This window comes from Rosa rugosa, chromosome 1 (assembly GCF_958449725.1).
Source record: "Rosa rugosa chromosome 1, drRosRugo1.1, whole genome shotgun sequence".
Lineage (NCBI taxonomy): Eukaryota > Viridiplantae > Streptophyta > Magnoliopsida > Rosales > Rosaceae > Rosa > Rosa rugosa.
In genome coordinates this window covers 38713584-38779774 of record NC_084820.1, presented here as the reverse complement: position 1 = coordinate 38779774, position 66191 = coordinate 38713584, and the positions used below count along the sequence as shown (strand labels likewise).

The following is a 66191-nucleotide window of genomic DNA, read 5'->3' as shown; positions in this document are numbered from 1 at the left end:
TGATTTTGGGTAGAAATTGTAGCAAAAAAAAAAAAACTGTTACAAAATCTCATTAAGTTTGGGTACATGGATAATATAACAGTGAATTACGACACTATATACTTGATATGTACTTACATGAATGATAAGGGGCCTTTTTCTTAACAGATGAATTTAGCTATTTTGAACAAAGATGAAAATTGTTTGAAATAAACAATTCTACATGGTGGTTCTCATTTTTGCACACTCTGTACTGTCTATTCCTACAGGGAACATATTACTTCTTTTTTAAATGGGAACTGGCGATGAACATACTATGTCATATAAGAAAAGTCCTCTCAAACCATTTCATTGCATGGCTTTCAAGACTACCATGGCTTTTGCTCTAGGGAATGTATTTTACTGACTGGTTATGCCATGTATGCTTCCTCAAGGGTGGTTTCGGATTTTGGAACCACCTCTCATAGCAACGTTGCCATCCATGTCTATTGGTTCTCGTGTAGGTAAATAGCTGGTGTAGGGAGTTATCTTGTGGTCTTGATATTATGTTAAGACTAAATTTTCTAATTATTGTTGAAAGGCCAACACTACTATTTGAGATTGCGATATAATTCCTACTGTCATTGCGATGGATCTCCTATGGAAGGTCATACAATTTTGGTCGGCTTGTACCAGCATATTCTATAATCTTCCGTAGAGATTTCTTATTTTGTCAGATTTTGAACATTTAAATGCAATTTGGCAAATATGCACTTTAGCTAAGAGAAAATTGGGTTAAATATGCACCTATTTAGTAATAAATCTCTTCATATAAGAAAAAATTTATTGTTTCGTAAATTTTCCAATGCAAGTGACCAAGCACCCGATCAGGTGATACAGTCTTTGATATTTATAGTTAATTTTTTTTATGAAGCTTACCAGGATTATTGCCTTTGTTTTAGACTTTTCAAAACGTTTGTTTTTTTTTTAATTGTTGTGATGTTATCCTGATAACTAAAATTTCTTTGTGTGTGTGTGTGTATTTTTAAATAATTGTTGCAGATTTATCGATTGTTTTTTCTAAACCCTAAGTCTTTTCTCTCAAAAACCAGGAGCCGCAGCTAGTCGTCCGGCAAGTTTGGATGCCCGGTCCGACGGCACGCCCTTGCGGCATGGGAGGCGCTGGCAAGACGGCGGCGTTGTGATTTCTGTACCAATTTTCGATTTGGGCCTTGTGGACTATGGGTCTGGGCTTTGACCCTTGACCCGGTTATATTTTCTATTTTGTCTTATTTTCATTTACTTTTAATTAGCTATGGCTCCTTGCCATCAACAATTCCCTATCTCTTTTGGGTAGGGCGATATGGGCTTTGTTTCGGTGGACAAAGAGATAGCTAATGGGTGTGCAAGGCAACCTATTATTAATGCATCGGGCTTAGGTAGCCAGTAGCCCTTGGCTTTGATAGTCGAGAAATAGCTAACAGAGAATGTTGTAAGTAAAGAAAAAAAGGGAGAACAAACAAAATGTGGGAAGAGCAAAGAAAAACAGACACGATTTTCCTTTGTAAGAGAAGAAATTTTTTAAAAATACGAATAGGAAAAATTAATAGAAAAGTTGTCACAAAAGAAGGGAAAAAAAAGGAGGAGAAAATGGGGAAAGAGACAAAAAAAAAGAAGAACAAGAACTAATGAGAAGAAAATGATGCAAAAAAAAAGGAGAAAGATATGGGTTAATAACAAAGAAAACAGCCTAAGAAGACTCGAACCCTGCACTTTAGAAAGAGTTGAAGTGCTTGTCACTTTGCCAACTGAACCAAAGTCAGAGCCTTATTCAAGGAGCACACTTATACTATGTAAAAGATTGGAAGAATTTTGGATTGTGCCCATCATATGGATACATCCCTGGTTATATGAAGAAATTGGCTAGCAGAAGTTGTTCTACTTACAGATCATTGGATAGTTCGTGCACTTCTGGTTGATGTTTACTTGGAGTTGATTTCTTTGAGTCATGATGCTAATTGCACAACCGTATTCAGTTATGATGACTTTTTCATATGTTCTGCACAGTACAATGATGTGACCAGAGTAATGGTACAGTTATCAGGCTTAGGTAGCCCTAGACTTGGTGGACAAAGAGATAGCTAATGGGTGTGCAAGGCAACCTATTATTAATGCATCAGGCTTAGGTAGCCAGTAGCCCTAGGCTTTGATAGTCGAGACATAGCTAACAGAGAATGTTGTAAGTAAAGAAAAAAAGGGAGAACAAAATGTGGGAAGAGCAAAGAAAAACAGACACGATTTTCCTTTGTAAGAGAAGAAATTTTTTACAAATACTAATAGGAAAAATTAATAGAAAAGTTGTCACAAAAGAAGGGAAAAAAAAAGGAGGAGAAAATGGGGAAAGAGACAAAAAAAAAAAAAAAGAACAAGAACTAATGAGAAGAAAATGATGCAAAAAAAAGGAGGAAGATATGGGTTAATAACAAAGAAAACAACCTAAGGAGACTCGAACCCTGCAGTTTAGAAAGAGTTAAAGTGCTTGTCACTTTGCCAACTGAACCAAAGTCAGAGCCTTATTCAAGGAGCACACTTATACTATGTAAAAAATTGGAAGAATTTTGGATTGTGCCCATCACATGGATACATCCCTAGTTATATGAAGAAATTGGCTAGCAGAAGTTGTTCTACTTGCAGATCATTGGATAGTTCGTGCACTTCTGGTTGATGTTTACTTGGAGTTGATTTCTTTGAGTCATGATGCTAATTGCACAACCGTATTCAGTTATGATGACTTTTTCGTATGTTCTGCACAGTACAATGATGTGACCAGAGTAATGGTACAGTTATCAGGCTTAGGTAGCCCTAGACTTGGTGGACAAAGAGATAGCTAATGGGTGTGCAAGGCAACCTATTATTAATGCATCGGGCTTAGGTAGCCAGTAGCCCTAGGCTTTGATAGTCGAGACATAGCTAACAGAGAATGTTGTAAGTAAAGAAAAAAAGGGAGAACAAAATGTGGGAAGAGTTTGAAAAACAGACACGATTTTCCTTTGTAAGAGAAGAAATTTTTTAAAAATACTAATAGGAAAAATTAATAGAAAAGTTGTCACAAAAGAAGGGAAAAAAAAAGGAGGAGAAAATCGGGAAAGAGACAAAAAAAAAAAAAGAAAAGAACAAGAACTAATGAGAAGAAAATGATGCAAAAAAAAGGAGGAAGATATGGGTTAATAACAAAGAAAACAACCTAAGAAGACTCGAACCCTGCAGTTTAGAAAGAGTTAAAGTGCTTGTTACTTTGCCAACTGAACCAAAGTCAGAGCCTTATTCAAGGAGCACACTTATACTATGTAAAAAATTGGAAGAATTTTGGATTGTGCCCATCACATGGATACATCCCTGGTTATATGAAGAAATTGGCTAGCAGAAGTTGTTCTACTTGCAGATCATTCGATAGTTCGTGCACTTCTGGTTGATGTTTACCTGGAGTTGATTTCTTTGAGTCATGATGCTAATTGCACAACCGTATTCAGTTATGATGACTTTTTCGTATGTTCTGCACAGTACAATGATGTGACCAGAGTAATGGTACAGTTATCAGGCTTAGGTAGCCCTAGACTTGGTGGACAAAGACGTAGCTAATGGGTGTGCAAGGCAACCTATTATTAATGCATCGGGCTTAGGTAGCCAGTAGCCCTAGGCTTTGATAGTCGAGACATAGCTAACAGAGAATGTTGTAAGTAAAGAAAAAAAGGGAGAACAAAATGTGGGAAGAGCAAAGAAAAACAGACACGATTTTCCTTTGTAAGAGAAACAATTTTTTAAAAATACTAATAGGAAAAATTAATAGAAAAGTTGTCACAAAAGAAGGGAAAAAAAAGGAGGAGAAAATGGGGAAAGAGACAAAAAAAAAAAAAGAGAACAAGAACTAATGAGAAGAAAATGATGCAAAAAAAAAGGAGAAAGATATGGGTTAATAACAAAGAAAACAGCCTAAGAAGACTCGAACCCTGCAGTTTAGAAAGAGTTAAAGTGCTTGTCACTTTGCCAACTGAACCAAAGTCAGAGGCTTATTCAAGGAGCACACTTATACTATGTAAAAGATTGGAAGAATTTTGGATTGTGCCCATCACATGGATACATCCCTGGTTATATGAAGAAATTGGCTAGCAGAAGTTGTTCTACTTGCAGATCATTCGATAGTTCGTGCACTTCTGGTTGATGTTTACCTGGAGTTGATTTCTTTGAGTCGTGATGCTAATTGCACAACCGTATTCAGTTATGATGACTTTTTCGTATGTTCTGCACAGTACAATGATGTGACCAGAGTAATGGTACAGTTATCAGGCTTAGGTAGCCCTAGACTTGGTGGACAAAGACGTAGCTAATGGGTGTGCAAGGCAACCTATTATTAATGCATCGGGCTTAGGTAGCCAGTAGCCCTAGGCTTTGATAGTCGAGACATAGCTAACAGAGAATGTTGTAAGTAAAGAAAAAAAGGGAGAACAAAATGTGGGAAGAGCAAAGAAAAACAGACACGATTTTCCTTTGTAAGAGAAGAAATTTTTTAAAAATACTAATAGGAAAAATTAATAGAAAAGTTGTCACAAAAGAAGGGAAAAAAAAGGAGGAGAAAATGGGGAAAGTGACAAAAAAAAAAAAGAACAAGAACTAATGAGAAGAAAAGGATGCAAAAAAAAAGGAGAAAGATATGGGTTAATAACAAAGAAAACAGCCTAAGAAGACTCGAACCCTGCACTTTAGAAAGAGTTAAAGTGCTTGTCACTTTGCCAACTGAACCAAAGTCAGAGCCTTATTCAAGGAGCACACTTATACTATGTAAAAGATTGGAAGAATTTTGGATTGTGCCCATCATATGGATACATCCCTGGTTATATGAAGAAATTGGCTAGCAGAAGTTGTTCTACTTGCAGATCATTGGATAGTTCGTGCACTTCTGGTTGATGTTTACTTGGAGTTGATTTCTTTGAGTCATGATGCTAATTGCACAACCGTATTCAGTTATGATGACTTTTTCGTATGTTCTGCACAGTACAATGATGTGACCAGAGTAATGGTACAGTTATCAGGCTTAGGTAGCCCTAGACTTGGTGGACAAAGAGATAGCTAATGGGTGTGCAAGGCAACCTATTATTAATGCATCGGGCTTAGGTAGCCAGTAGCCCTAGGCTTTGATAGTCGAGACATAGCTAACAGAGAATGTTGTAAGTAAAGAAAAAAAGGGAGAACAAAATGTGGGAAGAGTTTGAAAAACAGACACGATTTTCCTTTGTAAGAGAAGAAATTTTTTACAAACACTAATAGGAAAAATTAATAGAAAAGTTGTCACAAAAGAAGGGAAAAAAAAAAGGAGGAGAAAATGGGGAAAGAGACAAAAAAAAAAAGAACAAGAACTAATGAGAAGAAAATGATGCAAAAAAAAGGAGGAAGATATGGGTTAATAACAAAGAAAACAACCTAAGAAGACTCGAACCCTGCAGTTTAGAAAGAGTTAAAGTGCTTGTTACTTTGCCAACTGAACCAAAGTCAGAGCCTTATTCAAGGAGCACACTTATACTATGTAAAAAATTGGAAGAATTTTGGATTGTGCCCATCACATGGATACATCCCTGGTTATATGAAGAAATTGGCTAGCAGAAGTTGTTCTACTTGCAGATCATTCGATAGTTCGTGCACTTCTGGTTGATGTTTACCTGGAGTTGATTTCTTTGAGTCATGATGCTAATTGCACAACCGTATTCAGTTATGATGACTTTTTCTTATGTTCTGCACAGTACAATGATGTGACCAGAGTAATGGTACAGTTATCAGGCTTAGGTAGCCCTAGACTTGGTGGACAAAGACGTAGCTAATGGGTGTGCAAGGCAACCTATTATTAATGCATCGGGCTTAGGTAGCCAGTAGCCCTAGGCTTTGATAGTCGAGACATAGCTAACAGAGAATGTTGTAAGTAAAGAAAAAAAGGGAGAACAAAATGTGGGAAGAGCAAAGAAAAACAGACACGATTTTCCTTTGTAAGAGAAACAATTTTTTAAAAATACTAATAGGAAAAATTAATAGAAAAGTTGTCACAAAAGAAGGGAAAAAAAAGGAGGAGAAAATGGGGAAAGAGACAAAAAAAAAAAAGAGAACAAGAACTAATGAGAAGAAAATGATGCAAAAAAAAAGGAGAAAGATATGGGTTAATAACAAAGAAAACAGCCTAAGAAGACTCGAACCCTGCAGTTTAGAAAGAGTTAAAGTGCTTGTCACTTTGCCAACTGAACCAAAGTCAGAGGCTTATTCAAGGAGCACACTTATACTATGTAAAAGATTGGAAGAATTTTGGATTGTGCCCATCACATGGATACATCCCTGGTTATATGAAGAAATTGGCTAGCAGAAGTTGTTCTACTTGCAGATCATTCGATAGTTCGTGCACTTCTGGTTGATGTTTACTTGGAGTTGATTTCTTTGAGTCATGATGCTAATTGCACAACCGTATTCAGTTATGATGACTTTTTCGTATGTTCTGCACAGTACAATGATGTGACCAGAGTAATGGTACAGTTATCAGGCTTAGGTAGCCCTAGACTTGGTGGACAAAGAGATAGCTAATGGGTGTGCAAGGCAACCTATTATGAATGCATCGGGCTTAGGTAGCTAGTAGCCCTAGGCTTTGATAGTCGAGACATAGCTAACAGAGAATGTTGTAAGTAAAGAAAAAAAGGGAGAACAAAATGTGGGAAGAGCAAAGAAAAACAGACACGATTTTCCTTTGTAAGAGAAGAAATTTTTTAAAAATACTAATAGGAAAAATTAATAGAAAAGTTGTCACAAAAGAAGGGAAAAAAAAGGAGGAGAAAATGGGGAAAGAGACAAAAAAAAAAAGAACAAGAACTAATGAGAAGAAAATGATGCAAAAAAAAAGGAGAAAGATATGGGTTAATAACAAAGAAAACAGCCAAAGAAGACTCGAACCCTGCACTTTAGAAAGAGTTAAAGTGCTTGTCACTTTGCCAACTGAACCAAAGTCAGAGCCTTGTTCATGGAGCACACTTATACTATGTAAAAGATTGGAAGAATTTTGGGTTGTGCCCATCACATGGATATCCCTGATTATATGAAGAAATTGGCTGGTAGAAGTTGTTCTACTTGCAGATGATTTGATAGTTCGTGCACTTTTGGTTGATGTTTACTTGGAGTTGATTTATTTTAGTCATGACGCTAATTGCACAACCGTATTCAGTTATGGTGACTTTTTCGTATGTTCAGCACAGTACAATGATGTGACCAAAGTAATGGTATAATTATCTGGCTTAGGTAGTCCTAGACTTGATGGCCAAAGACATACCTAACGGGTGTGCAAGGCAACCGATTATTAATGCATTGGGCTTAGGTTGAATGTAGCCCTAGGCTTCGATAGCCGAGACATAGCTAACGAAGAATGTTGTAAGTAAAGAAAAAAAAGGGTGTGCAAGGCAACCGATTATTAATGCATTGGGCTTAGGTTGCATGTAGCCCTAGGCTTCGATAGCCGAGACATAGCTAACGAAGAATGTTGTAAGTAAAGAAAAAAAAGGGCGAACAAAATGTCGAAAGAGCAAAGAAAAACAGACAGGATTTGCCTTTGTAAGAGAAGAGATTTTTTAAAAATACTAATGGGAAAAATTAATAGAAAAGTTGTCACAAAAGAAGGTTGAAAAAAAAGGAGGAGAAAATGGTGGAAAGAGACCCATAAAAAAAAAAAAAGAACAGGAACTAAGGGCATCTTCAACAGATTAGCTAAATTTGATTTTTAGCTATATATAAGTATTTTTGAAGCAAAATTCAACTCCAACGGATGCTCTAAAGAGAAAAAAATGATGCAAAAAAAGGAGAAAGATATGGGTTAATAACAAAGAAAACAGCCCAAGGAGACTCGAACCCTGCACTTTAAAAAGAGTTAAAGTGCTTGTTACTTTGCCAACTGAACCAAAGTCAAAGCCTTGTTCAAGAAGCACACTTATACTATGTAAAAGATTGCAAGAATTTTGGGTTGGGCTGTAGCTCAATCTGCCCATCACGTGGATACGTCCCTAGTTATATGAAGAAATTGGCTGGTATAAGTTGTTCTACTTGCAGATTATTTGATAGTTCGTGCACTTCTGGTTGATGTTTACTTGGAGTTGATTTCTTTGCGTCATGATGCTAATTGCACAACCGTATTCAGTTATGGTGACTTTTTCGTATTTTCTGCACAGTATAATGATGTGACCAGAGTAATGATACAATTATCAGGCTTAGGTATCCTTACACTTGATGGACAAAGACATAGCTAACGGGTGTGCAAGGCAACCCATTATTAATGCAATGGGCTTAGGTAGCCCATAGGCTTAGGCTTTGATAGGAGAGACATAGCTAACGGATAATGTTGTAAGTAAAGAAAACAAGGGAGAACAAAATGTGGAAAGAGCAAAGAAAAATAGACAAGATTTGCCTTTGTAAGAGAAGAAATTAAAAAAAAAATACTAATAAGAAAAATTAATAGAAAAGTTGTGACAAAAGAAAGGGGGGGGGGGGGGGGGAGAGAAGGAGAAAATGGGGAAAGAGACAAAAAAAAAAAGGAACTAAAGAGAAGAAAATGATGCAAAAAAAGGAGAAAAATTTGGGTTAATAACAAAGAAAACATCCCAAGGAGACTTGAATCCAGCTCAGCTCTTTAGAAAGAGTTAAAGTGCTTGTCCCTTTGCCAATTGAACCAAAGTCAGAGCTGGGTTTAAGAAGCATACTTATACTATGTAAAAGATTGGAAGAATTTTGGGTTGGGCTGTAGCCCAATCTACCCATCACGTAGATACGTCCCTAGTTATTTGAAGAAATTGGCTGCCAGAAGTTGTTCTACTTGCAGATTATTCGATAGTTCGTGCTATTCTGGTTGATGTTACTTGGAGTTGATTTCTTTGAGTCATGATGCTAATCTAATTGCACAACCGTATTCAGTTATGGTGACATTTTCATATGTTCTGCACAGTATAATGATGTGACTAGAGTAATGGTATAATTATCGGGCTTAGATAGCCCTAGACTTGATGGCCAAAGACATACCTAACTGGTGTGCAAGGCAACTCATTATTAATGCATCAGGCTTAGGTAGCTCGTAGCCCTAGTCTTTGATAGTCGAGACATAGCTAACAGAGAATGTTGTAAGTAAAGAAAAAAGGGAGAACAAAACGTGGAAACTGTAATGAAAAACAAACAAGATTTGCCTTTGTAAGAGAATAAATTTTTAAAAAATACTAATTGGGAGCTTCTATTCATACCTCTAAAATTGGTATTTTGACCTCCTTACTTAATAGACCTCCTACTTACTTTTACAAATAATCAATTTGCTATCTACACCTCCCTAATTTTCCCGCAATGCCCATAGTCTAATAAAATAAATAAAAGCCCTTTTTTTTAGGTTATATTCATACCTCTAAAAATCAATAGTTGGACCTCCTTCAATTTTTGAAGATTTCGCAATTCTATTTTACCTTAATACAATTAAGCTGAGCCAAAAAAAAAAAAAAAATCTAGTTGGTAGTTTTCTCTCTCTCCTATTGCTATTCTATCTCTCTCTCTCTCTCTCTCTCTCTTATTGTCATTTTTATTTTTATAGAGGTTGTTTACGGCCTTGTATGCGTGAACTCTTTCCAGAAAATTTTCCATGTTTTATAATTTTATGGTGGTTAGATAGTTTATGTTTCTTATTTGTTGAATCACTGAAATACAATGACTCTTTCTCCTCTTGTCAAATCTTCTTTCCACCATCATTCTTGCTAACAGTTCCACAATTTTTTATTTTTTTATTTTCTATCAATTTCATAACTGAAACTCTTTTTCATAAAAACCTATTTCCATTGATGGGTGATCAACCACAAAGTTTAGAAAATTTTGGCAGTGCGCAACATAGATAACATTTGCCGATGTATATTTTAAAGTTTACATTGGAGGAGAAAGTTTTCTCCAATTAAAGACTACTACTGTACGTAGAGGTAAGAGTTTTTTACTTTTTTTTCCTTCCCTCTTTTGTGTCTTTATTGGTAATTTGACATGAGACAAAGTCAACTATTATTTGAAAAAAGAGGGAGGTCCAAATGACAATTTTGGAGGTATGAATAGAAGCTAGGAAAAATTAATAGAATAGTTGTCACAAAAGAAGGGGAGAAAAAAAGGGAGGAGAAAATGGGGAAAGAGACAAAAAGAAAGAAAGAAAGAAAGAACAAGAACTAAAGAGAAGAAAATGATGCAAAAAAAGGAGAAAGATATGGGTTAATAACAAAGAAAACAGCCTAAGAAGACTCGAACCCTGCAGTTTAGAAAGAGTTAAAGTGCTTGTCACTTTGCCAACTGAACCAAAGTCAAGGCCTTGTTCAATGAGCACACTTATACTATGTAAAAGATTGGAAGAATTTTGGGTTGTGCCCATCACATGGATACGTCTCTGGTTATATGAAGAAATTGGCTGGCAGAAGTTGTCTACTTGCAGATTATTCGATAGTTCGTGCAAATTTGGTTGATGTTTACTTGCAGTTGATTTATTTGAGTCATGATGCTAATTGCACAACCGTATTCAGTTATGGTGACTTTTTTGTATGGTCTGCACAATATAATGATGTGACCAGAGTAATGGTACAGTTATCGGGCTTAGGTAGTCCTAGACTTGGTGGCCAAAGACATAGTTAACGGGTGTGCAAGGCAACACATTATTAATGCATCGGGCTTAGGTAGCTCATAATCCTAGGCTTTGATAGCCGAGACATAGCTAACGGGTGTGCAAAGGCAAAACATTATTAATGCATCGGGCTTAGGTAGCCCTTGACTTTGATAGCCAAGACATATATAGTTAACGGGTGTGCAATGGTAGCCCATTATTAGTATATCGGGCTTAGCTAGCCCAAGACTTTGATTGCTGTGACATTGCTAACGGGTGTGCAATGACAACACATTATTATCACATTGTATACTTTTGTACCGTTATTAGAAAAAGAATTTTGAAACCATTGTACATGTTTTGCTTTTGGTAAATTGGCAGCTCAATGTTCTTGAGACAATTTGTGTATTAGTAGATTTTTAATTGATTTCATCCATTTTCTTATGATTTCTAAGTTAGCAACGATTCATTATTTTTCTTAAAAGAGTTTGGTTTGGAGACGTTATAATTGTAATCTCATTCAGCCAATAAGGATGCTTTGGTTCAATTTCAGGACCGGTGCATCTTAATGCAATTGACCATTCCTATTGGTGTAAGTGTTGGTTAAATTAGCTGGACCAGTTGAGTTGATTTGTTCAAAAACAGTAAACAAGAACAACATATCAAAAAAAAAAAAAAACAAGAACAAAAAAAAGCATAATTCTTGGCTACGCTGGGCGTATGGTACACCCTAAACCGACGTTAATGGAGGGGCAAATTAGTCATTTAATACTTCACAAAAGACAAGCTAGATGCAGTGGGTAAGAAAAAATCTTTTACTGTGGCCCCATCCCTCTCAACCGAGGGGCAAGGCGGTCATTCCACTCAGTCTCTCACCGCTAGTCGAATTGTAGAAGACATTAAGATACAAATATCCCGATCCGCGCCGAAATTGAAGAGGAATGGCAGAAAGACAACGACACAACCCTCTTGAATTTCAAAGAGAGAGTGCAGATCAATCAAACAAGCAAAAGAGAGGGTGCAAAACAGTGACAGTAAATAGCTGTGAATAGAGGTAATGATGTCGCAAGCAGATCCATCTCTCTAGCCTCTGCTTGCAATATTCACTGAACATTAGCTAGAGGTGCCACCACCACTTAATACTGATGCAGAACCACTTGACAATGAACTCAGAGAGTCTCAAGCCCAATGCAGAAATTAGCTGCTCACAAGAAACGAAGAAGAAACATCTAATCATATGTGCAAAACCGAGATCGAAGCTAGATCATCTTTGATTAGGAATATATGGGATTATGAGTTTAGAAATGAAATGTTCGATCAAATTTAATGGGTGAATAGATGAGCAGATTGAATTGAGCTTGTGATTCTGGAGGCTTCTCCATAGACTCTGAGGTGGGTTGAACGAGTTGGAGAGTGGAGACATCTCTGTGAAAGAAGGAGTCCGTCACTGCCATGGTATCAGTAAATTGAACGGTAATATATGGAATTGGATATTGCTGTTGGAATTTATTTTTAGAGTAATGGGTATTTGTCGATAGAAGGTTGAAATGGTGGTGACCAGTGAGAAAGAGAAACAGAAGAAGGAAATGGAAGAGAACGAAGAAGTATCAGACTATCAGTAGAGGAAACTGGTTTAATTGAGTTAAAAATAAAAGTAAGTTAGCATTAATAAATTTGCATGGTGGTGCGTTGGCTAGGGCACAGACTATATAAGTGATAAGCTGGCAGCCTGGGATCGAACCATCTAATTCCATTTTTTTTTCTTTGTTCTAATTTATAATAATAAATATGTTGTAGAGAAACTGAAATTGAGAGGAATTTGCTGTGTGTTCTCATTGATAATAGGGGCCTCTTTATATAGAGGATTACAATGCTTAAAATCTCAATCGTACAAGGAAAGTAATCGTACATTAAATAGGAATCTAGATCCTTCTAATTTAACCCTATTACCACTAGGTCAAGTAACCTAGAGTTTGGGCCAAACACAAATAGAGATATCCTTAAACACTCCCCCTTGTGTTGTCCAAACGCGGTGCTTCTCTCGTTGCCTCGTTAAAAACCTTGCCGAGTAACAAAAACCCAGTAGGACAAAAATAACCTCGGTCGAAGGGGAAAAAGAGCACAACACACCCATCACGTTTCGAGACCATACATGTAGACATCTCCCCCTGATGTCTGCATCTCCCCCTGATGACTACGGTCATGGGAGTTCGGGTAACTTCCGCAAACGATGCTACCAACATGTCTCTCGAAAGTGGAATTTAGGCAATGACTTAGTGAGCAAGTCTGCCACACTGTCCTCAGATTGAACCTAGTTCACTTTGATCTTGAGGAGAGTCTGTTGTTGCTGATTAAGCTTGGTGTTGTCGCTTTGATGTAGCATTGCTTCATTTGTTCAAAACAAGCTGCATTATCCTAAATGCTCGTAGGCTCATCTATGGTAGACTTCAAACCACAATTGTGCGAACATGCATAATTATGGATCCAATCCATATACATTCACGAATCTCTTCGTGAAGAGCAATAGTCTCTGCATGGTCCGAACATATAGCGACTAGGGTCTATTTATGTAGACCTCCAAGTTATCACGGTCTTTACCCATGGTGAACACTTAACCAGTTTGGGAAGACTTTTGTGTGGGTCAGAGAGATACCCAACATCAGCAAAACCTTCCAAAACACATGTTGTTTTGGGATGGGGATAGAGGACGCAGGCCAGTGTTGGCGGCGTTCCTGGTGTGTGATGAGACTGAATCCATCATCTCTCTGTAGGGATAGAACAAGCCCATATCAATCGTACATCTTAAGTACTGAAAGATATCTTTTACACCAATCCAATGGCGTCGCGTTGGCGCAAAGCTATATCTTAGTTAACAAGCTTACTGCAAATGAGATGTCCGGTCTTGTGCATTTAACTAAGTACAATAATGTGCCTATTGTACTCAAGTAAGGCACTTCTGCCTCTAGCACACCTTCGTCATCATCCTTTTGACGAAGAGGATCCTTTTCAGGATCAAGACTACGAATGATCATGGGGGTGCTTGAAGGCTTGACCTTGTCAAAATGCCTAAGCATCTATCAACACGATGCTCAAGTTCCAAACCGAGACATAATCGTGTTCTCCCAAAATCCTTCATCTCAAACTCGGATTTCTAGTGTTCAGCGGTTTCCCTTAACTCTTTAAGGGCTTCCAATGAAGATCATGTCCAACATGAACCGCGATAGAATCCGAAACTTGTTATGGAAACGCGTGGGCATATCCCTTCCCAATCAAGTAGTCACTTTAGTGAGCGTTTCAACCTCTTTGTAAACGCGCTCCGTGGTCTAGAGCCACTTGACTTGGGTAAATGAAGTTCACCATGAACCTTCATGTATATTCTGTATCTAGATCCCCATAGAGATACGTAGTGACCACATTTGTAAGCTGCATGTTCAGTTATTTGGAAATTACCAAACTGACAAGGTAGTGGAGTGCAATGACATCCATTACGAGAGAATATGTCTCATCGTAGTCGATTCCAGGGCGTTTTGTGAGAAGCCTTGCGCCATAAGGCGAGATTGCCATATCTTTTTCTCATCATGCTTTCTAACGAAGACCCATTAGTCAATAGGTTTTATGTCAGGAGGTGTTGGCATCACTAGCTCAGAAAACCTTCCTCTTCGTTAGAGAATCCATCTTAACCTGGATCGCATCTTTCCATTTAGGCCAAATCTCTCTACGTTGGCATTCATTCATCAACGGAGCGTGGTTCGATATCATCTAACTCAACAAACTCATGCGCAACGAAATGCGCAACTACATCATCAATTATGATGGAGTTTCTATCCCACGTCTCATGTACACTAGTGTAATTTTCATAGAGCTCTATATTCTCAGGAATAGGGTTCTAACGTTGAGGCGTCCCCCAATGATAAACATAACCCGGAAGATTCTCATGAGACGGATTTTGAGTGTCGATGATCAAAGGGTTGGAATGTGACAAAGTATCCTTCAAACTCATGGGCCTCCCACGCATCCTAGCTGGGGCCATGGCCTATAACGCCAGAGTATCACTCTCTTTGGCATTGGCGCCATGCCTACCTCTGTGTAGGGTGGCGCTACGTCCTCTCGTAGGGACTTCCATCCTTGCGGGCATGTTTGCAGCATATTTGTGTGATCTCGTCACTTTAGTAGGGATCGAGATGAGACATAGTGGGGACAGGCCACGACAATTCCTGTCGTTCCTGCTGAACATCTGTGTTCTTATCTCCCCCTAACGACGGGAAGACTGTCTCATCAAAGTGACATCCGCACATCTAGCGGTAAGGAGATCGCCATGCAAGGGCATTAAGTGGCGGACGATTGTTGGAGTCTCAAATCCAACTGAGTTGCTCATTCGTCTGTAAGGACCCATTATAGAGCGCTGTGGCGGCGCAATTGGCACATAAATGGCACACTCAAATATGCGTAAGTACTATATTTATAACGCAGAGGTAGATTGAGTGGCAGTGGGTCGTAGACGAATTAGCATAGCTGCATGCGATATTGCATCACCCCAAGCGGATATAAGAAGGTTGGTGCGCATTACCAATGTCCGGACTACCATCGCAGTCATTTCCGAGAGACCATTTGGGTGTGCTCATGGGAATATGATGTCCAACATCAGTCCCAAATGCGATGACTATCAAAAGTCTTCGATGTAAACTCACTAGCATAGTCAAATCCAATTGACTGAATAGGATGATGCGGGGAGTGAGCCCGTTGTCATATGATGTGTGCTAGGAGTGTTTCATAAGCAGCATTACAAGTGGACAATGGCACAACACGTGACCAGCGTGTTTGCATATCAACCAACATCATGAGATATTTAAACGTCCGCAAGTTGGTGGAATCAGTCCACAGAATCCCTACGGATTCTATGTAAGAACATAATGAGTATTTTCATATCATTTGCATAGGACGGTCTCAGTCCTAATTTTCCTAAGGAAGTGGCTTCGTAAAATGAGCGAGAGGCCTTAGAAGCAACCAAGGAGAGTTTTGGTTGGGCCTGAGCATTTGAGACGCATATTGAAGCAAAGTTTGTGACTACATCACCCATCATGGTGTCATGACCATGGGAAGTGGCATCCATGGCGTTATAACCATGGGGATTGACATCCATGGCGTCATGGCCATGGGTAGCGCCATATATGGCGTTGTCACAAGGGACTTGGGCGGCCATATGGCGCCCCAAGACAGCTGCAGCGCCAGATGCTGCAATTGTTGCGGTCTTGCTAAGTCCAGGAACCAATTTTTGATTCTTGCTTCATTTCGCTCGAGGGTGTCCATGTGAAGTCTTTAGTAGACGGATCACCATATCATGACCAGGGTGACTTATCCTGTCGAGACGAAGCCAATATGTGTCTAAATCCAAGAGATCTTCTCTCATAACTTTATTGGATTTAATAGCTCGAATAGTGACATAGAGTCCACTAGAGAGACACATAAACTTCTCTAAGATGCGCCTTCGTTCGCAATCATTAGAGGCATTGCAAAGGAACTCATTTCTGTTCTCTACATGCGTTTTCGCATGGAATCCGTTGGCTATCCATAGGTGCGAGTTGCCCTAGGAGCGTAGAGAGTTTCTGTGACATTAATCAAGGTGCCATTTGGCAAAGAGAACTTGGGCTATTCCATGTCCTTGAATTAATACTGATGGCCCAGCCATCGTAGTCACAAAGTAACATGCTCATGAATAAAATGGAGTCATAATGAAAAGAACTCAAAATTTTATTCATAAGCCAACGGAGTACATCATTGTCTCTTAACCATTAGGAGAATCTAATCCAAATGCTTAGCTAATGCAAAACAATGGTAGTCGTCTAACTTCTTTCGGTAATTCCAACGCAAATGTGACCAGGTGAGTAGAGAGATGTCGGTGGAGCAAAGCTCGCTTAATTACCACTTATCTCAAAACCTTCCTAGACATCACATTTACATTGAGTACGCCTACTTTGAAGAAAGACTAAACCATAGGCATCCACTACAAAAATATGGCAATTGCCTACATCTCTTGGAAAATAAAGACTTAAAAAGAATTGGCGATCTATTGATCCCAGCCAGATTTGTAGTCTTTAACCCTTCACTCTAGATCATCTTCTTGATCTTCTTGTTCTACATAGTGAGCTTCTCTTGCTTCACAAATATGCTTTCTAGGCGGTGACATCTTCACGAGCTCTACAAATGTGTGCCCAATGATCAGACACTCCACATTGAGAACATACATCTCTTTGCTCAAACTCCATTGATTGAGGTGCTTTGAAAGCGTCATTAAGATGGCTCTTAGTGTTGGTGGAGCCACCAACATGGCCAGAGGCGTTGCCTCCCTCTCTCTTTCCACGTTGACCTCTTCGGTTCCGTGTTCGCCTATTTTGGCGATTACCTTCCCAAGTAGAGCGATTATATGGACCAGAAAGTCCAGAAGTATCCCTAATGTTAGGGTTTTGCTCTTGGCACCTTCTCTTAGGGGCACGACTATAATTGGATTCCGGAATATGCTCTATTTCCACGGATCTCGAATTATAGTTCTTCACAAGGATGTTGTCATGCTTTTCAGCGACATTCATAGCTCCAATAAGCTCATGAAACCTTGTGATCCATCCTGCAGTAACATCGATTCGATAGTTCTTAGCAACCATCAATGCAGAGACGGGGAAGGTAAAGAGAGTCTTCTCAATCAACCTCGCTTCTGTGATATCTTTGCCACAGAATTCCATTAAGGATTCAATGCGAAGTACTTCCGAGTCATAGTCAAGAACTGACTTGAAATCACAGAAGCGGAGGCTATGCCATCTCACTTCTAGATCAGGAAGCAGGAAGTCACGGACGTTGCCAAATCTTTCTTCGAGTGAGACCCACAGCTTTCTGGGGTCTTCTTCATTCATACACTTGTACTGGAGCGAATCATCCATATGACGAGTCATTAGGATGATGATGGCTTTCGCCATATTTGCCTCTAAGGCTGCTCTATTTGCTTCCAAAGCTTGAGCTTGCTCAACAGTTAGCACGTCCTGGCTAGGCTCGAGAATCGTATCCATGATTCCATCGGCCTTGAGATGCTGGCGGACATCACGAACCCACCTGTGATATTCAGAGCCAGTTGTTCCCAATGGAGCAAAGTCCAATTTGTTCAGGTTACTCATCCTGAAAGAGAACAAGAAATTAGGGTTAGTTTCGGAGCGTGAAAGGCTACCACGAAAACATATAAAATTTCTGAGCGTAGTCGCTTCCAAGAAATTAGGAATTTCCGAGCGTAGTCGCTTCCAAGAAATTCGATTCCAAGAGGGGTTGGATTAGATCGAAATAATGATGTGTGTGGTCGATCGTTTTCTTCTCAACAAACTCTTAAGTTTGGAGGACTCTACAAGCTCCAAGCTTGGAGTGAGCACGAACCCCCACAGTTCGGCTTTTGGTCTCCCCTATGAAGAAGAAAGGGGGTAGAAGAAGGGAGGTTGAAAGTCCCCGAGAAAAGAAGAGAAATTGAATTTAAAAACTCTAAAAAACGGGAACGTTTAGTAAAAAATACCTCGAAATAAGTCGCCGGAAAATTTGGCCGGAAAAGTTGCCGGAAGTGGCCGGAAAAGTCGCCGGAAAAAGTTTGACCGGCGTTGACCGGAGGGTTGACTGACGTTGACCGAGGTGCTGACGTGGCGGCCGGTTGCTGACGTGGCACTCTGACAGGACGCTTGCGTGAGCGCTGACGTGGCAGGCTGACGTCAGTGGGCTGAGAGGTTGGGATTCAGGTCTTCTGGGCCGAGCTGTCTTCTCCTGCTGTTGGGCCGAGCTGGGTTTTGGGCCTAGGGTTGACCAGATATGGGCTCGGTTGACTGAAGCAGAGGCAGATGATGCAGGCGGCGGTTCGGTGGTTCAGTTGATTCAGGCGGCCGGTTCGGGCGGTTTCAGGCCGATTCCGGTGGTGAATTTTCTGCTCCGGTGATCTGGGGTCAAGTTACAGCTTCTGGTGGAGTATGAAGGCAGTAGGCTGTGAGGAAGACTTCGAATCGGGCAGAGAGGTTTTCGGTATTTCCGGGGGCCGGTCCGGGTATTTTCCGACCGGTTCTGGGGGCAGCGCCGCCGGTTCTGGGCTTCTGGAGGTAAGATCTTCAAGGTGGGCGGCGGAGGTTTCTGGGATTTGAAGGCTACGAATATTAGGTTTCAGGGTTAGGGCTTCGTGCTGATAACGTGTTGTAGAGAAACTGAAATTGAGAGGAATTTGCTGTGTGTTCTCATTGATAATAGGGGCCTCTTTATATAGAGGATTACAATGCATAGAATCTCAATCGTACAAGGAAAGTAATCGTACATTGAATAGGAATCTAGATCCTTCTAATTTAACCCTATTACCACTAGGTCAAGTAACCTAGAGTTTAGGCCAAACACAAATAGAGATATCCTTAAACAAAATAGTATTTGTTAGTTTTTTTTTTGTTATTGTGTTATTGTTCTCATTTCGACGACATTAATGACCTAAAAATGAATTAGAAAAAAAAATTAAAATTAAAATTATATTTTTTTTGTAGACTTTACTTGATTAAATTAAATTTAATATTCAAATGTTTAGAAAAAGTAACTGTGAAGATCAAGACATCAAGTAAAGTCCAATCTAACCATTTTCAATTTCAATTATTTGGTTCACACAAATTCTTATATGTCTACTAATGTTGTCTAGTATGCTTATTGGTTGTAGGAAAAAAATATACATTCTATATTGAAGATGGTGGAGGAAATATAATTCGACAAATTCGACCGTTGGATGTGATCAAGGTGGAAAAATATGGCTAAGGTAAAAAATTTACATATTTTCGTCATCGTTTTGGCTTCGATCCACGTAGTCAACCCTAAACTATAAATACATATCAAACTGAAACTTTCATAACCACTCCCTCACAACTTCTTTTCTCAATTCGTCAGCGCTCACACTCTCGTAGGGACGAGCTGTATCAACTCATGTAAAAATTTTAGAATGTTTATCTCCCCGTGATTCAACTCCGCTTAGGAAAATATAAGTGTGTATTGGGTTAACCCCTTTGACTAATATGAAAACGATGACCGATGGGGTTAATTTTTGTACTTTTTACCTATTAATAAGCATTAAATACATGGATAATGCCAAATTTATCAATTTCTAATTTTGATTATTTTGATCACTCAAAATCTTGATATGCCTACTAATATTGTCTTGCATGCATATATATATATATATATATATATATATATATATATATATATTTAATAAAATAAGGGATTAGACGATATTAGTTCCTCGGAGGTAGACAATGTAGGGAACAAGTCCCATTCTCAATCCCAAAGGAGAAGGGTCTGCCACACTCTGGGAACCCACCCCCCATCCCCCTATTTTTATTTTATTTAAAAGAAAGTGCAAAAGTACATAAGTTGGGGGGACCAAACCAAAACCCAACAAGTACAGACATAGAAGAGACAGAACCCTCTTCATATACAAAAAACTATAAGAAAGAGCAGACGATAAGTCATTTCCATAGTATCCAGCAATGAAGGTAGGTAAAGAGTCCCACCACCTAGCACCAACATTAGTAGCACCATAATTAGCAAGCGCAACTGCTACCATATTACCTTCCCTGTAAATGTGAGTAACTCTGAAATGGATTAGACGAGAGAAATAAACACAATTATTCCACATCACTCGCAATCTCCATGGAATTAACTTAGGATTATTGAAGTAGTGCACCACAAGATATGAGTCTATTTCAAGCCATAAGTGAGTCCAACCCTTTCTCCAAGCAACTCCCAAGGCCTCTATTACTGCCAGTACCTCTGCGTCAATAGCACTCGGAACCTCAACCTTATGTGCAAAGGCACCCCGAAACAATCCATCGTGGTCTCTAAAAACACCCCCAAAGCCTCCAGTTTCTGGGTTACGAAAAGAACCATCGATATTAACTTTTAACCAATTTACAGGGGGGCATCCCAATGCACAGGAATGAACTTTGGAGCTTTCAAACTCAATGGTGAGAGGCCAAGTACGTTAAACATGTTCTGTATTCTTGAAGTAGCAGTGCAAGAAACAAACTGAATGGATGCCGACTCCTTTAAAGCGACCAAAAAATGATGCTTAAATCTCACTGGGTCAAAAGATGCACCATCAAACCTAACTTTATTTCTTTCTGTCCATATGCACCATAAAGCAATACAAAAGGCAAATCCCCAAAGTAGCTTAGTTGAATGGACCATTTCATTTATATGGCTGGGGCTAATAAGCTCAAGAACTGAATTACTATGCAGCAAGCTCATGTTGAAAAAAGAAGCAATCCATTCCCAAAAGCCATGAATTAAATATTGGTTGTAGGGAAAAGTATACATTCCAAAATGAAAAAGGTGAAGGAAATAGAATTCGGCAAATTTGACCGTTTGATGTTATCAAGACGGGGAAATATGGTTATAGTAAAAAATATATATATTTTCGTCATCGTTTTGGCTTCGATCCATGTGGTCTACCTTAAATTTAAGGGGAAATGATCATTTACCCAATTTTAGCTTAAAATTTGCCCACTTGCTCCACTAACAGTTTTTTAACCCCATTTACCTAAAACACTCTAAGAGATTATTTCCCCTTTACCCAATTAATTCTTTTTTTTATTCTTTTTATTTATTTTTGGGACTTTTTGCCCTCTCCTTCTTTCTCACTTAGAGAGAAAAGTCATCCTCCACCTTGCTGTGCTCCGGTGACCAGTGGCCGACCGCGGACTCTGGCGACCGGTGACCGGAATCTGGCAACCGATGACTGGAATCCGGAATCCGGCGTCTGAATTTATTACCCCCTAATAATACCCAGTAACCATATTATTACCCCCCAGTAATCATATTATTGCCCCCCAATACTCATATTATTGCCTCCCAATAATCATATTATTGCCTCCAACAATCATATTATTGCCCTCCAATGAATTGCATAAACTCCCAAAACCAAAATGAATACACTACAGGCACAATTGATCAATTTATATACATATTATTGCCCCCCAATACTCATATTATTGCCTCCTAATAATCATATTATTTCCCCTAATAATTATATTATTGCCATCTAATAATCATATTATTGCCCATCGGTGAATTGCATAAACTCCCAAAATCAAAATAAATACAGGCACCAATTGATCAATTTATATGTTCAATTTTACATATATATATATATATATATATGTCGATAGTCTGGGTTGAAGTCGAAACGAAATCTGAGGGAAGAGCAGTGGTTGTCGATGGCGGGTCTGGTCTGAATCGAATGGCAGATGATTATTGGTTGTCGATGCCGGGTCCGGTCTGGGTAGAATGGCAGATGATTCGCTGCTGCTGGGATGCAATCGACTGGCTCGGGTCGGTGGTTGAATGCCGGAGAGGGAGTTGTCGGCGTCTGGGCGGTCGAGGTCAGCTTGTACAGGTGAGATCAAGGTCGTCGCTGGCGGCGGTGTGCAGGTGGAGTCGTCGATGGCGGTGGTGTGCAGGTGGAGTCATCGCCGGTGCTAGGAGATGATCAGGTGGAGTCTTCGCCGGTGGGCTGGAGTCATCATTGAGGCCACTGAGATCGCTGGTCGGGCTGGAGTCGTCGTCCTGTCCCTGTTGGCGTCAAGATGGCAGGAGTCAGAGGAGCTAATGGAGTCTGGATCAAATCTGGTGTATGGGTATGGTCGTATGGATATGTGTATGGCGGAGAGAGAGAGTGATAGGAGGAGAGAGAGATGTTTGTAGTTTATTAATTAGATTGGGGGTAAAAATGTCACTTGGGTTTAAACTGGGTAAGTGGGAGTAAAAAACTCTCAGTGGAGTAAGCGGGCAATTTTTAGGTTAAAATTGAGTAAGTGGTCACGACCCCTAAATTTAAATACGTCAAACTAAAACGCTCGTAACCACTTGCTCACAACTTTTTCTCTGGATCCGTCAGGGCTCACACTCTCGTGGGGACGAGATGTGTCAACCCATGTGAAAAATTCTAGACATTTATCTCCCCGTGATTCGGCTCCCCTTAGGGAAGCATGAGCATATATTGAGTTGACCCTTTTGACCAATATGAAAATGAAGACCAATTGAGTTAATTTTTTTTTACAGAGTACCTATTTATACGTGTTAAATACATGCGTAAATTTTAAATTTATCAATTTTCAATTTTGTATTTGCAGATTACTAGAAACACCTCTGTGCCTAGTAGTGGTGTATAACTTGTATATTGCTTATATAGTGATGTGAACTTTTCAAAAACAACAATGAGGAGGAAGTTGAATTTTTTTCAGATCGACCGTTGGATGAGATGATTGAAATTTTTTTCGTTTGTTGCAAAAAAAACAACCAATTTCATCATCGTTTTAACTTTGATCCATATGGTCAACTAATGGCACCTTAAAAACACTATATCTAATAATTACATTCCACTAAGGCCATGTTTGTTTCCCAGAATCTGGGCATTGGGAAAAAAAACACTTTCCTTTCCTGCGTTTGGGACAGCCAAGGAAGGGAAACACTTTCCCAAAGGAAAGGAAAAAGTGGAGGAAATTGGTTCCCCCCCCCCCCCCCCCCCCTTTCAGGATTCACTTTACCAAAGGAAATTAAGGAAAGTGATTCCTTTCCCTTCCACCAACCAAACATGGCCTAAGAGTAACCACATCAAGACATAAAACATTGGGAAAACTGACCATTGGCTGCAATGATTGAGATATTTTATGCTTATTTTCAAAATATTATCCGCTTTCGACTTCGTCTCCAACGACGATCCACTTGGTCAACCACAATGTCTTCATTTTTACCAAGACTAAGACACCATTTTTCAAATTTTTCAATATGTCATTAATACAATGAAAGCACTTTTGATGACCATTTCTTATATATATTATAGTTCTATTATGTATAAGAACTCAAGGAACTTATCTTCACGGTTAGTTTTTCTAAATGGTTCTAAACACTTGAATATAAAATTTAATTAAAATTCAATCAAGATAAAGTCTTACTAGAAAATTTAATGTAGTTTTTATTTTTTCTTTCCAACTCATTTTTAAGTTTGTCCATTTGAGAACAATAACCAACAAATTTAAACTAACACATTCAAGTTATTATAAATTAGTACAAAAACACAAAAAGCACAAAAAAGAAAAGAAAAAAGGACGATATTCCCTAGAGGTGGTTCGAACCCGGGGTACCACTCCAAATACTTTGTGCCTTAGCCAAGACACCACCTTTGCAGGTTCTTTTTTAATGCCTTTTAGTTTTAAATTAAGCAATTGAAAACTGGTTTCTTTTGCAATTTTACTTATTCTTCTTCGATCTCATCCAAATTCAAATCATAGTCTCATCCAAATTCGCCACTCTATTCGCCCATAAAATTCCTAAACCCATAAATTCTTAATCAAAAACGATATAGCTTGATCCTTAACGTCTTGGCCGAACCCGGCGACGAGGCAGTGGTCGTACGCTCCGTCGTCGAAGGCCTTGATGATGATGAAGCCCTTGCAGTACATCATGCCATCGTCAAAGGCCATAATCAAAGATGATATGCTTTCCGGCAGTCTTGTGGTACTTCTCCTTGATCCAGTGAAAACCATGAGTTCCTGCCTTCACCTTCTTCATCCCACTCAACGCCATCGAAGACCTAGAATCCGAAATCGAGTTGGGCAAAAAGGTGAATTCTCTTGTGGAAAGAGACTCGGTCTCCGGCTTAGAGAAGTCTAGGATCGAAGAGGCCGTTGAGATTGTTCGGCGGACAGGTGCAGAGGAATTTGAAGAAGAGACATTTGGGATGATTGGAATTTGGGATGGTTCGCCTTGTGGATTTGTCATGAATGCCCTTTGTTTTATTATCGTAACGGCTTGTTTTGAACTGATAACGGCAGTGAAGTGGGCAATTCCTACTGTGCCCTTCTAATTCAAATTGTGTGGACAAAAAAACTCCAGCAAGGCGGACCCCACACGGGCGTAAATTATGCCCGACGTAGTCTAGACACACCCCTAAACCAAAAATGAGAAAGAACTACAAAATTGGGGATGAAATCACCTGTCCCCAATAATCCTATCCCAACTCTGTCCCACGAATGAAAATTTGACACGTCATCATTAACCTAACACCATACTAACTCTGTTAGCTCTCACTAAAAAATAAGTAATAAAATTTAAATAATATTTTTCTCTTTTTCTCTTTCTTTCTATTGATTCAAGCCCAGATCTAGCCATCAAGCCATCTGGCCAGAGAGCCTTCTTCAACGACGTTGTTTTCTTCTTCTTCATCATCTTCTTCTTTGCCTTGTTGGCTCTGCTTCGTGGCCTGAGATGAGGAGGCTAAAGTTGGCTTTGCAGAGCTTTTCTTGGTTAAGGTTTTAGTTGTGGGAGTTATGGTGGCTATGGTGGTTTCGGTGGTTGTTGCGGCAACTGATGGTGTGGATCAGGATGCTGGGTCTTCCTAACGGAATAGCCAAAACTATATTTCCTGTAAATCGAATTCAGAGATTACAAAAGAAATCAGGTTTTGGCTCTTCTTCAAATCATTTTGGCTATTTTAGTCTGTAATTATTCATCTTTAAAAACTTCTGACATTTGAATAAATGCCTCCATTGCAATAGCTAGCCAACCAAAATTCTATATTCTTCTTGTTTTTGCCATAGCTCGTCTCTGTAGTGAATCCTCTTTGTCACATTAAATCACTTTATCAGTTTCCTCCCATCGCAATCAACTTCCTCCTTAAGAGATGACGAACACAAATTGGGATGGGTTTCCAACTGGATAAAAACTTAAAATCCACAGCAAAGAGATAATTCGTGAGAGGGCCTCCGCGCAAAGCAAGAATAAGTAAGGGGAGATGGAATCCCCCTGTCGAATTCCCCTTTCAGGTACCACATGCCCTCTAGGTGCACCATTAATTAGAAAAGAATAAGAGACAATTGTAACACAAGCCATGATCCGCTGAATCCAGCTAGTACAGAAGCCTAGCTTTTTCATCACTACCTCTAGAAAATTCCATTCCACTCGATCATACGCTTTACTCATATCCAACATGAGTGCGCAATAATCCTTCTTACCACTCCTACGTCGCTTAAGAAAGTGTCCAATCTCAAAGGCAATTAGAGAATTATCAGAAATCAAACGTCCGGGAACAAAAGCACCTTGGTATGGAGCAATGATTGTGAAAATACAATAACAGAACATGTTTTCTAGAAATCGGGGATTGATAGACACATTGCAATCTTTATTGGGCAGAAATCAAAAATTCACACAAAAAACACAATTTTGGTTACGCAGTGAAAACCTCAACTTTGAGATTAAAAACATTGCGGGGCCCATACTCTTGAGAACCCAAATAAAATCAATCCAATAATAGTGAAGGGCATGGTTCTTTACAAACACATATAGCTCTCTAAGCGGGTACAATCTCTAGACTCACTAAAGAGGTGCTTGTCTTGAATCTTGACCTTCTTCTTCACTTGAACGATACGCAAATATCGTTCCTCTTGCAACACCAATCTTCTCTACTGATCTCGAGAGAATCAATGCATGTATATGAATGATGAATGAGACACTTTTACATGGAACAAGTGTTTCAAAGTACCTAACTACCTATGCAACTTTTTCTAAGCAAACAAGAAGAACATGAATTCTTGCGTCTAAGTCCCCCAAGCATGAACGCTCTTTTCTTCTGAATATATTGAGGAGAAAACAAATCCTCAATTATCAAGATTTACCCTAATTGGACTCCTAATAGGAAAGGTCTTTCAATAAAAAGATATCCAATTAAAATACCCAAATCCTAAAACGATTACAGGACTTCAATAGCACAATTTTTACAATTAGAAAATATCTTTATAATATAACATCTAAAAACCAAAAAATACTTTCCAAAATCGGACTCCCAAAAACGTAGGGTTGATTAGGACTGACTCAGACTAACTCGGGGATTGCAACACATGTTGCAATCCCGTGCTTATGCATGAGATGCAATTACCTGAAATTCTCAGATACCAGTTTTGATGAACTTTGTTTGTAGCTTCTTTTTCCAACTTCTAAGGATGAAATGGGATAAGATGCTTCAATTGCTTTTGTATGGGAATGCCAACACATAAAGCATACAAACTTTTGTACTTACAAATTGAATCCATCAAAGGCTTCAACCGATTAGCCAAAACCTTGGACCGAATCTTGTACAAGACATTACACAGGCTAATTGGTCGCATTTGGCTCATGTAATGTGGGGTCTTCACCTTTGGTATTAGAGAAACAAAAGTACCATTAATTGATTGTAGAAGCTCCTCCGAACTCAAGAAGCATTTCAATGCCTCCACTACATCATGCCCGACGATACCCCTAAAGGTTTGGTAAAAACACAGAGAGAAACCGTCCGGACTTGGTGTCTTTGATGGGTGCATTTGTTTGAGTGCATTGAAAAGTTGAAAACCTCCTCTCTTGACACCTCCCTTGTGAGCACTACGTTCATTTTTTGACTTTGTTAAAGGGAACCCAAAGGCTTCCTAGGCCCAAGATAAACCCCTTCGGCTCATGTGAAATGCTCCAACTGTGCATTGCAGCACAGTGCCTCCAAAAAATATTGAAACTCAATAGGTCTAGAAGACATAAATAAGTCTCGAAAATAGCGTAGAACAATACTCTCAAGTTGATCGTCTTCTGTACACCAAACCCCGTCTTCATTATACAGCCCATCAAGAGTATTTTTTCTTCTTCTATTGTTGGCACGCTGATGAAAAAATCTGGTGTTTGAATCCCCTTCCTGCAGCCAAAAAACCTTAGCCCGTTGTTGCCAAAATACAAGTTCACGTTGCAGCAGTTCTTGTAATCGTGCTTCTAACTGTAGACGAATTGTGATAGGTGGAGTAGAAGCAGCAGTATCATAGAAAACTGCTACTGTTGCCGTGTATTTGCAATCTCCTTTTTTAGACTCCCAAACTTTGTGAAACGCTCCGCCAAAAAAAAAAAAAAAAAACTTTGTGAAACGCCACTCCTCAAGTGCCCTTCTCGTCTTAGAAATCTTGCACTCTAAGAGGGATGTATTGTATATAGAATTAGTGGAACTTTTAAAGAAATCTATGGAATTTAAAAGTCTGGGTGTATTTAATATAGACTTTTAACAGTCCATGAAAGTCTTGAGGTATTCAATTAGGATTTTTAAAGACTTCATGAATTCCACCAAAATCTAGGGGTATTCAATTAGGACTTTTAAAAATGAATAAAAGTACAGAGATATTCAAAATATCATTCATACTTATGGAATTAGAAAATCATGGATAATCATGGACTTTGTAGTGTTAACTATACATACCAAACTCCAATAATTTTCCAGCCTCCACACCAAAGATTTCAAAAAGTCTATCAAAGTTTCCTCTTCAAAAAAAAAAAAAAAAAGGTTTATCAAAGTTTTTCTCTCTACGCACGAAGAAGTTTGTCCTTCATCATCTCTCTTTCTTTAATTTTTTGTCTTTTTTCTAATCTTTTATGATATCAACCTTTTTTGATACCCAACATGTTCATTGTAGTTGTTGAATGTGATTTTTGTTTTTTTGTTTTTTTTTTTTTTCAATTGTGATACTTCGAACCCTAATAGCAATAAAAATGATTTATGAAACCCTAAAACTCAAATATTGTGGTCTAACCCTAAGACCTTGAACCATACTAAATTTTATCTTATTAATTAATTATTCTCATTAATTTGAATTTATATTATGGTTCAAAAAAAAGGTTGAACAATTGAATTTCAATTGAATGATTATAGATCAAGACATGCATTGACCAATATTGCTACAATATATGTTAATCGGCGAAAACAAAATTGATGAGAATAATTACCGATAAACATCAAGTGATCTATATTGTATATTTATGTTGTTGGGAGATTAGGAATGAGAACAAACTCGCCAGACAGACTAACAATAATTTATTTGAGTCAATTTCTATTAGAAGATACAACAAGTTATTATTTTGTTTTGTGTTTGGGCTGCATTTGTTTTATTTATTTTTGTTTTTTGTTTTTGTTTTTTTTTTTACTTTTTTTTAATTTTGTATATCCTAGGAAATCTGTAGAAGTCATTCATAATAAAGTATATGGATTTTCATGAATCAATAAAAGTCTGTTGCTAAAATCAATGGTTTTAAGAAATCCATAACAGTCTATCAACTTTTTAAAGAGTCTGTGGACTTTTCAAAAAGTCTGTCATTTAAAAAAAGTCTGCACAAATCCAAATACAATACACCCCCCAAACTACTAAATGGATCACAACTAACTCCACTATTCCAGCTTTGTTCCACTATGGACGCACACACCATTTCACGAATCCAAAAATCCTCAAACTTAAACCGTCGCTTCCTCCGTGGTCTTCATTTCCTGGTTTCTCGTACCTCCAAAAGAATGGGCAAGTGGTCAGACTGATTAGGGTTGAGGTGTAGAACCCTAGAAGCAAGAAACATCTCCCTCCAACCTTGAGAAGTGACAAACCTATCCAAATGGATCTTTATAACATGTCCACTGCGGATTCCTTGCCAAGTAAACTTTGGTCCCACATAGAACAGATCAGTAAGTTGACAGAACTGTAATGCTTCACGTAGCCTTGCCATCTGCCTTTGATTTCGCACAACCCCACCTTCCTTATTAGAAGCTGATGTTATCTCATTCAAGTCTCCTCCAAGCACCCAAGGAAGTGTACTGTGTAAACGCAACGTCCTCAATAAAGACCATTTCCAATTTAGGTTGGCCATATAAACCGGTAAACCTCAATAATAATAATAATAATATAATAGTTCTGCAAGCTCTAATTAAACCTTGGAAGAAAAGGAAAAAAAATTACTGAAGTTTGCAAGAATCGAACCCAAGACCTGCAATGTAGGAAAAAAATGTCAGACTACTGCACCATGCAAGCCGCTTGTAATACTGGGTAACTCTAACAACTTATAAAATAAAAAGTTTACTGGGTCACGGGACCCAATGTGCCCCTATGTGGCTCCGCCACTGATGGCTCTCCTACCACCACATTTATATGACTGTCTGAAAAAGACTAAGTGATTCAACACTTATTAAGTGAATCTCAGTTTTTAATATTTGCAGTCAATGTCTTTTTTTTGTTTTTGTTTTTTTTCATAACAAAAAATTTCAATTGATATTATGCAGCCGTCTAATCCTGTTAGTGCAAGTGCACATGAGTTAAAATCGGTGGAAAAGGCAGTTGATTTGTTCAAAAACAATAGACAAGAGCAAGCCAAAAAATGAGAAAGAAATAAAAAAACTGTGAGTAGAGTTTGAAAGTTAGACACGCCATGTGGCGGATCATTTGATCCAGTAAAGCGGTTCCAGAATATGCCGATTTCTGACATCGGAAATCTTCCAATAGCAAAACAGATAACTCCCAATCATTTATTACCCTATCCAATCACAAATGTCCATGCCGCTTATGCACCGATCCCTATGTGATCAACATTCCACGTCCCTTTCCAAAAAAAGAAAAAGAAAAAAACGTGTCCAGGACTTCTTCTCAAAAAAAAAAAAAAAAAAAAGAAAAAGAAAAAACGTGTCCAGGACGACGTCGTTATCCCTCTCCTACCCGTTACCCAACTTGCGCGCCCAAATCCCATCTTTTACCCTTCTCTCTCTGACTCTCATTTCTCATATAATATATAAGCACAGACGCAGATCCTAAACCCGAACCCGAAACTTGACGATGGATCGGGTGACGTGGCGAACCCAAGTGCTCTCGAACCACCTCCACCGCTCCTCCGCCTCGTCCGCTCTGACGGCCAACCCGTGCGTGGGGTTTTCGCCGCCGGAGCTGGCGGAGCGGTTCGAATTCGAGACGAAGGAGATGCGGAAGCTTCTGGACCACCACAATCTGGAGGAGCGGGACTGGCTGTTCGGGCTGATGAGGCAGAGCAAGCTGTTTAATCCGAAGGAGGCCGGCGACGGCCGGGTGTTTGTGTCGCCGGACTACAACCAGAGCATGGAGCAGCAGAGGGAGATGACCCTGAAGCGGATTGCCTACTTGTTGGATCGCGGGGTTTTCAGAGGTTGGATGACCGAGAAGGGGGTTGAGGCTGAGTTGAGGAAGTTTGCGTTTCAAGAAGTTGCTGCGATTTATGATCATTCGCTCTCTGTCAAGATCGGTGTGCATTTTTTTCTATGGTATATCACCTTTTTTTTTTTTTTTTTTTTTTTTTTGTGAAGAATGATATGGTTTGAGATTGTTATGTATTAGTCAATTGGAGTTTGTTAACTGAGGTAGAGATGATTGGTTGGTTTACATTCAATTGGAGTTAGAAGCAAAATTCGTAAATTTCTTGGATGCCGAATATTTAAGAAATGTATAGCTCTTTGGTTTTTTGGTGGAGAGAAGAATCTAAGTTGAGCTCAATATATGTCTTTTATATCAGTTTGATCTAATTTTGGATTGTTTATTTGGTAAAATGCGAGTACAAAAACAAGAGGGATTAGTCTCTTATGTAACAGAGAATTGTTGTTTAATTCTTGTTTTGGTTGGAAATTCAAGGGGGTAATTAACTAATTGTTATGTCATCATTTGGTTAATGAATTTCAGGGGTGGTTCCATTCTGTTCTTTGGCACAAAGCGCCATCACGACAAGTGGCTGAGGGACACTGAGAATTATGCAATCAAGGGCTGCTTTGCAATGTCTGAGTTAGGGCACGGCAGTAATGTATGTAGTGGTTGTTCAATCATTTGGTCTGCATTTGTGGGCCTCTACATGATGCTTGTTTGCCTTTGTTAAATTTTCACTAATTGCTTCCGGATTGATGTTTACAGGTTCGAGGAATCGAAACAGTCACCACTTACGATTCAAAAACTGGAGAGTTTGTCATTAATACTCCTTGTGAATCTGCTCAGAAGTATTGGATTGGAGGGGCAGCTAATGTAAGGGTCACCTTTGAAATGTAGTGCTGTGCATTCTTCATTTCTTCCCCTGAAGTTGCCTATAAGTTTCCTCCTTCAGTGCTGACTCTATACTGATATATTTCTTTTCCTGTTGATGTTTAGCATGCCACACACACTATAGTCTTTTCACAACTCATCATATCCGGGACCAATCAAGGCGTCCATGCATTTATAGCCCAGATCAGGGATGGAAATGGGAACATCTGTCCAAACATCCGTATTGCTGATTGTGGTCATAAAATTGGTTTAAATGGTGTTGATAATGGTCGAATATGGTAATTTCATGTTTCTAGCTTTAACTTTGTTCGACTGTTAATGCCAATTGCATTCTTCTCTTAGCAGAAACAAACATATGACTTGAAGGATTTTAAAATGTGTTTCAGGTTTGACAATGTCCGAATCCCCAGGGAAAATTTGTTGAATTCAGTAGCAGATGTTTCCGCAGAAGGGCAATATCTGAGTGCAATAAAAGACCCAGATCAGGTAGTTCTATTTCCAAATGGGAATTATACTTGTTTCACCCCCGACAGGTTTTTTTTTTTTTTCTTTTGTGTTCTTTTAAGAAAATCAGTTCTTTCCATTTATCCTTCTTTGTTTCTTTAATTCAGAGATTCGCAGCGTTCTTGGCTCCATTGACATCTGGACGTGTAACTATAGCAACCAGTGCAATTTACACAGCAAAGGTAATTTGTAAGATTGGTGCCTGTTATTTTGTACAAATTATTCTTGCATCTGCTGGTATTTTTAAGGGTTATTCTTGCCTAGTGGAATTTCCATCGTTGACATAATCATTTCTTTCACTATGTTTAGATAAGTTTAGCAATTGCCATAAGGTACTCTTTGACAAGGCGGGCTTTTTCGGTTACACCAAACGGACCGGAAGTTCTATTGCTTGATTACCCAAGTCATCGACACCGGCTCTTGCCTCTCCTTGCAAAGACGTAAGAACTCCATGCCACTGTAGTCTTGTTTTAATTAGACAAGGATCGCAACAACAGTTTTGCTTGAATAAAATTATATCCATGCAGTCCCTTTAAAAAACTTGTTTCTTAATGTCTAGCTAAATACTTCTTACTCCATTATAGTTATTAATAGCTGTCCTACTCCTAGATTTTGCATATGATTATCTTCATGCATTGGTATTGTATGCAACTCAGACAACCCATGGTATTCGCTATTTTGATACCTATGGTGTTGAAAGATTCTGAAGTTCCTTTGTAGTGTTTAAAAAAAGTAAATAACACGTTTTCTGCTCTAGATCTTGTGCTTAAGGGTCTGGATTGGTGCAGTAGAATTTAATATATTGAGGGATAACTGCTAATCCTTGTTAAATATTAAACCCATTCTATTTCTTCTTGGTTTTATTGTAATATTAGTATTCTTCATGTGCTGCAGATATGCTATGACTTTTGCTGCAAATCACCTAAAGATGATCTATGTTAGGAGGACTCCTGAGTCGAGCAAAACCATCCATGTTGTTTCAAGTGCATTCAAGGCTACACTTACCTGGCATAACATGCGAACTCTTCAGGTCAGGAACTGCATTGAAAACTCATGTTCAAATTTTCTAATTCTCCTCCCTTAAATTTAAAAACTGCGTTCAAGCCATTGATGTAAATATCAGGAGTGCCGTGAAGCCTGTGGAGGGCAAGGTCTGAAGACTGAAAACCGCATTGGTAATCTGAAAGGTGAATTTGATGTGCAGTCTACTTTTGAGGGGGACAATAATGTTCTGATGCAGCAGGTAGTGCCAAGTATAGTGTTTTGTTCAAACTGCAGCATTTTTATTGATATGAATTGTCGGCAACTGAAGAAAGTTTTGTCAATGAAAACATATAAAAAAAAAAAAACACAAACATTGTATTTCGAGATGTGGTGTGTGTTCAAATGGTTTATTAAAAGCCTTATGAAGTTATGATACATAATTATCGGAATAATAGGAATGGCCTTCTGCTTTATGTCCTCCCAATTCCAAGTTTGTTATGTTTAAAATTGATTGCATACTTCATACTCACTCAGATTAGTCAGTTATGGCATAGTTTCTCTGAGAACCATGCCAAAATTTGAACCTCTTGGAATAACTTGTATAAGCTGTTGGTTCTGCTGTTATATTACAGGTATATATAGAAATTGCTTAGGGTCATATGTTATTAGTAAGGAGGAATATGTTTATCAAATCATGGGCAGAGCCATAAATGGTGAAAATATGCCTTTGGATAAATTCTATTTAGTCAGTTCAAGATTCATCAGAATTACTTATAAATTCTACTTTTTGGTCTGACATCAGAGTTATTTCTAAAGCAGTGGAATATTTTGGGTTTTTAACACAGGTCAGCAAGGCACTTCTTGCAGAGTTTATAACAGCTCAGAAGAGAAGTAAACCGTTTAAAGCTTTGGGATTAGAACATATGAATAAACCTTGCCCTGTCATTCCATCTCACCTTACAAGTTCTACTCTTCAGAGTATCGAATTTCAGGTGATATAGTTTTTCAGAACTTGTGGTTTATGTTCGCATCTATTGGATGCATCGCTATGTTTAGATTAGTCATGTCAAAACTTTTAAAAGTCTCACTATTGTCTAAATTAGATGGATGCATTTTGCTTAAGAGAGCGGGATCTACTGAATCGCTTTGCTGTGGAAGTGTCACAACGACAAAAACAGGGAGAAAGCAAAGAGTACTCGGTTCTTCTGGTGAGTACTGTCTTCTTTTCACTACAACTACCCCTCTATCTCTCTCTCTCTCTCTCTCTCTCTCTCTATCTCTCATTTCATTACTCTTTCCGGTTCCAGAGTTATCAGCTTGCAGATGATTTGGGAAGAGCTTTCTCAGATCGAACAATATTGCAAACCTTCATCGATGTAGAGGCAACTGTACCTGCTGGTTCACTGAAGGTATGAGTAACAGTTATTGACCTTGTGAAAAACTGCTACTGCACTTGTGTCGATAGGACACTCAATTGATGATGAGGTTCGAATATCTAAAACAGGTTCTGTAGTACATATGGTGCTATATAGTTCGTCGTATATGACTAAAGGAGTAGGGTTTATGAATAGATGGAAGATAAGAATGCATTCTCAGGTCTTGTTGTGTTTTTGAGTCAAAATTTCATGCTTCACGTTTCATGCTTGGATACTGAAAGTTTGAGCTGGCTTTTGGCCAAAAAAAGAAGAAAAAAAAGAAGAGAGGAAGCAAGTCTGTTTTGGATTAATTGCAACGTGTAACTACCCTTGAGTCATCAATTTTTCAGAACACATGACATTATAGAGAAGGTTTTGAGTTGCTTTTGTCCAAAAAAGAAACTACCTGTATTTAAGATTACTTTACATAATGTAACGTCTGTAACTACCATTGCGCCATAAACTGTGTACATGACATTGTAGTGAGAATGTAAAATAAATCCAGTAACTGATCGTTGTTTGTTTCTGCTGCAGAATGTCTTAGCTACGTTGAGGACCTTGTATGCATTGATTTGCTTGGAAGAGGATGTGGCATTCCTCCGATACGGGTACTTATCAACGGATAATGTTGCTGCCGTGAGGAAAGAAGTAAGCAGCCTCTGCAGAGAGCTACGACCCCATGCACTTGCCTTGGTCAGTTCTTTTGGCATCCCTGATGCTTTCCTCGGTCCCATAGCTTTTAACTGGATTGAGTCAAATTCATGGTCTTCAGTTCAGCAGCACTAGAAAATTCACAATTTACTTCTTTCTCATTGAAGAAATATCAAAATGTTAGAAAAATGCTGTAATAAGATTAGCATGTATGCCATTATATTTAAATTAATGATGGCTACTACTCTGAAGTGTTAAATAAGAAATGTTATGGTTGTTTATATCTTTAGTTTCAGTGGGATCTTCTTCCATTCTACATCAATCAAAACCAAACCAACTTGACTGCAGAACACTTATGTGCATATGAAGTACATCAACATATCATTTTTGTGTTTTTCATTTCAAACGAAGTAATACCAAGGGAATATATGATTCATTTTCTAGGCTTATTTTCTAGGATCTGTTTCACATGAAATGATTTATGTTTGAGTAAGTGATAGACGGCTGCTGGAGAGTTTTTGTTCAAAATCATTTATACTGATGAGGGATGTATGGATTCTTGAGTAGAGAGGTGCCCTCCTGGATCCCACGAGTGAATAGAAAGTTGGATCTACATTATATCTACCTGAATCGAGATCAGAGAAGAGAGCCGGCAAGCGATAGCTGCTGCGTCTTCTGAATCTGTGGGGTATGGATGGTGCACAACGAAGTCCTGGTCAGTTAGTCCTCAGGGTGGTTAAACGTGGCGGCATAGTCACACTAACCTCGCCATTGAGGAGTCATAATACATAACTTATAATTAATTCGTATGATCTTTGAATGCCATGCCAGCAGCTTTTTGGACTTGTTTCGAGCCCCTTGATTTTTCATAAATTATAGGGGATTGAAATTGGTACCCTTACTTTACCCCCCCCCCCCCCCCCCCCCCCCCCCCCTCTATGAGTAAATGAATATGTACATAGAGGGAGTGTGGTTCAAACTCCGAGAATTACGCTGACATAGGCAAAGTTTTTGCAACCCAAAAATTGATCGATGACTTCTAAATAGGTCTCTCTCTCTCTCTCTCACATTTAGATTAGCATCGCTCATCGCTTACATATGTCATGATATATCTTAGTTGTATGCGTCTATGCGAATCTCATGACAGGGAAGTATAGTTAAGAAAGGATTCTTGGATGGTTAAGACAAAGCAGTGTTATCGTTCTTTATCATTTTAGCTTAACGAATTATGAAGTACAATTCAAAATTTTACTTGGACTTGTTGCCAGCTGATTTTTGGATAATGAAAACTTTCATTAAGGGCCCAGCTGATGCTCTCGATCATTTGGGATGCCTTCTTGTCTATATCGATTAAGAAAAGATTCCAGCAGCTCAATAGTGACAAGTGACAACAGTACCTGTTCATATCATCGAAAAGAAATATCCTGCTTAATCAAAATCATTTTAATCGCAGAACAACACCAATTAAACACATACCATTCACAATAGTTTCAAACCTTGATCGATTTACATATATATGAACAACTAGGGATATCAGTGTATCTCTCTCCCCTTTATTATCTATTGTTGCTCAAAAATTTTAATGCCACTAAATCATACAATAAAACTAACATAACCATGAAGCTAAAGGGAATTTAACTACATGCAGCTGCAGGAAAACCAACAAAAGTTCATCCAAATCAATTTGTGTTGCGTTTAAGCACGGCAAGAAAGAGAGTTGCATCCATTGACTCAAAGATGGAGGGATTCTCTTCAAGTTTCTTGCGGTACAAGTCAAAGAGCTCATCTAAAATTTCATCTCCAAATTGCTGCCTGAACAGTCCCTCCATAACAGCTCTGCCGTGAGATGCAATTAGTTGGGCACTTTCGGTGACATTGCCAAGTTTTGAGATCTTACGTAAGTTTTCCATACCCTCTATGCTAAAACAGCCATTTCTTTCTACAGAAGCTTCCAGTTCTTGGGGAGACATATAGTAAATGGGTATATTAAACGAATCTACCTTCTCCTCGCTAACTACTCCCTGCATGCATAAATTGAAATCACATTAGCAGCAATAAGGAACATATCCTACTATAATTAAAACTTAGAATCAGAAATATATCGTATCAAATTAACTTAAATCAGGGATAGTTTCCTACCTTCCTAGCCAAGTCCATGAGGCAAGACCCTAATAGTTGATAGGTCATATTTCTAAAAGATTGGGAATGATGTGTATCTTGAATGTGACCTGGAATGATAAGTACCATCAATCCTCCACAGACAATCTCTTGTGCCCTGGCATGCAGGAAGCACGCCATGTCCTCAGCATACTGAGCTTCAAATGCCCTCACTACTGCATCTGTAGAATTTAGGTAATGGATTCGTCCTTTGTTCCAAGCAGGGCTATTTTTATCGAGTACCTGCTTCGGTACCCTTGAAAGCCAATGAATGGCGTAAGAAGAGTGAACAAAGTGAACCGAAGCTTTAGGAAATAGACGACCATAGAAAGAACCGGGCACACCCATTGCATAGTATTGTCTGTTGGGAGGGAGGGACTTGAAGAGCATGTTAAAGTCATTTGGGGTATGATCATTAAAGAAAACTTGAAATTGAGGGATTTGGGAATCAAGCAGCCGCCCTTGGCTTTGATACTTGAGCTGCACAGCTTCAATTATGTTCCCAACTGCAGAAAGCGTATTTGGCCCAACAGAGCAGCCTAAATCTGCAATGCTAAAGGTGTTGGAATTAGATAATGTGATGTTGTCTATGTCAAGCTTTTCTGCAATAGCCATGTTCACAACTTCTTGGGCAGCACCTGCAACTCCTTTCTGCACAAGCAGTAGAATTGTTGATATACTAAATTTCATTTCATTTAGTTTATGTAACTACTACATACTATCATAAAAGAATCCAAGCAAAAGAGTTTTTAATCAATAACCATGCGAAAGAAAACTTTTGCTTATACATGTAAGAGAACATCTAATCAATTCTTATAGTGATGGCTACTTGTAAATAGGCCGGGGTGTAAATGAGCTAAATCAAGACAAAACCAGGGGGCTTAGATTCGGCTAAACTGATTTCGACCTAGCCTAATAAGTTGTGTTTAATTTTTTTTTTTTTTTGGTTCGTTGTGTTCAAGTTGCCTCAAACAGGTACTTATTCAAATTCAACATTGGATTGATCGATTTTCTTGTTGGTTAATTAGCTTGAGTAATGATCGAGCTTGACCTTAAATTGTCTTGACTTGGCTCACGGTTAGGACATGTAAAGCAAAGCTCTAGGCCGAGTCAAGCTTAAGTTTCAAGCTTGGGACAACTTTCAAATCAAAATAAGAAAAAAATTAATTGATAATCTTTTTAATCTAAAGAGAACTCCATGCATTACTTTCGAACCAGTTGAACTAAACCCTAAAGCCCGCCCCTTGTGTTTGGTGATAATGTATGAGTGATATAACGAACTTTACGAGCTGAGGAAATCTAAGCTAAAGTTTGGCTTGTATCTTAACGAGCTGATAGAGTGAGCTTATCAGGAACACGGGCGAGGTATATCGAGTCGATGTACAACCCTACTTGTAATCATCCTAACTAGTGAACAACAATAATAGTAATGTGTGGTATACTACGAAACAAACCTGGTAACTGGAGTTCTTGGCATAGCTGTTGGGCCCATCTCCACCTTTCATTGGATATGCTTCAACCATTTTGCTGAGTTCCTCTATGGCCATCTCTGTCTCTCTCCCTCTCTCTTCTTCAATTCTCTCTCTGTGTTGGGAGGGTAATACAAGTATGGTATGTTGTATTTCCAATATCGCTGTTACTATATAAGCTACAGCTACTTGATGCCAATCCAGGCCAAGATATTTGATCTGTTTTATTACTTGTCTGGCGGGGAAGACCAGAAAATTAATTTAGCAGAAGAAAACATAACAGGCCTTTGGTGCTGATGCACTGTAAGACAAATAGCTAGTATTCGTCTCTTAATTTTTGTAAAAACAATAAGTTGAGTCGACTCTAATGTTTATATTTTCTGTAGCTTACAGACATGGAACTGCAACATTCATACTCTTTGTTAATAGTTTTGGACAGCTATGTGATGATGGTCATCGGCATACCTTCTTGACCATATCTACCTATCAGACAACATTCTAAGAGCTTAATTAACTGAAGTAATAGTACGTACGTGACAGAGAATCTTTTAATTATTTAGGGACATAAAGACTTATTTAATCGTTCAAGTTCACAGGACCGAGATTACTTGGGAAACACAGCTCTCAAGTATCTCACGTAGTGCAGATCTTACGGTTCGTGCTCGTCCTCTCAGCTTGCGGGGGAATGATAACCAAGAAGATAGTCCAGGTTCATTGCATTGATTAGTGCTTCAATCACTCTGTGAATCAAATGGCAGATCCTAAATCAAAGAGTATCAATTTCTTGTATCTGCTTTCAATTCAATATATTCTGTAAATCAAACAGTTAGTTCTTACCTTAGATAGAATATAGTCCTTGTATAAATCTAGGCATTGTACTGTAAAGCAATTATCAAATACAAACAGATTATTCCAATCTCTTCCTCTGTTCTTTATATGATTGATTCGTTAAATGATCCACTGTATGCAAGAAAGAATCATTTCATGCATATACAGTCCAAAATGTGGTATTGCTAGGAATACAACGAATCGATACGTGAGAATATTCATCATCCCTGGCAGCACAAGGTTGATCGCTCGGGTCACTTAATTATCTCTACTGAAACACATACAACAACTTTACCTTGTTTAAGCACAATCAAGAACGTTGAAAAAGTTTGTGACTGATGGGTTTCTCAAGGTGGAGCGTCAGCAAGAATATGAGAAACCCAAGTGGATTATTTGTTTTCCTCTCTCCTATTGGAAAAAATAGTACCATACATCTCAAACCTCTAATATAGAAAATGTCGTACTGTTGGAGAAATTTTCAAAATATAATAATAATTGAATGAAGTAATTTGACCAGATTCAAATGACACAAATGAAAAGGTACCTTACCATTTGAAGGGGTACATATACTTCTATATAAATGAACCATTCTCTACAGAGTGACACAATCTCAGAGAATACTAAAAAGATCCTGAGAAGATCTAGGCCTCCAATATTCACCAGTTTCATGTTTTCTTACACATAAAACTACTAGAAATTAATAGTGCACAATTAGTTTCTAGTAACCTTGAGCCATCTTGTAAACCTTCTTTTGAGTGTTTTAGGTTGGTTTTTGTGAGTGCAAAATGAAGAACAACAACAGCATTGTGCTGGGTTTCATTGTATCCTAAGGCAAATAATATCTTAAGGAAAGCGTTGCTACAACGTGCTTTAGAAGCATAAACTCTCTTATGATCCATACCCACAAATTTGTTCTAACATTCTCTTATGATCCATACCCACAAATTTGTTCTAACATTGCACAAATGAAACGTACATGGGACTTGATTTCATTTGGACTGGAAAAACGTACAAAATAAAGACTCAATTTCAGTTGAAAGAAAATCTATCCGTAAATAGGATCTCTCTGCAGATTTACACTTTTAATGGGAAATGGTAGACTGTAAAAATATGGGGAACAAAAATGCAGCGAGTGTACTAGTTGTTACTTGTACCTGGAGCATTATGTGAACGCGATTTAGAACCACTGGCCTGTTTGTCACATACCCTTTTTAAACTTAGATTCCTCTATCTATATTAAACTCAAAGTTTCTGGTGTAGCATCTGAAATTCTGAATCATTATTAGGTCACTCTTCAATTAAAATATTGGTCGGAGAAGCAGGCATGTGTGTACAAGCATATATGTACAAATTATCTAACAGGCTATATATATATATATATATATATACGGCAGGCATCTTGGGGTCAATAAAATATAGCATCCAGTTCTTTAGGTTCAAGTATTAATTTGTACTCAGTGATTATCTGCATTACAAATTATATTATCACAAGGAGATGAGAGCTCAGTTCCAACCACTACATAATCTAATATTACTCGAACTTTTTAACTATCTGCATAACTTAATAAACTTAGCAATGTCTCAGTTAGCACTTATCAACAATTTGTCTTATGTTGAGGAAGCATCAATGCATATTTAGGATCATGATTCTTCACAACTTCGGTACATAAATTCAATATATCTTCTAGTTATTGATCATGAGAGTACTGGTTCAACAAAGCTAAGTTAAGATGCTGAGTGCAATATCAAAAGAAGAGTTCCTCTTCCTTGTTAAGAAGTATTATGATGTTCTCATTGTTGCACTACTGTTTTCTATCGGAGTTGCATTTTTCGTCTCTAAATTAGCATGGAGAAAGGTCACAGGTTCCAGAGGTCACATCCCTGGCCGGTTGGGGTTACCCTTTATAGGTGAAACCATTTCTTTTATGTCAGCAACCAATAGCACAAGAGGATGCTATGATTTTATCAGATTCCGGCGAATATGGTTAGTTGATATTAATTTTTGATTTCATGAAATATAATACAAAATAAGTGTCTTTCATCTCCAAGAAAATTAGAACATATATTACAAACTCAAGAAAAAGGGTGATTGGCTATTTATACAAACTTTTAATTCAAAGTACCTCTTAATTAATCTCTGCTTCTATAACATCACAGCTGTTCATCTCCAAAAAAAAAAAAAAAAAAAAAACATCACAGCTACTAGTAATTAAGTTGTAGTAACCTGCAGTTGAAGCCTGAAGGGTCCAATTTTTGTTTTTGTTCTATATATATGACTGGAACCAATCGAGTGGGTGGCTATATGAACCACTTGAAGTTGATGCAATTGTTGAAAGAAAAAAAGAACTTTAAATTTCATTGATGCAATATTGATGACATTATTTGATTTTTCATTTTGTCAATAATATGGAAGTTAGAATTGATGATTGTGGTGAAACTAGGTATGGGAAGTGGTTCAAGACGAGAATTTTTGGCAAGATCCATGTGTTTGTTCCAAGTACAGAGGGTGCAAAAATGATTTTTTCTAATGATTTTGCTAAGTTCAACAAAGGATATGTGAAATCAATGGCAGATTGTATTGGAGATAAAAGCTTGCTCTGTGTCCCACATGAGAACCATAAAAGAATAAGGCGCTTATTATCAGATCCTTTCTCCATGAATTCTTTATCTTCGTTCATTGAGAAATTCGATAGAATGCTGTGTCAGAAACTGAAGAAACTAGAACAAGGTGGGAAAAGCTTTTCGGTGCTTGACTTCAGTATGAGGGTAAGGCTTCTTTGCTACTTAATTTGGTATACATAGTAGATAGGTTAATCAATTAGCTTACTGCTCTCTGAAATCGGAATATATCTGATATGCAGATGACATTTGATGCGATGTGCTGCATGCTAATGAGTGTCACGGATGAGCCCTTGCTAAGGCAGCTTGAGAAAGACTGCACTGCAGTCTCGGATGGAATCTTATCTGTTCCTGTCATGATTCCAGGCACTAGATATTACAAAGGCATCAAGGTAATGCAAGCTGCCTAGTCATGGAGGAAGGGAAATACGAGCTAGCCAAGAACTCAATAGCCTAGTCCTATATATGTGTTGGTCCACAAATGTATACCTACATTATTGACCAATTCTCGAACAGATTAGACTTGTGCAGTCAGAGTGTTTGTCACTTAAAGCCATGAACAAACTAGTGTGGCTGGAAATCAACAAACAGTGCTTGATAATAAAATTCATCAATTTTAAATTAGTAATTTTAGTGTTTTGTAGTATCTGAATAGTGCCTCTTGTAACTTAAACAGTGTACGCTAAGAGAATTGTTAACACTGCAGGCACGCAGACGTCTCATGGAAACCTTTAAAGACATGATTGCCAGAAGAAGGAGTGGGAAGGAGTGGCCAGAACCAGAAGATTTCCTACAGTCCATGTTGCGAAGAGACTCATACCCTCCCAATGAAAAGCTGCAAGACTCGGAAATCATGGACAACCTAATGACACTTATAATTGCAGGGCAGACGACCACTTCAGCTGCAATGATGTGGAGTGTCAAGTTTCTGGATGAGAACCAACAAGTCCAAGACATTCTTAGAGTAAGCCTCCCTCTCAGGCCTATCTATATGTCCGCCATTGGTTAAACGGATTAAAATTTTCTAACCACATGACATACCAGTTGATGTTTACTTGTTATTACATCGGTTCCAACTGGCATCTGTTATTGGGGATTGAAATTGGCACCCTCTATTTTACAAACCACACCCCCATCCATGAGTAATTTTCCAATAGACATGTGCATGGAGGGGGGCCGGTGTGGTTTGTAAAACAGGGGGTACCAATTATTAATCAATTAGTTGTATCATATGGATGTGCTCAGAAATGAGATACCTTGTCAAATTACTGATGACTGGTGGAGGATCTGGGAATTTTTGTCTATTGAGGACAGTAAGACTAGAAGGTGCATTCTCGAATGAGATAGTTACAGCGCTCCTCCACGTTACTGCCCCTTGTACAGACTCTTTGGGGGGTATTTAAAGTTTTCGACCATCATTCTGCCCTCATAAAATTGCAAAATACTGCAGATGTGATCATGTGAAGCTCTTTCATAGCTTTTGTAAAAATTTGACTTGGGACAAATAATTACCTGTCTTTCTAATCAGCATATCTGCAAGATTCGCCATAAATAGTGTTTCGGTAGTAACTACTTCCTCGTCTTCAAGATAACATTTCACGAATAATGAGCAAAAATTATATGAATGTGCAGGAGGAACAACTGTCGATAGCCACATCCAAGCCCGAAGGAGCATCAATTACCCTCGAAGATATTAATAATATGTCCTACTGTTGGAAGGTAATGAGCTTGGATTTAGCATAGATCCCAATCAGGTTGAATCATTTTACATATACAAAGAAAATCAGAGCTATTTTTAATTATTCCAGGTTGTGTGTGTGCATCTGTTCTTTTTTCCAGGTTGTTAAAGAAACAGTAAGGATGTCAACTGTGGTTATGTGGTATCCTCGAGTTGCACTCAGTGACTGTACTATAGAAGGCAAGCTAGCTTTAAGTATTTCAAACTTCTTTCAACTACTAACACTAATTAAGCTAATAGTTATTGCTAAACATTCGTTTGATCGATCAATGAAGTTGTGATTGCATATTTGTTTTCGCAGGTTTTGAGATAAAGAAAGGGTGGCATGTGAACATTGACGCGACATGCATACACAACGACCCAGATTTGTACCCAGACCCGTCCAAATTCAACCCTTCTAGATTTGATGTACGTAACGATTCGATCTCAATCTCTCCTCCATCTCCTCCTCTTCATTCAATTTCCATGAATTCTCTAGTTTGGTGGGAGTGATTTCCATTACCTTGGCATAATTGAGAGAGTGATTAATTATCCTTAATCAACCCATGTGTATTGCAGGAAATGCAAAAGCCATATAGTTTCATACCATTTGGGTCAGGACCCAGGACATGCTTGGGAATCAATATGGCCAAGATGACAATGATGGTCTTTCTTCACCGTCTAACTACTGCATACAGGTGAAGTGACACTGATACAAAGCTAACTATTTTCATCTTTCTATTAATGGTTCTCAAATTCATCTTCTTCTTCCATAACTATTGTGCAGGTGGACAGTCGATGATCTTGATACCAGTCTAGAAAAGAAGGCCCATATTCCTAGACTAAGAAGTGGTTGTCCCATTACCTTGACGGCGCGGCCTTGTAAGTAAGGGAGTAAAACTAGTCGTTGTTGTATCTAAAAACATTTCTGTACGTATAATCCACTCTTCAACTTTTCTTTGTACTATTTAACTCGATCGTTTGTAAGGTGTCACGGTCCGTACATTGGGTATTGCTCGGACACATTACGAACTAGTTGTGGGGCTCGAATTTGGAGCTAATTAAAATGAGTGATATTGTCGTACCCCCCCCCCCCCCCCCCCCCCCCCCAAAGGGATAACATAAAGCCGTACCTTCTACATAATACAATTCTCTAAATAGAGATGATAAACAAATGCTAAATCTTGCATGGATACTACCCAACCAAAGTAAAGACGGGAGAGGAACCGTGCAAAACCATCAGCAACTTGTAGTCCTTGTTCTCCACAATATTGTTGCTCCTCCTTTTAAGACATAGTAATCCTTTGGTCAAATACTCACCTCCTAAGAATTGAAGGCCGGAATGAAACTAGTACAATTGCGAGATGCCAAGAATAGAGTAAATAGAAGCAACTGCATGCTTTTTGTAGGAATGAAAAGAAAGCTTAGCATACTCCTTGAATGAGATCTGTTATACCATATTGACTGGTATCTGTTAAATTCTGCTTGGATGGATATCAAGCTTAGAGGAATAGGCTTAGATAGAAAGTTATGTTTAATTTTAATTTGATTAAAGTGTTTTTATCACAATCAGTTTACTGAAGTTTGAGCCATTTGACGTACCTGAAAATTAATCACTGACATACTTTTGGCAACATCCGTTAATAACACAATTAACTCCTCCTTTTTATGAAGGGCATTTTCATCTTTCCCTCTCAAATGTTATTATCCTAATTACTTCTCATGTTGCATACACTATTACTATTTATACTTTATATTTTTAGTTAGTGGTCGGTGACTAATTATCTTGATTAAAAAAATGATGCATGAGTTTTGGAGGCTAGGGAAAAAAGAGAGAGGGCAAGATGAAAATACTTTGAAAAAATGGAGAAGTTAATAGTGGTATTAACGGTGGGTACTAAAAGTACGTTGAAGATTAATTTTGAGGTACTAATGTGATAGTTTTAGAATGTTCGGAACCAAAGTGTCGAATTACCCAAACTTCAGAGACTATAATTGTGACATTTTCTCTTGATTAAAACCAAACTATAGCAAAAATGTTGATATTAGACACCCATATTTTTTATTGTCAAATTAACCGCAATGAAAACCACGCACACACCATTCAACAAGCACAATGGAAATTGAAAAGCACTAGCACAAGAAGTTTGTTGATGCAGTAAAACCCTCGAATCAAATCAAGGTAAAGAACTGCAAAGCTTAGCTCTTGAAAGTCAAGTGTAAAGCAACTCACTGAGTGAATATGAACAAGCACATACGGGCTTACAACCAACACAAATAGCTCTAACCTCGGTTATTTCTAACTAAGTCGTTGCACAATCACCACCTTGTTTTTCTTCACCTTTTGAATTGCCTCCATTCAGCTCCTTGAATGAATAGATCTGACCTTGGCTATTACGTGTGCTTCAGATGCCACTATCACCCAACTGATCTCGTGGAATACTCGGACAAGCACAATGGAATGAATGGGATGCAAATGTGTATGTGACGTGCTAATTTTCTTCAACATGAAACAAGTATATTAGCAATACCTAATTTAAGCTCTAGGTTTCCTTATGCAATCAAAAACTCTCTCAATGAAATGTGCACTCAAATAAACTGTGGGAACACAACATAAAAATGTTATTTTTCTACTATATGTGTGCGCTTAACTGATCCTAGAAAATATATATATATATATATATATATATATATTTATCAAATAAACAACTCATATACAATAACTAATCTATTGTGAGTCTAACTCACGATCTACCTCTTATAAAGGGGAGACTTATGTCACTAAATCAAATGATATTGGCTGATCTTAGAAAGTTAGGATGATTAAAGTTCTAAACCTAACTGATTTTTATTAGGAAAATATTTTTCCTAAAAGATATTATGCATTAAAAACCGAATTTATCCTAATAGAAATGATAATGCATATTTATTCAATTAAAAAAAATTAATATGCAACTCAAGAAATCAGTGAGTAGTAATCTTGATCACCAAGACGTCCCCTTTCGAAAATTCACGATAAATATGCATTGACACCACTTGGGGTTGAAATATGGCTATCAATCCCAACAACACAATCAAGAAATTAAGATGCTATGATATGCAAGAAATGATTTACCTTTAAGAGCTTCACAGAGTCAATTGAGGTCTTTCTCTTATGTTAAAATAATTTTAATCTTCACCTCAAACACACATAGTTTTAACCTACGCCTAATGATCGGACGAATATTTTCTATGCTTTTAGTGCATTTCTCTCTACATTTTACTTAGTTATTCCCTTAACAATATCATTTCTAACTTACTTTGTTGTAATTAGGTACATTTGAGCTCCAAACGCAAAAAATGAGCTAAGGAGAGCTGGAAATGAAAGAAATGAAGGCAAGGAGGAAATGAAGCTCAGAAATGGGAAAGAAATGGAGAAATGGAAACTTTCCTAATCCAAAACAAGAAATCCCAGTCGAAGAAGGAATCCTAATGCAACTAGGAGTGAGCTCGGAAAAATGGTGTTCAGAAGTGAGAAATGACAAGAGTCCTAGTTGGACTAGGAAACCTGATGACACTAGGAGTCCTGGTGGTGCTAGGAGATGCTGTGGCTTCAAGATGACTCAAGATAGTTCAAGAATGTTCTAGAGTGCACAAGGAATTTCGGCAACAAAGGATTGGGCTTTGAAATTGTCCAATAGAGAAGTCCGGCCCAAAGATTGAAGCATGTGACTTGCACATGAGGTTCTAGATCATTCTTGACGTTTTGGAGGAACCCTAAATCGATTATTATTGGTTTTTGCCGAAAATTAATAGAAGATTCATGAAGATTTCGGCAAGAGTCCAATTAGGGTTATTTTCGGATTTCTTTGGATATCTTGGAGAGAAAATAGAGGAATAAGAGTTGAAATATGATTCCTATATCCAAGGAGGCCAAAATATGGTCTAAATACATGGAGAATTTCGGCCAAAAGAAGTTTACTTGTTCTCTAATTCAAATAGAATTTTCTTATTGGCCGAATGATGTTACAAAGGAGAATTCTTAGGAAACCCTAGCTCTAGGCCGTGCACTATATAAAGGAGGGGATAAATGCCGTGCAATTGATCTCAAAACCCTGAATCAAAAATCGCAAAAACCTCCCTTTATTCTCTCAAAGTTTCGGCCTCTCCAAGTGTTCAAGATTTTGAAGCCGTGAAGAAAGTTCTTCCTCCATCCTCCATCCTTGCCGTCCATCACCTTTGAAGATCTTCTTGCGTTCTTGAAGCTCCTTTAAAAGTGTAACCATGAACCTTAATTCTTGTTTTCGGTTTTCTTTATCTTGTAACTTAAAAATCAGATTCTATAGCGTTCTATGTTTTTGGTTTTCTTGGATGATGCGATTTCATGTGAGATTAAAGTATTTGTTTTGATGTTTAGTTTCCAATAGCCTTGAAGCATGAATTCGTTTTAGGATTTTCAGATTTATAGTTTTCGAATTCTTTATATGTTCTTGAATGTTTGTTGATTTTGTTCTTCAATCCCATCTTTCATGTTTCGATTTCTTTGTTGACCAACTTAGGTTTCGAGTTGCATGATTGAATTCATAATGAGATGCTAGCGTCCTAGGTCTTGTTAATTAAAGTGAAAAACCTATAATTACTTAGATAAATCAACAAAGAGAATTGCATGCTCGATTAGCGTTCTAACTTGTGTGTTTTTCTTAAATCAATCAAACTTTCTAAGTGTTTAATGCGTTGAATATGTTTGTTATTGGATTGGTCACTCATTAGCATAACATGTTTAATAGGGTTAACTATGGTGCGTTCATCTAGTTAATTTAACTAAGGAAAGTAAAAAGAACTTATGCATGCGTTCATGGTTTGTTCTTGATTGATTTCATTTAAGTGTGTGTTTGATTCGAAAACTATGATTTGTGTTCTTGGATTCGTGTTAAAGGTTGTTAACTTCATCTCTACATCTCATCCGTCCATCTTATCTTGATTCTTGGTTGATTGGTCATTGTAATTAGTTAGTTAGATAATTAGTTTAGAAAACAAAACAAATTTCGAAACCCCCTTACTCTTTGTAAATTTTCGTAAATATTGTGTAAATATATTAATATTCTTTCTTTGATGCTTAAATGACAGGAGCACCCTCAATCCCCGGATAGAACGATCCCTACTTGCTATATACTAACAATTGACAACAGGGTTAATTTTGAGAACTCATTTTGAGCTCATCACCTAAAACTTGAACCAAATCACCGTCGGGGCTCGGGCACATCACGTCATGTTGTATCAAAACTGTATCAGACGTATATCACAAAAATACATTTTCACTTAATTTTACCACAAATCATTCTCGAGCAGTGTTCTAAAACTCGGCCGCCTAGGCAGCGCCTAGGCGCTGGGCGGTGGCTTTCCGACTCGAGGAATGCCAACTCGGTACTGTTGGGCGGGTAAATGTTCGGCGGCCGCCTAGGCATTTTTAGGCGGGTCTAGGCAGGTCTATGCGGGTTTTAGGCGGGTCTGGGCAGAACGGATTTAGAAACCTGAAATTTTTTCAAGATCATGAATTCTTCTTTGTTCTCTGTAAAACATGTCTTGGTGAGATCAGATTGCACTCAGAGTGGATCAACTCCGCTTCTAAATTTCTGACCCAGAGTGAAATTGAGAATAGAGATGGAGGGGGAGAGAGAGTGTGTGCCTTGATTTCGATCGAGAGAGAGAGAGAGAGAGAGAGAGGAGCGGCGAGGAGAGCAGGAAAAGGGAAAACTTTTTGTTCTTTATTTATCTTTCCCGTATTCTCTCTCTGACAGAGAATACATAAGAAATCAATTAATCTTTCCAATGGCATCCTTTCCAATGTTCCCCCACCCCTTAATTCATTTATTAACTTAGAATCGTCAAACATTGGAATCTGAAAATAAAACATGTTATTATAGAGTATCTCATTATTCTTCTTTATTAATTATAATAAGTCTTCATATATATTTTGAGTCTATATATACTCTTATTTATATTTTTATATGCTATAAAAATGAATTAAAAATTAAAAAAAAATGTAAACCGCCTAGGCGCTGCCTAGTCACCCGCCTAGGCGCTGCCTAGTCACCCGCCTAGGCGTCTAGGCGCTAGTCCCTTGGTCACCGCCCGACTAGCGCCTAGCGATTTTTCGAACCTTGCTCTCTAGAATCTGGCCCCCAACGTCATACTATATGAAAGTTGTATCAACAAAACATATTTTTACTCAATTTTGTTCCAAATATCCTTAAGGGCTCAGGCCCACCACATCATGTTGTATCAAATCTGTATCACACTGGTATCAAAGCTAGATCAAATGTATATCACAAAAAAAAAAAAAAAAATCATTAATTTTCACTCAACCTTACAACAAATCACTCTCGACATGTGTATCACAAAAACACATTTTCACTCAATTTTGCCTCAAATCACTCTTGCGCTTCGGGTTCGCCACGTCATACGGTATCAAAGCTATATACAACGTGTATAAAAAAAAACACATTCTCTCTCACTTTTACACCAAATAACCCTCGGGACTTGGGCCCACTATGTAATGCTATATCAAAGCTGTATCAAATGTGTAAATGTAAAAGTAAAATGACAATTGGAATTGGTCTACTCATTTCATTTCATAGTCCCTTTATATAGGGAGAGAATTACAACGGAAATATCAATTACAATGATGACAATAACTACTGATTGGTCCTTGATCCATGCTGATTGATGGTGATTGCTAATTACTTGATTCCCTCTCCGTCAATCACTTTGACGAAGGCACATAATGTGTATTTCCTTTAACACTCCCCCTTGTGCCAAGTCAAAGATGAAATGGTGCATGAGTTGTTGCCTCACTAAAAACCTTGCCAAGTAACAATAAAAACCCTGTGGGACAAAAATACACCTTGGTCGAAGGAAAAGAGCACAACGCACCTTTTACATTTGAGGATGACATGTGTGTGTTAGACTCCCCCTAACGTCCACACCTCCCCCTGATCCTTACATTAATCAAGGGAGCTTGGAAAGTCTTCACATTCCTATGCTTTTCACATGTTTCTCAAATATGGCCTTAGGCAATGATTTGGTGAACAAATCTGCCATATTCTCCTCAGACCTTACTTGATTCACTTGAATCTTGAGGAGGGCCTGTGTTGCTGATTGTAGAAAAACTTTAGTGATATGTGTTTTGTATTATCACCCTTGATATGCCCTAGCTTCATTTGTTCGATGCAACCTACATTATCTTTATTAATGCAAGTAGGCTATTCAGTGGTAGAACTCAAACCACTAGTCCCTCGAATATGTGTGATGATAGCTCTTAACCATGCACACTCATGAACCGCCTCATGTAGAGTAATGATCTCTGAGTGGTTCCAGGAGGTAGCCACACGGGTTTGTTTGGTTGATCTCCAAGATATCGTCGTGTTCCCACTGGTAAATACATAACCAGTTTGGGAACGACCTTTATGTGGGTCAGAGAGATACCCAGTATCAGCAAAACCAACCAAAACGTCATTTGGCGTTTCGGTGTAGGGAGTGGCGCTTTTGCCATCAACATTTCCTTTAGGGATTGCAGTTCCATCTGCGGTCCCTCTTGTCTCTCTGTAGGGAAAGAACAGTCCCAAGTCAATGGTTCCTTTTAGGTATCGAAAAAGTTCTTGATACCATTCCAGTGACGCTGCGTTGGCGCTGAGCTAAATCTAGCTAACAAGTTCACTGAGAATGCAATGTCTGGTCGAGTACATTAGGCTAGGTACAATAATGCGCCTATTGCACTTAGATAGGGAATTTCAGCTCCCAACACCTCTTCGTCATCTTCCTTTGGACGAAATGGATCTTTCCTTGCATCCAAGCTTCGACCGATCATGGGAGTGCTAGCAGGATGCGCTTTGTCCATGTTAAATTGCCTGACTTTTGGACATATGCAGACTGGTGGATTAGTATTCCACAAACTCGGTGTTCTAGTTCAAGGCCTAGACAGAATCGAGTTTTCCCAAGATTCTTCATCTCAAATTCAGATTTCAAGTAGCTTGCGGTTTCTCTTATTTCATCAAGAGTACCTATTATGTTCATATCATCGACATATACTGCTACAATTGCAAATTCGGAACTTGTTTTCTTTATGAATACGCAGGGGCATAATTCATCATTCTTATATCCCTTCCCAATCAAGTAGTCACTTAGACTGGTATACCACATCCGCCCGGATTGTTTCAATCCGTAAAGTGAGCGTTTCAACCTAATTGCAAACGCACTCCGTGGTTTAGAGTCACTTGACTTGGGAAATGTAAGGCCATCAGGCACTTTCATATATATCTCTGAATCTAGATCCCCATAGAGATATGCAGTAACCACATCTATGAGCTGCATTTCCAGTCCTTCAGAAATTACCAAGCTAACTAAGTAGCGGAACGTTATAACGTCCATTACGGGAGAGAATGTCTCCTCGTAGTCAATTCCAGGGCGTTGTGAGAAACCTTGCGCCACAAGGCGAGCCTTGTACCTTAGGACTTCATTCTTCTCATTACGCTTTCTGACAAAGGCCCATTTATGTCCTACAGGCTTTACACTTGGTGGGGTTAGCACTACCGGACCAAATACCTGTCTCTTTGTCAGAGAATCTAATTCTGCCTGGATTGCTTCTTTCCATTTAGGCCAATCTGCTCTTTGTTGACATTTTGCAATAGAGCGTGGTTCGATATCATCGTGCTCTATGATTCCTTGACCAACAGTATATATCATCAATGTGTATGGAAGATCTTTCTATCAACTCATACGCACTCTCATAATCCTCTGAGATTTCTTTGTTCTCTGGAATCATTTTAAACATCGGAGCGTCCTCCAGTATTGATTCATGGACATAACTATAATCAGAGACAATCTCATAAGAGGGATTCTATACATTGATGATTGGTTTGTGCCTTACTCGCCCTCTTCTTCCTTGGGTGAGTGTCAATCGAACCAAGTGGCCTCCCCCTCTTCCTTGGGGAGCCACGGCCTCAACCACACCTCCACTAAGTGTGGTTGCAGTACCTCTATCTGCGGCACCGTGCCCCTTGTTGGGGACTTCTAACCTTGCAGGCACATTTGCAGCTGGTATATGTGATCTCGTCACTTTTGCGATATCAGTAAACGCATCAGGCATCGAATCTGCTACGTTCTGAAGATCGATTATTCTTTTCACTTCACTTTCACTTTGTGGAGTGCGGGGATCAAAATGAGACAGAGTGGGGACAAACCACGACAATTCCTGTCGTTCCCTTGGAAAATCCTTTTTCCTATCTCCCCCTAACGACGGGAAGACTGTCTCATCAAAGTAACAATCCTTAAATCTAGCGGTAAAGAGATCACCTGTCAAGGGTTCCAAATAGCGGATAATTGTTGGGGATTCGTATCCAACATAAATACTTAATCGTCTCTGAAGACCCATTTTGATGCGCTGTGGGGGCGCAATAGGCACATATACTGCTCAACCAAATATGCGTAAGTGTGAAATGTCAGGCTCATATCCAGTTACCAACTGGTACGCAGAAAATGGTTGGCTAGCTGTGGGTCTGAAACGAATAAGTAAAGCTGCGTGCAATATTGCATAACCCCAGGCAGATATAGGCAGGTTGGTGCGCATAACCAATGCCCTAGCCACCATCTGTAGCCTTTTGATGGTGGCTTCTGCGAGACCGTTTTGTGTATGCACATGGGGTACAGGATGCTCTACATCGATCCCAATAGACATGCAATATTCATCAAATGCTTTTGATGTAAACTCTTCAGCGTTATCAAGCCTTATAGACTTAATAGGGTGATCAGGGTGGTGAGCCCTTAAACGTATAATCTGTGCTAGGAGTTTTGCAGCATTTCTTGTGGACAATAAAGCGACATGTGACCAGTGTGTCAAAGCATCCACCAGAACCATAAAGTACTTGAATGGTCCGCATTCTGGATGGATAGGTCCACAGATATGTCCTTGTATCCTTTGTAAGAATGGAATGTTTTGTTTTGTATCTTTAGCATAGGAAGGTCTCGATCCTGTTTTTTGCTAAAGAGCAGGCTTTGCAAAATGAGTGATTTGCCTTTGAAATAGTCAATGAGGCATATGGGAGGTAGTGCTTCTGGTACTTCAGAAAGCAATGACTGCATTTGAGCAGTACTAGGACCGACACCTTGCAGTGTGACAGATTTTTGTCCCATTTTATTTTTCACTCGAAAGAAGGGATGTCCATATGAGTTCTTTAAAATATGGATCATCATGTCATGACCAGGGTGCCCTAGGCGGTCATGCCAAAGCCTGTATGAGTCAGTGTCCCACATTTCATTGTTGGTGACAGCATAGGATTCAATGATCCGAATCGTAGTGAGGTACAGTCCACTAGATTGACTCATAAGTTTCTCTAAAATGCGTTTCCTTCCACATTTATTAGAGGTAATATGAATGTACAGTACACCAATGTCGGAATCAGACAACACATATCAGACGACAGTAAACATTTTAACTGTCGTCTGAAAAAATCAGACGACAACAAGAAATATTCTGTCGTCTAAATTTTCGAATCCAACAACAGTTTTTTCTTGGCTCTTGTGCAAAAGCATTTCAGACAATGGTTGATTTTTTTGATGTTGTCTGAATGAGTCAATTCAGACAACAGTTATTACGTGATGTTGTCCAAGGTTCATTTATACAATGGTTTATTTTTGCTGTTGTCTGATTATTTTCAGTCACACAACTGTTTTATTTTATTTTAGGTGTCTGTTGTCTGATATCTTTTAAGTCAATGCCTGCTGAAAGATGTTGTCTGATTGTTCTGATTCACACAACAGTTTTTAGTTTTCTGTTGTGTCACTCTCTTTCAGACAATGTACTTGAGTTTTAGGGTTCAATATGCTGGCGTCCTAGAATTGGCTTTTAAGGCTTGGTTAAATTTTCAAAATTCACTTCCCTCCATTCGACTAAATTTTGGTGAAATTTTAGAGCAGTATATAAAGGAAAGGGAACCCTAGCATTTCCTCCTTTTCTCCTTCTTCCTCTCCCTGGCCGCACACGCCTCTCTCTCTCTCCTCTCCTCTTACCTTCTATTCTCTTTCCCTTCCACTTCTCTCTGCCATCGTCGGAGACCACCATTTTTGGCCACCAATTCACGACACCACCCTTGGATCAGCTCCTCTGCTCGAAGACGGTAAATGGAATCGGAGTTTTGCAATTCAGGTTGGGTTTGTGATAGGGAAGCTCAGCTACATCTACCCAAAACTCAATCACTTTCTCACCCATCCTTGCTGAGAACAGAGAAGTCAGACATGGCCACGGGATAGAAGCCATTGATATTCTCATCTCCATTCTAGTATCAAAAATCAAAGGTTTGGGCTTTGGAGTCTAGATTGGGATCAGTTCACCGCTACGGTAAGCTCTTATGCTATGCAGTTGGTATTTTCGAATTGATCTAAAGGTTGGGGGAAATTGATAAATGTTTTTGAATCAAGGTATGGAATTGAGGAAAGATAGAGGAGTGGAGCTGGATTTTGATCGAAAAACTCTGGCAAGTGAAAGGTTGGAGTTGTGCAGTACGTTAGGTGAAGGAGGGAGATTTTGGGTGAAGGCTCCTTGACTGGGTATTGATCAAATTCAGGTAATTATGCCTTCTTATTATGAATTCAGTTCCTATTTGGATTCAATTGGAGTTATTAAAGGGAATTGGTGTTGTGGTAGAGTTGTCCGGAACGTTTGAATTCATAATCATGTTTTGAGTTCATCAGTTGATTTAATTATAGTTGGTTTGTTGATTGAGAGTTGGAGTTGGAATAAGTTGGGTTCTATGGACATTGGAGAATTGTTACTGAAGGCTTAATTAACTTAGTTGGAATTGTTTTGATACTTGAATGAGATTGCTGTGTGGTGATTGTAGATTACGTTGGAAAGCTTGTATGAAGATGTTGCTGGGTCTTTATTTCTTGTTGAGATGATGACGTTCTGTTTGGACTTCATGAGACAAATTAGCTCAATTGTTCAATTGTTTGTTAATAATTAAAGTAAGACAAGTTGGCTGGTTGTTTAACAATTAGAGTGTTATATGCTCTTTGTTGGAGTATGGGTATAAGCTTTATTAAAGGTTGCCTGGAGGTAGGGTCATTCAATTGTAAATTTGCTTTGGTGTTCTTGTAATTGTAATTCTGGAATGAATAAGGGATACATATATGTATAATTTTCTTAAGGGGTTTTATTTAGGGTTTCATTAAGGGGTTTTAGTTCTGATTTTGGATTTTGTGATACACTGATAAATAGTCTGTGTTTGCAGTGAGAAAATTGGCAACTCAAGTGGAGAAGCTATCCCATCTGGTCTGCCAGGAGGTACCTGGAACTCTACTTTCTCTGAAACTCTCTGGCCTTGAGGTCAATGAGTTCAATTTCATGTCATGTAGATGTTTTGTATCTCTTAATTACTTGAAGTTCGAAGGCATATAAACGACCATATTCTGGTTTTTATGGTCTGGTTCACATCTCACCTTAACTTCATGTCTGCAATGTCTAGTTCTTTGTTTGGCTTGCCTGATATATCAGAGATTTCTTATTTTGTTTAGCAGTTAGATTGCTATCTTTCAATGCTTTTTTGGGTTAATTGAAGATTCTGATGGTGTTTTGTTATTAGCTTGATCTTCGCGTAAACCATACTCTTATCTGGGACCAGTTTCTATGGGTAAAGCTTCAGCAATTTCTTGTTTCATCAAAGCATAAGAATACCTGCTGTTGTTAGCTTGAGTCTCATATGTACTTTGGTGTGTATCAGGACTTGAACAACTTTGAAAGTGATCCGGAGGAGTTTGCTAAAACCTTGTGTGCATATTTAGGTGTTCATGACCCTGAAGATGGTGTAAGTCGCTGCATTCTATATCATTCTTGTTTAACAAATGCAATTTTTTTTTTCATTAGTAAATGCAAGGCGTTTTGGTTAAGGCTTTTGGTTTGTGTCAAAGTTGGAACCTTGATCACTTTTCAGTGTGCTAAAAGAAGTAATTCTTATTGCAGCCTGCTATTGCTTTTGCAATTAGAGAACAGCTGTATGAGGTTAGATTTTATTGCTTTTTTTGTACCTCACATGAGGTACATTGTATGTGCGATTAATTTAATGAGTATTTTAGTCTTTGTCAGTTACTGTGGGCGAAATGGTGAAATTAAGGTTGTGTCCTCTATGAATGAGGGCTTGGGGAAAACTGTGAGGAATAGAGCTTGGGGAAAACTGTGAGGAATAGATAATGCAAGGAAATTTTGAGGGACTGACATTTTGTGCTCATCTACTTTTTATAAGAGCTTTAGTATTTGATCATGATGCTCTCAATACACCTTGACAGTTTATTAATTGCATCTACTTTTCTTTCCTTGCAGTGATTTTTCTTACAACTATCTTAGTGGTACAATACTAAAGGAATGGGCTTCAAGCTTGCAGTGATTTTGCTTAAAACTATCTTGGGAGATCGAGCAAATTGTATTCTTTTTTATTATCATGTAAAGCTCATGAAACTTGAAAGCTTGTTAAGCTAATGAAATAGATATAGGCACTTGGGCAAGTTTAATTCCTATGTAAATGTTAGGATGAATACTGCTGATGGAATGAAATGGTTTTTGGAATCAAGGATATGTTGTTCAATTGTGTATATCTTCTTTTCTATCTCAGACAATTCAATACCAATCGCAAACCATTGTCTGACAAACGAACATAAAGAAAAAAGAAAGAAAAAACTGTCGTCTGAAGCAATGACACACAATAGCTTTAATAGTTTTCCTGTTGTCTTGTTCAAAGTCAGACAATAGTATTCAATTACATTGCTGATCTACAAGCTTCATTCAGACAACAGTTTTTGTACAAATCAATGTTCTCTAAATATTCATTACACGTCAACATTCTTCCAGGGTCTGCCAACTGAAATTACTTTGCACAAGAGTTCTGGTACAAATTGCTGTTGTTCTTTGTGGTGTTCAGACAACAGACTGGGTAGTAACTGCTGTTGTACTAAATTTTATCAGACGACAGTTTTCTGGTATTGTCTGATTCATGTATCAGACGACATTGAGATAGACAACAGCAAACCTTATACTCAGACGACAGTGAAAAACTGTCGTCTGATTGAAAAATTGGTGTAGTGGTATTCAGTTCCATTCTCACAGTATGTTTTTACATGATAATCGTTGACACGAATATCTTTGAAACTTTAACAAGGTTCGATTAGCTCTTGGTGCATACAGAGCGTCTTTGACTTTAAATATATCTCAGATTCTTTAGAGTTTTTCTATTTTAGTAGAATGATAATATTTTCATTCTAATAATAATTTTTTCTCTAGATGTATTGCTTTACATCTTTATAGTGCAATTTCGAACCATGTAAATATGTGTAATAAATAAATTTGAATAAATTCAGTGCTTCAGAATAAAATTCAAAATTTATTAATAAGCCAACGATAATCAAATCAAGGTCTTTGTTCAGAAATCTAATTCATCAAACCATTCTTTAAGACCAAATAATAGTCTAATTAAAAATGAGGCATTATGCCTTCACAACTGTCTTTGGAAAATAGATAAAGCAGGTCAGTCAAAAACTAGTGCATCCATTGACTGAGCAAGTTCCTTGTTGCCATTGAGGTCTGCAATTGTGAGGTTAACATATGGGTCATGGCCTCCTTCTTCCATATAGTGAGTTTCTTGTTCTTTAGACTCCCTATATCTCTTGTAAGTGGCTGCAACTATGTTGCTTGCTTTGCAGTTCTTGTACCAATGCCCAATGACTCCACACCTATAGTATGGTTCATTGCCAACTCTATCCTGTTTGACTGAAGGGTTCTTAGGTGCCTTTTGCATCTTGTTTCCATCACCTCCACGTCCCTTTCCACGTGGTGCATTGTTGCCACGTGGGTAGGGATCAGCACGTCCAAACCCCTTTGCATTGGAGTTCTTTCCACCTTTTATTTTTCCATAATTAGCCTCGGGAATTTTCTTTGTCCCAGTGGGCCTAGCATTGTTGTTCAAGAGATCCTCATTTTCCCTCTCAGCCACTTGCAGTAGGCTGATCAACTTATTGAAGGTTGTGATTCTTTTGTTGTGATACTCCAGCCTATACTTGTCCACTAGCATAAACGCTGAAGTAGGAAAGGTGGAAAGAGTCTTGTAGATCATATCATCTTCTGTGATCCCTTCCACAGAAATTGAGACGTGCCTTTAAGCGCAACATGTCCTTGTTGAAGTCATTGACCCTTTTATAGTCAAGCAAGCGGATTCCATTCCACTGAACAGCCAGTCCTGGGAGCAAAGTATCGTGAATGTTCCCAAAACGTCCCTTAAGGGCATCCCACAATTCTTTGGGTGTCTTCAACTGAAGGTACTCCCAACGTAGGCTAGGATCAATATGTCGCCTCAGAAACGTTAAGGCATCTGCTTTCACCTTATGAGATAGTTCATCATCTTTGGGGTCGGTAATGGTGGCGGTGTAGTCTTTTGCCACAAAAGCAGTTTCTACATCGGAAACCCAACGGTGGTACTCAAGTCCTTCTGAGTCCAAAATGTCAAACTCAGGTCGAGTTGGATCAGCCACCTACATAAAACAAGAGGGAAGATATAAATTACGCAGTCATAAAGACATCCACGTGAATTATTTTCCAAAAATATGAATTAGATTTCAAGACCAAGATTCGTAATGGTCACATTTTTTTTTTCGATGCTATGTGAAAATACTTTATCACAGTAAGTGTGTGTGTATAATGCGCATGAATTTTCATTATCATGGCAAAACGCAATTTTTGTATATTGCATTCTAAAAATAAGCATAGCACATTTAAACATAGCATATATAAGAAATAAAGTACATGGCATGCTCAAATTTCATAAATATACAACAAATTATATACTACACATAATCATAGCAAATTATATAATAATAGCAAGAATATATCATGCATAAAATAAAATGTAAACAATAGTATAATACAAAGCATGCGTAGACATAATTTATATATGCGTAAATAAAATAAAAACATGCTCAAAATTTCATAAATAATATATATATAACAATATATATAGATATATATGGCATGCTCAAAAATAAAATATATAATCATGCTTAAAGATAATTATATAAAGCATAAATGACAAAGCATGCTTAAAAAAATATAATCTAACTAAACATGCTCGAAAATTTTATAATAAAAGCATATATAATAAAATCTAAAGCATGCTTAAAAATAGAAAAGATAAATCAAATTCACATGCTTGGTTAAAAAAAAATAAAAAATAAAGAAAACATACTTGATTTCGAGAAAATAAAACAATCCTAGCGCACGCGCGTGTTGATGCAGGCGTGCGTAGCGATGTTTTTGGCTTGAGAAAAAAAAAACTGGACCGCTTCCTTTTTTTTCAATAGTGGGCCGGAGTTGTTTTTTTTTTCTTTTTTTTTCGTCCCTTCTCTTTTTGTTCTTTTTTTTTTTTTTTTTTTGTTAATTTGGGCCGGGTCTTTACTTTGGCCCGGTCACCCTTTTTTCTGTTTTTTTTTTTCTTCTTCCTTCTTCTCTCTTCTTTCTTTTCTCTGTGTTTTTTTTTCGCGTCTTCTTTCCTCAATCTGCAATCTGGTGCAGGTCGGATCGCCAAGAAAACCTGCTGGTCGGAGCTGCAGTGCAGGTCCGACGCGAGTGGGCTGCACGGGGCTGTGTTCGCAGGCGGGGCAGTGGGCTGCTATGGGGCTGGTGTGCAGGTGCGGGGGCCAGGGAGCAGCGCCGGTGCAGGTGGATTGGGCTGCTACGTCGTCGCCGATCTGGGGCGGGCGCTAGGGCTGAGACCGAAAACAAGGTGGGTTTGCAGGTGATCGATCTGGGATAGGTGCTGCGCGGGTAAGGGGAGCAGCAGCGATGGATTCGTGGCTGGGGCCGGTGTTGGGGCTGGGAACGGCGACGAAGAAAGAATTTTTTTTTTTTTTATATTAGGGTGGCGGCAGAATAAGAAGAAAAAGTTGTTTTTTCTTCTATGGTTTTGGTTTTTGTTTTCGACGGAGAGAAGAAATAAACTAGAAAACTGGTTTTTTTTTTTCTTTGGCTATTGGCTCTGAGCGTGCTGATAACGTGTTAAAGTAAAATGACAATTAGAATTGGTCTACTAATTTCATTTCATAGTCCCTTTATATAGGGAGAGAATTACAACGGAAATATCAATTACAATGATGACAATAGCTACTGATTGGTCCTTGATCCATGCTGATTGATGGTGATTGCTAATTACTTGATTCCCTCTCCGTCAATCACTTTGACGAAGACACATAATGTGTATTTCTTTTAACAGTAAACACATTTTTACTCAATTTTGCTTCAAGGGAAAATGCTCATTTACCCCTTTCTACCAAAATACTTCCCATACACCCAGCCAACTTTTTTTTACCCCCTTTCACACAAAACTTTTTTCTTTTTCTTCCCAACTATCTAATTCACTTAGTATTATACCATTTGACAGGACCCGCCCTGAAATTTCACCCTGAAACCCGAGGTGGCCCTGCGGGACCCATTTTCGAGAAAATCCAACAGAACTTTCTCTAAAAATGGACAACCCTAACCTGAAAAGAAGTAAAACCACACTTCTAATTAAGCAACCATCCTCATACTGCTAGAGCCATATTCCTGCTCCCCAATTACTAACAACTCCATTTTTTCACATTAAACAAAATTCGTAGGTTATCAGAGCAATTAATTCTAAAATAAATATAAAGGGGATAAAAGATCAATAGTTCCTACAATGCGGAAGCAGTGACAACTATGCCTCAACTCCATGTACGCCCGACCTCGACTAATCAAGCCTGCAAACTGGGCATTTGAAAACGAAGGGCTTAGGGGAAAGTAGTTGAAAAAATATGTTAGAGTGAGTGGACAAAAATAAATATTTCATAAATATTTGAAGTAATAGGCATGTATACTCTCCCTCGTTTAATCATTTGTAAAGTCCAATTAGGGCTGGGCGTTTGAGGCCGAAAACCCGAGGGACCGATCCGGAAACCCGAGAAACCGATAAGTCGGGTCGGTCTTTGCAGCCATTTTTTACGGTCCGGGCTAAGACCGAACCGAAACCTATGAGAACGGGCCGGTCTCGGTTTCTAATACTTCTAATCTCGGGTAACCCGAACCGGCCCGACTATAACACCCTCTATACGTGTCAGTCTTTAATTGGTCATTAGTTAGTCCTAAACCTAAGTCAGTTTCGACCTCATTTCTTCGGTTCATCCCCGAGTCAAATCCCTAGCACCCAAAGCCCCAAACTACTCTTCCCCAATTTCTTCCCCAATTTCGTGATTTTCTTCCTTCTATCCACTTATCCAGTGTTTGTTCGATTCCCTCTTCTCTCTTGTGGTTTTGATTCCCTCTCCATTCTTCGGTTCATCCCCGAGTCAAATCCCTAGCACCCAAAACCCCAAACTACTCTTCCCCAATTTCGTGATTTTCTTCCTTCTATCCAGTGTTTGTTCGATTCCATCTTCTCTCTTGTGGTTTCGATTCCCTCTCCAATCTGATTCAGTCTCCAATTTCTTCAATTCTTCCCCAAAATCTGCCAAGCATGGCCTCACCTGATACAACAGCAAAGTCAGCAACAAGCATGGCTTCGGGGGGCGCCGGAAATGCTTTAGTTCCGGCAAGTTCAACAGCGGAAGCAAGTCAGTCCAATCCGGCAAGTTCAACAGCTCTACCACCTGTTGACCCGAAAGGGAAAGGGAAAAGGAAGAAGGGTGACAAGCCTGGAAAGTTTCGATCCGATGTTTGGCTACACTTTGACAGGATTGAGAAGCCTGTGTTCGAAACAGTTGATGGGAAGATGCAGCAAGTTCGAACTGTCACTCGTGCCCAATGTAAGTATTGTTCAACCGATTTGGCTTGTGATCCATATGAAAATGGGACTAGTTCTCTTAGGAGACACATTCAAGATGTCTGTAAGAAGTATCCGGGTAGGACTGACATAGAGAAAGGGCAGACACTATTGGGTGGTGATGGGAGTGTAAGTGTCAGTGGTGAACCTAGTCTAGCTGTTAAACTGTGGTCGCAGGATCGGTGTAGGATAGCTGCAGTTGAGATGATTGTGATGGATGAATTGCCATTTAGCGCAATTGAAAGGAAGGGTTTTAGGCATTTTTGTTCAGTGGCTGTCCCAAAGTGGGAGATTCCATCTAGGAGAACAATAGTGAAATTGTTTTTGAAGATGTATGATGCAAAAAAGGTGGAGCTGAGGAAGGAATTGCAGAGTCATAGTGTGTGTTTAACCACTGATACATGGACATCAGTGCAAAACATAAACTACATGGTGCTAACTGCACATTTGATAGATTATGGATGGAAGATGCACAAGAGAATTCTCAACTTTTGTGTAATTAGTAATCATTCGGGCAATAGCATAGGGAAGCTTATTGAATCATGCTTGATTCAATGGGGTATTGAGAGGGTTTTGACAATTAGTGTCGATAATGCTGCGGCTAATAAGCATGCAATTGAATATGTGAGGAAGAAAATGGTGGATTGGTCGAAGAAGCCGGTTTTAGGTGGGAAGTTTCTGCATGTGAGGTGTTTGGCTCACATCCTCAATCTCATTGTGAGATCAGGACTCACAATTTTAGATAGGTCAGTGGGTTCGATTAGGAATGCAGTCAAGTATGTTCGAAGTAGTTCATCGAGGCTTGAGGTGTTCAAGAAGTGTGTTGAGAAAGAGAAGCTGGAATCCAAGAAAATATGTGTTTTAGATGTCCCAACTAGATGGAATTCAACATTTATTATGTTGGAGACTGCCTTAGAGCTGAAGAAAGCCTTTTATAGGATGGCTGATGAAGAGGACAGCAAGTACGAGAGCTATTTTGATGAGCCTGAACCTGAAGAAAATGATGGGGAGCTTGAAGATGGTTTTGTAGTTGTCGACCCGAAGACCAAAAAGAGGATTGGACCACCAAATGAACGTGATTGGGAGAAAGCTGGAATATTTGTACAGTTCTTAAAAGTCTTCTATGAGGTAACCTTGAGGGTTAGTGCATCAAACAAGCCTACCTCACATCGAGCATTCCATGACATTGTAAGCATTCAAGCTGAAATAGAGGACTTGTTTGATAGAGATGAAGAAGATTTTGAGCATGAAGCACACAGAACCCTTCATCAGATGGCTGTGAAGATGAAAGCCAAGTTTACGAAGTACTTTGCCAAGCTGGAGGACATGAACCAGCTTCTTTTGGTAGCTCTCGTGCTGGATCCTAGGTATAAGCTTAGGAATTTTGGCAGTACTTGTCGAGATATGCTTGGATATGATGGTTCACAAGTTAAGAAGGCATCAGAGGAACTGAAGGAGTTAGTTGTGCAGCTTACTGACTTGTATGCATCTTCAAATGGACCTCAGAAAGGTAAAACAAGTTCAGAGAGTGGCATTACTAGTGGAAAAACTGGAAGCAGCAGCTCTAGTACAAGGACGTTGAGTGGCAAGAGGGCTGACATGTTGAAGAAATGGAAAATCAAGTTGAGGGAATCAGAAGAGGTGGTTGTGCAACATGAAGTGGATAGATATTGTCTTGATCCAATAGAAGATCCACCTGAAGAAGAGGATTGGGACATTTTGATGTGGTGGAGGCTTAATGGAGTGAAGTACCCAAATCTGCAACTTGTGGCCAAAGATGTGCTTGCTGTCCAAGTTAGTACAGTGGCCTCTGAAAGTGCCTTTAGTACTGGAGGTAGGGTAATTGATCCCTATAGAAGTTCAATGACTCCAAGAACTGTGGAAGCCCTAATATGCATGCAAAATTGGATCAATGCTACCAGTATATCCGAGATCGAGTACTTTCCAACTACCGAAGAGTTTGAATTCTATGAAAAAATGGAAAAAGGTGAGTGATTGTTTCAAACTTTCAGTACATTACTTGTAAAGTTAAATTTTTTTGCCTGCATTAAAGTGAAATAATTGTGATACAATTTTGGTGCAGAACATCAACTTGAGGATACTGCCTCAAGTGAAAAGGCTCGTGCAGGAAAGCTCTCAAAGGCTGCAAAGATAACAATTGATTGTGATGCAGCAGGGGCTTCAAATACTTCATCTTGACTGCTTGATGCAGCAGGGGCTTCAAATACTTCATCTTGCAGGTTACTTACTGTGTTTTTTAGTTGGTTTTTACATTTATTTATTTATGATGCAATGTGTTTTGTCAATTTTGATGTTGAACTGCAATCAGTGCAATGTGTTGACTTGTCTAATGGACTGATGCAATGTGTTTTTTGTGAACTGTGTTGACTTGTCTGCAGCAATGTGCTATTGTGCATTTGTGCTACATTGATATAATTAATTGTGATGTAATATGGAACAAATTGAGCAACTTGAATTCTGTTATGTAATAGATTATCTTCTATGTGCAATTTTCATGATTTGATAAGTTGTTGATGGAAAGGCTATGAATTGTTCAAGTTGTTTTTTCATTGGTGATGAGATCTGTATGAATTTCTATTCACTGAAAATGTATCAAACTATCAATATGTTGAAATCCAAATGATAGCAATATTTTGCTGAATTTCTGTTGTAATCCAAATGATAGCAGCATTGTGATAATGTGATCGATTTCTGTTGAAATGCAATGTGCAGAATTTCTGTTAAAGTCCAATATGCAGAATTTTTGTTGGAGGCTTGGACCAATTGCTGCATTGTTGCTGTTGGAAAGATGTCATTTGTTTGAGGCTTGGAGCATGGCTTCTGCAGTTCTTGAAAACTTTGTTTGATTGAACTGCAATTCTTCCTGTCGTTATTTGTATGGATAATCATGTAATGTGTTGTGTAATAAACTAATAATGTAATTATGTATTTCATTGTGATTCTGTTGCATTGCCATAAGAAGATCTTGGAAAACAGGAAAAAGGCCATTTCCCAGAAGGCATAAGCTGGAAATCTGGGCTAGCTTTCAATTTGTTGTATTCATGTGTCACAGGACCGACAGACCGAAATTCTGGACCGAATATAACCGGTTCGGGTTGCAGTCGGTTTTAGAACTATCAATACTCAAGCCCGAACCGAGACCGATTAGTCGGGTTCGGTCTCGGGTCCACAAAATCCAGGACCGGACCGGACCGCGCCCAGCCCTAAGTCCAATGCATGCAATATTTATTAAATAAAGATATTTCTCGCAACAAGAAAAATTTCATGAGAACATTCCAGCCCCGCTGGTTAAATCGGACTAGCCCCGCTAGCCAAAAAATAATAAACGAATATGGGGAAGAATTTATCACCATACGACAAAGAAGCCTCCCAGGCTCGGGTCAGAGTGTCCCGCACTCTTGAGCCTCCCAGCTTCTATCTCAACTCAGCCGCAAACACAAAGTAA

General features: G+C 38.6%; 4 protein-coding genes and 1 long non-coding RNA gene across 5 annotated transcripts; 3 read left to right on the top strand and 2 right to left on the bottom strand.

Annotated features, from left to right (window-relative positions):
• Positions 1–30259: 30259 nt before the first annotated feature.
• Positions 30260–35379, top strand: LOC133724849 (acyl-coenzyme A oxidase 3, peroxisomal-like). The gene is made up of 13 exons (XM_062151729.1): positions 30260–30773; positions 31186–31303; positions 31411–31518; positions 31642–31814; positions 31923–32022; positions 32148–32222; positions 32350–32480; positions 32935–33070; positions 33164–33283; positions 33870–34016; positions 34128–34232; positions 34332–34433; positions 34974–35379. Exons 1-13 carry the CDS (start codon positions 30316–30318, stop codon positions 35223–35225), a joined length of 2025 nt encoding a protein of 674 aa, XP_062007713.1. The 5' UTR covers positions 30260–30315; the 3' UTR covers positions 35226–35379.
• A 1139-nt stretch (positions 35380–36518) lies between these two features.
• On the bottom strand, positions 36519–38863 carry LOC133736942 (loganic acid O-methyltransferase-like). Its single transcript, XM_062164560.1, has 3 exons — positions 38702–38863; positions 37230–37898; positions 36519–37111 (listed from the first exon to the last, which is right to left on the bottom strand). The coding sequence occupies exons 1-3, from the start codon at positions 38792–38794 to the stop codon at positions 36770–36772; spliced, it is 1104 nt and encodes a 367-aa protein (XP_062020544.1). The 5' UTR covers positions 38795–38863; the 3' UTR covers positions 36519–36769.
• A 2211-nt stretch (positions 38864–41074) lies between these two features.
• Positions 41075–44970, top strand: LOC133736932 (abscisic acid 8'-hydroxylase 3-like). The gene is made up of 9 exons (XM_062164550.1): positions 41075–41528; positions 41986–42310; positions 42406–42555; positions 42870–43127; positions 43796–43882; positions 44003–44081; positions 44203–44309; positions 44460–44578; positions 44668–44970. The coding sequence occupies exons 1-9, from the start codon at positions 41275–41277 to the stop codon at positions 44768–44770; spliced, it is 1482 nt and encodes a 493-aa protein (XP_062020534.1). The 5' UTR covers positions 41075–41274; the 3' UTR covers positions 44771–44970.
• Positions 44971–54853: 9883 nt separating this feature from the next.
• LOC133736925 (uncharacterized) lies at positions 54854–57475 on the top strand. Its single transcript, XR_009859770.1, has 7 exons — positions 54854–55251; positions 55332–55477; positions 56144–56196; positions 56495–56542; positions 56633–56716; positions 56872–56910; positions 57229–57475. It is a non-coding gene; the product is annotated as an uncharacterized LOC133736925 (long non-coding RNA).
• An 855-nt stretch (positions 57476–58330) lies between these two features.
• LOC133736914 (uncharacterized) lies at positions 58331–61003 on the bottom strand. The gene is made up of 2 exons (XM_062164533.1): positions 60137–61003; positions 58331–59426 (listed from the first exon to the last, which is right to left on the bottom strand). Exon 2 carries the CDS (start codon positions 59009–59011, stop codon positions 58427–58429), a length of 585 nt encoding a protein of 194 aa, XP_062020517.1. The 5' UTR covers positions 59012–59426; positions 60137–61003; the 3' UTR covers positions 58331–58426.
• Between the last annotated feature and the right edge of the window lie 5188 nt (positions 61004–66191).

Bases quoted from the DNA above. Each gene is read 5' to 3' on its own strand.
- LOC133724849 (XM_062151729.1), top strand. From the start codon at position 30,316: ATGGATCGGGTGACGTGGCGAACCCAAGTGCTCTCGAACCACCTCCAC. The intron at 31,815-31,922 runs GTAATTTCATGT...AATGTGTTTCAG, and splicing joins GTTGATAATGGTCGAATATG to GTTTGACAATGTCCGAATCC. The intron at 34,434-34,973 runs GTATGAGTAACA...TTTCTGCTGCAG, and splicing joins TACCTGCTGGTTCACTGAAG to AATGTCTTAGCTACGTTGAG.
- LOC133736942 (XM_062164560.1), bottom strand. From the start codon at position 38,794: ATGGCCATAGAGGAACTCAGCAAAATGGTTGAAGCATATCCAATGAAA. The intron at 37,899-38,701 runs GTTTGTTTCGTA...CTGCTTGTGCAG, and splicing joins CCAAGAACTCCAGTTACCAG to AAAGGAGTTGCAGGTGCTGC. The intron at 37,112-37,229 runs GTAGGAAACTAT...TTATGCATGCAG, and splicing joins TCATGGACTTGGCTAGGAAG to GGAGTAGTTAGCGAGGAGAA.
- LOC133736932 (XM_062164550.1), top strand. From the start codon at position 41,275: ATGCTGAGTGCAATATCAAAAGAAGAGTTCCTCTTCCTTGTTAAGAAG. The intron at 41,529-41,985 runs GTTAGTTGATAT...TGGTGAAACTAG, and splicing joins ATCAGATTCCGGCGAATATG to GTATGGGAAGTGGTTCAAGA. The intron at 44,082-44,202 runs GCAAGCTAGCTT...TTGTTTTCGCAG, and splicing joins CAGTGACTGTACTATAGAAG to GTTTTGAGATAAAGAAAGGG.
- LOC133736914 (XM_062164533.1), bottom strand. From the start codon at position 59,011: ATGATCTACAAGACTCTTTCCACCTTTCCTACTTCAGCGTTTATGCTA.